The sequence below is a fragment of the Numenius arquata genome, chromosome 23 (genome assembly GCF_964106895.1).
Source record: "Numenius arquata chromosome 23, bNumArq3.hap1.1, whole genome shotgun sequence".
Classification (NCBI taxonomy): domain Eukaryota; kingdom Metazoa; phylum Chordata; class Aves; order Charadriiformes; family Scolopacidae; genus Numenius; species Numenius arquata.
The window spans coordinates 4,010,219-4,080,559 of NC_133598.1; the positions used below are offsets into that span (position 1 = coordinate 4,010,219).

Genomic DNA, 70,341 nt, shown 5'->3' on the forward strand with positions numbered 1-70,341 from the left:
GCCAGTGTCTCCCTGGGGTTTGCTGCTGGAGGATGTTCTCTTCTGGGTGCTACGCGAGCCTGGCTCAACCAGCCTTGACTTTAAACCCTCCCGCTCCCAGCGTGGAGGGGGAGAGGAGACCTGCAGCGTGTGTAAGTGGGACCCGGCGCAGCCCTGACTCCCACCCAGCCCGGAGGTGCCTCTTCTACCAGATGCTGATGGATCTTTGCACCCAGACCCTGAATTTCCACCGCCGCGCGTGGCTGTGCCTACGGCATCTGCTTCACCCTGGCCCCGGCGCTGCCCTTGGGGACAGCTGGGTGCCCCACGGCCATCGCCCTGGGTGGGGGCGAGAGGCCAAGCAAACACGGGGCTGCTCGGCCTCCCCTCGCCACGTTCACACCCAGGAACAGGCATCTTGGCCACAAGGACACTATTGTCTGCGCCGGGCGGGGGAGCGGGGGCCGGGGCTGAGACGCGCTCTCATTTCATGCATTAACTGCGTGGGGGTGCGAAGGATGGGAAAAGCCGCCGGCGCGTGCTGTCTGGTGAGGAGCCGGGCGCTGCTGCCAGTGCCGCACGCTCCTCCACGCTCCCCTTCCCTCACAGCCCTGCATCCTCCCATGGGATGGGGTTGCCGCAGCCCTTCTTCTCCCTTCATCCTTCGGCTGCAGCTGGGTGTTTCTATTGCTCCGTTGCTCCTGGTTTCCAAGCGCCATCCAGCTGCTGGGTCAGCGCTGGGGGTGCTCGGTGCTTCGAGCTGATCCGGTAAAGCCTAAAACCAGAGGGTTGGCCACCACTTGCTCCACCAGTGTGCGGGATGAGCCTCGCCGTCCCACAAGCAGCCCTGACTGCTCTCGCATCACTGTTACTTGGGCTGCAGGGACAGGGCAGAGGGATGCAATGGTCCAGCTGGAGCTAAAAAGGCACTGGATGGATGGATGGATGGATGGATGGATGGATGGATGGATGGAGCTAAAAATGCAGGGATGCTGTGGGGAGCAGCAGGGTGAAGATGGGGAGACTTGGCCTCGCGTGCTGGCCAGATCTCCCATTCCCACTCGAGCAGCCACGGGGAATTCAGGTGGTGGGTGTGTAAGGTGCTTGGCTCTGGTTTGCATTCCTAGGAAGGAAAAAACCAGCTCTGCTCAGCCCTGTCCTCTCTTGACCAAAGCCGCCGGCTGCGCAGGAGCCACGAGCACGCGCTGGCCGGGGTCCACGGGACACAGGCTGCCGTGTCGGCAACCTCCTCGCTTTTGGCCTGGCTTAGCTCTGCATCGAGATCAGGGCTCAAAACCTGCTTTGTTCAGCATTGGCTCATCCCCGCTCCTGCTAATCCTGAAAATCCGCCCGCTCACACCCAAGTGCAGGAGACCGGCTGGGATCGATGCCAAAACCCCTCCAGGCTAAAGGGACCAAAAGGAGATGGCGAGGGACGGAGGTGTCCGTGGCTACAAGGTAAGGCAGTGGTGGAGGTGGAAGCGAAGCATCTAGGGCCGACTACGTGGCCGCTGGACCACGCTGCTCCTGCTGGAAGGGGCCTCGGGACAGGGTGGGAGCTCCGCTCCCCAGTCCCATCCCCGCATCCGGCAGGAGGAAGATGCCGTTCGGGATGTGCTGTCCTTCCCCGCTCTCCAGCTGCCTTCCCTCCCCGCTCCGCGACCCGGCTCTGCTAATTTGCTCTTGAGTCATGCGGAGAAAGTGTTTTTCTAAAAGGCGAATTTCTTGCGAATGGCTGGAATTCCTCTCTGCCCCTTTCCAGCAGCCTGGGGAGGCCAGGGAGGAAGGAGAAGGCAGCGGGCTCGGAGGGCAGCGCTGCTCCCCGGGCAGCCCCCAGCCTCCTCTCGCCCCCGCGGCGGAAGGGCAGGGATCTCGGCGCTGGCCCTCCCAGGGCTGGAGCGCCCTGAAATTCCTCGTGGCAGCTTTGAGCGAGCACATCTGGTTTTAATAAATTATTTGCAGCTTGAACTTGCCTGACTTTTAAGGGCTGCAGAAGAGAGAGCAGCAGAGAGCCCTGAGAGCTGCAGCACGGGGCACCCACAAAGGGACCCCCTTTGCAGTGCTGGGAGCGAGGGGGAGTTGGGGAGGGATTTGGGGAGGGGGTCAGGGGTTGACTGAGCCCCCTGGAGGGACCCCAGCAGCTGGCAAAGCCCTGTCTGCTTCTTGCAAGAGCCGAGGGGATGGTCGGTTTGGAGGCAGGGAAACGGCCCTTCTTTTTGGACAGGATCCTTCTACCCGCAGCTGGGTGTCGAGCGGAGCTGGGGCTTATCTTAAATACTGTGTTTCTGCACTCGGGCGAGGAGCACGGGGAGTAAACTGCAGTGTAAGGGGACGGTGCCTCCCCAACACCCCCCGGCTCCGTGGAGCCCCAGCCACCAGCACTGAGACCCCCCCCTCCCGGTGCTGAACCCTCGGCGCTTGGGGGAAGCCATACCCTCGGGAGTGTCACCGTCACCCGGGCACCCGATGGCCACCAACGTGCCTGGGGCTGGAGGAGCTGAGCCCCCAACACGGTGTCCCCAGGCTCGTCCTCGGAGGGAAGGCTGCAAATTCACTTTGGGGATGAGTCCCCTGCCATACCCCGTGCCGGAGGGATGCGCTGAGCCCCATGTCCCAGCGAGGGGGCTGCCGACCACCCCTTTCTGGCTGCAGGCTCTGGGGGGGAAGCCCTCTCCATCGCTGGGAGTGGGGCTGCCCTGGCCGTCCCCCGCCTGTCTCCAACGGGTGGGGAGCGACGTGGCCTTCCCCTGCTGCCGGCGCGGGGGAGAGAGGAGCCAGCAGACGCCGAGACGGCCTCTTCCCTAAGCAGTGACCTCAGCGCGGCGGCGGCTGCCAGGTGGGTGTTGATCTTGGCCCAGCCGGTGCCGTTTGGGGGCCAGGATGAGGCCGGGGCGGCACGGACGGAGGGCTGAGCTCGTGGCCCAGCCTGGCAGGTGCTGCCCGCCCCCGGCGAAGCAAAGCCCCCAGCACCAGCAGCCCCTCGACAGCCGCTGCCTGCAGGCAGGGCTTTGGGCTCCAGCACTGCCCTCATGGAGCCCCTCGGTCCCGCCGAGAGCCACAGGAAGTGAGGAACACGCCTGGAAGAGCACAATCAAGCAGGACGGGGACCCTGGTCACATACGGTACCCCCGTGTCCTCCCCAGACTCTAAAATTAGACCCTTTGGACCTGCTGGTCCTCAGAGGTGGCTGGTGGGTTGGTACAGATCCTTCCTGCAGAGCATCTGCCCTCGAGCCTGGTGCTACGGATGCTGCTGTCGCGGTCCCCAGGTCCCCAAATCCTGTCCTGTAATGCCTCTGGCACGAGCAAACACCAAACGTGCCCCATATCAGCCTGAAACTCAGTAACTCGCAGGGTGCCACCCAAATGGCTGGGTCCCACAGCTCGTTAGCAACATTTATTTTCCAACCAGTGGGAAGCTGGGCATCCCACATTGAGCCAGTGCTCCCAACCGGGACAGACCTGCAGCCAAAGGTGGGCGATTGCCACAGATCCATCTCCAGAAATACTTTCCAAATCCTTCTGCAGGGGGACTTTCACTCGAGCTGATGCGGTTTCCCCCTGTCCCACTGCAGCCCCTCCACTGTCACCATCCCCATATGGTATGATGCTTTTCGCATTTATTATAGACGATATAAATATTAATAAATAGCATTTATTTTTCCAACTAGGGGACAGATATAGATGCTCTGATTGCGGGAATCGGCCGCAGACGCTGAATGTCCCAAGTGCTGGCTAAACCCGGGACCAGCCCATCATTCCTATCCCTCGCCGAGTGCAAAGAGCTGTCGGGAGAGCTCGGCCGCGGCGCAGTCGGCCATCCATCCCCTGGCCCGCAGCCGCCTCCCCTCATCTGGCAGCAACTCGTTAGGGCCAGAGAGGTCAGACAGCTTGGAAACATCCCAGGGGAAGGGAAAAATGCATTTCCTCCCGATCCGCTCCGACGAGTAGCAACTGAACTGGTACTAAACCGGATTAGGAGGAGAGATAGGTGAGGAACTGTTGGCCCACACTGGGGGAATTAATTATTAGGAAGTGCTAATTATCTTCTAATCGCAGAGACCTCCCAGACATGGGATGAGCCAGGCCAGGAGGCAGCGATGCTCCATGGGATCCGAAGCCTTTCGGCTCTGCTGTGTCCCCTGCTTTGGATGGAATTCCCCTTCCAAGAAAGGGACGTGGGGTTTGTCTGGGATGGATGGAGTGTCCCACTCGTGGGACTTCACGGTTCCGTCACGTCCAGCTGCTGGTGCCTCAGTGGGTGGGATCCCCCAGGAGTGGTCTCCAAGGGTTAGGAATGGGAGAGGGGACCTGGGCAATTCCCTCTTCTCCCCAAGGCTGTCACGCTCCCTGTGGGCAGCCCCCGCTGCACATTCCGCCACGGAGGGCGAGCGAGGCTGTTCTCCCGGCGCTGCCTCAATTAAAAAATAATCCCTGGCTTAATAAACCCAACAGCCCAGATGCTGATGTGCTTAATTGCCCCCCCCCTCCCCCCCCCCCCCCCCCCCGAGGGTTTGCATCCCCAAAGCCTGTCCTGGCACCAGTCTCCAGGTCCTTCCTGCCTTGCTGGGAAACAACGGATTCATTTATTTTCACAAGAACAGCCAAACACCACGTGGCTGGGGCTTACACGTGTGTCCCCCCCTGCGATGTGCCGCACCGGGGCCACATCCTGCTCCCTGCTGGAGGGAGCGCTGCCATCATCTTGGCTTGATTAAAAGCATTGTTTCACCTGAATTTTGCATGGCAGAATCCGTGTTGAGGTCTGGCGTGCCTCCCCCTGCGCTGCCCAAATCCCTGGAGAGCTTCAGGAGGTTGAGGCTCCCGCATCCTCAGGGATGCTCACATGGGATGGGCACCCTTTCTGCACCGGTGCAAATGAATCTTTGCACCGTGCCACGTTGCTACACCATGGGCAAAGCCAAGGGAGCAGCTGGACCCTTCCAGCCACCAGGGAAAGGACGGCTTTGCTGCTTTTCAGGTGGGTCTGAGCACAACCCTTGAGTGTGGGAACACACAGCAGGCACCAGCCCGTGCCGCTCCCCCGGAGCTTCCCAGCAAAATCCTGAGCAAAAAAAGCTCCATGTACCCAACCTGGATCCCACCGCACTTCCCGATATTCCCACCCCCCCCTCAAAGCTTTCTTGATTGCTCCAGAAACGGAGGAGAACCGGCTCTCCAGCGGCTGGGCAGGGTGATGCCCGGGTGAGCCAGTGCCTTGCTGCTCAATGGGAATTTTCTCCTCCCAGGTTTCAGGGATTTGGGGCTTTTATTTGGCTCAAGCAAATTGTGAATCCCCTCCAGGTGCCTCGTCTGGCCCGTTACCGCCAGCCAGAGCTCCAGAATCACAGAATGGATATGGCATTGGAAGGGACCTCTGGAGATCATCCAGTCCAACCCCCTGCCAGAGCAGGGTCACCCAGAGCAGGTCCCACAGGAACGTGTCCAGGTGGGGTTGGAATGTCTCCAGAGATGGAGACTCCACCACCTCTCTGGGCAGCCTCTTCCAGGGCTCTGCCACCCTCAAAGTAAAGAAGTTCCTCCTCATGTTTAGGTGGAACTTCTTATACATGAGGAGGAACTTCCTCCAGGAGGAGGGAAGCACCTGAGCTACTTTGCTGCTAATGGTTTTTAAGGTGCAAATGGCTTTTAGCAGCAAAGAAACGCCCCAGAGCAGGAATCCGTGGTGCCCGTGTGGCTCCCGTGGCAGTGGGCATCCTCGCACAGGAACACGCAACGTGACGGCCATATGAAGCCAAGAAAATGCTGATTTCCAGCATTTTCCACATACGCTGCCTTCCTTGCATGGCTTTCGGGGCTGGGCAGCCCTGCCTAGAGGGGAGGGGGGGAAACAAGAAAAAAAAGTTTAAAAAATATTTAAAAGCTTTTAAAAGCCTTTTATATTCAGCTCTTGAATATGGGATAGATCCACACGGGCAGAGTCCCGGGAAGCACCGTCACCCCCAGGGCTGGAGGCAGGAGGCCGCTCTCCAGGCAGGGTGGGTGGCAGGTGCCACGATGTCCCGGAGGAAGAGAAGCAGCAATACATTTTATTGAGGTAAAACAGTAATTTGACAGAGTGCAATAAATTTGATGGAATTTAATGAAGTTTAACAGTGGTTTACCAAGATTCAATGAGTCTGATGACAAGGTTCACCTTATTAATTACCGCATGGAAGAAACATAGAAAGGAAAATCGAGTTAGAATCGAGTTAGATGGATTCACCCAGAGACCGGAGATGCAAAGGGTAAGGAAGACCCTCCCGTTGAGTCAGGAGGTTCAGAGTGAACCCCCTCGTTTTCCCAAACTCCTGATGGACCTGAGGTGCAGTAGGTCCAGTCTTCCTCTCAGACTTGGGCAAGGGTTTACGCCTAATGGAATTATCTCTACAAAGTTTATACTAATTAATATTGAGTAGCTACATGGATTAGTGATGTTTCATTGGTATTAATTTAGCATTTTATCAGTCACTTACCCAGGATCTGTCTCAAGGAAGGGATCTCCCCGCCTTGGGCAAGGAAGGAGCTCTTAGTCTCAGGTGAGGGATATAGAACCTCAAGAGGTGTCTCTGCACGAGGGGAGAGCCACTGGACGTGCGGGGCTCAAACTGGGGCCATTCTGATGGTAATATCTATAGAGTGAAGCAGTTGGCCGCTTGTCAACAGCATAGACAAGATAGATGTCTTCATTTCAGCTCTGCTATCTTGTTCCGTACTTTGGTGATCTTGCATTTTGGGCTTCAAAACCACCTTTCTGAGGCACCTTCACTCCCTTGCCGAGGAGCCAGGCTCTCCAGCACACAGTTGACCACAGGACGTGGGGCCTGTTACTCCTTAGTCTTCCCAAACCAAACTGCAGCGAGGGGTCAAGTGTGTCCATCAGAAACGAGCTGTGTCCAACCTCAGCGTCCCCCATCCAGAGGTGAGACAGGAGCTGCCCCGCTGCCCCTGTGCCATGGGGATGGGTGGAGAAGGGTTCAGCTGGTGTTTCATCCAAACACCCAGAGATGCCACCCAAAATGTGCGGTGGCAGCTCATGGCAGCCTGTGGCTCTCCTCGCCGGTGGAGGTGGACTCCCACGCTGAGGTCCTAGGCCAGGGAAGATGCTCACTCGTGGCTCAGCAAGACCCAATGGGGTTGGTGGCACCGTGGGCATCTCCCATGCACCTTCGGGGGCATGAGGGCCACCTGGGGTGCAGAGGGGGTGCTGCTTGGCCTCTGTGGGGGGAGCCAGCCCTCCCCAGGGCTGCGCTGGCCATCCTGCAAAGCCTCTGCTTCACTTCCAAACCCCACCATCACCCCCAAACCTTTACCCCAAACCCCTCCTCCATTCCCAAACCCCACCATCAACCCAAACCCCATCTTCACCCCCAAACCCCATCATCACCCCCCAAAACCCACCATCAACCCAAACCCCATCTTCACCCCCAAACCCCATCATCACCCCCCAAAACCCACCATCAACCCAAACCCCATCTTCACCCCCAAACCCCATCATCACCCCCCAAAACCACCATCAACCCAAACCCCATCTTCACCCCCAAACCCCATCATAATCCCCCAAAACCCACCATCAACCCAAACCCCATCTTCACCCCCAAACCCCATCATCACCCCCCAAAACCCACCATCAACCCAAACCCCATCTTCACCCCCAAACCCCATCATCACCCCCCAAAACCCACCATCAACCCAAACCCCATCTTCACCCCCAAACCCCATCATCACCCCCAACCCACCTTCATTCCCAAACCCCACCTTCACCCCCAAACCCCATCTTCACCCCAAACCCCACCGCTCCCCAGCAGCGCCGGCCCCGGCCGCTGCGCAGCGGGACAGGGACCCCTCCCCGGCCCCGGGCCACCGCCTCCCCCTCGGCGGAGCCCCCGGCCGGCCCCAGCCCCCGCCTCCCCGCTTCCCCCCCGCTCTTTGGGCCGGGCCCACCGGCGAGGGCAGCGCGGCTCCCGCTGACGCAGTGTCTGAGGCCGGCACGCTGCTTTTTTTTTTTTTTTTAAATTTAATTTATTTTTTTAACTTTTTTTTTTTTTTTCCTTCCCCTCCTTCTCTCCTCCCTCTCTCTTTTCGGTGTTCCTCCTCCTTCCTCCTTCCTCCTCCTCCATCGTCCCCCTCCCTCCCTCCCTCCCTCCCTCCCTCCGCGCCCGCCCCTCCGCCGTCCCCCGGCCCGGGCGAGGGAGCAGCGAGGCCCCGAGCGGAGCGGAGCGGAGCGGGGCAGCGCCGGGCATGGGGCGCAGCTCGGCGGGACCGCGGCCCCTCCGCGCCCCCCTCTGCTGCCTCCTCGGCCTCCAGCTGGTGCTCGGCGCTGCGCACCCAGGTGGGACCCCCATTCCCCTACCACACCCCCCACCACACCCCCCCTTCGACCCCGCTTTCCTTGAATTAATTATAATCTGGGGGGAGAGCAGCGCGGGGAGGGATGCGGGACCCGCCCCCCCCCAGCCCGGCTCCGCGGGGCGCTGCCCGGGGAGGGAGCGGGGGGCGGTGGGACCCCTGCGGCTGGGGAGGCGGGGGGGGGGGGAAGCGGGCGCTTGGCTCCGGCGCGGTTCACATCGCTCCGGTGTGTTTCCTCCCGGGATGTTTTATTGGCTTTTACCGCCGTTTGTTTTACTTCATCCTCCTTCGGTCGCGGTTCGTGCCGCCGCGTTTTGTTTTCTCCGGTTTGGCCGCGGTTGGTTTTCTCCCCCGTTCCGCCGCGTTTGCGCTCGCTTTTTATTATTTTTAGTTTTTAACTCCCCGCGCCGTGCGGCCACGCAGCGTCTGGCGAGACCGGCGGAAACGCTTCCGCGGCCGCGGGGGGAGCCGAGCCCGGGGGGGGGGAAAAGGCGGGGGAGCCGGGGGCGGCCGCCGGCCCGCAGCGCCCCGCAGCCCCGCTCCGGCCTTTTGTCTCCCCGGGGAGGGCAGTTGGCGGAGGGGGAGGTCGGGAAGGGGCCGGAGTGTTTTGTTGGAGGTTTCCTCCCTCTCCCATCCTGACACCCCCCACTCCGTCCCACCGTGTTAATCCTATAGAAAAGTGCCCCGCGGGATCGGGGCCCGAGTGGGTATTTGCAGACTTCCTTTTTTTTTTTTTTTTTTTTTTTTTTTTTTTTTTTTTTTTCCCGTAACTTCTCACAATAAAGTCAACGGGTTGTATTTTTTTATTTTTTTTTTAAACCTTCTAAAGACACCATGTGCCAGACGCCCGAGGCTCCTCGGGACGGCCCCTGGAATTGCCATTTGAGACACTTTTTACCCCAGGACAGTCTAGCACAGAAGCGAGGAACTGCTTTTGTTGCTTCCTTGGATTCATTTGGCCTTATTGAGAAAACTTTTTTCTTTTTTTTTTTTTTTTAAAAAAAAAAAAAGAGCAAAATTGGCTACTTTTGCCTGAACAATAACAACCGTCAAACCCTTGGCCTATTTTATTAGAGGACGTTTAGCAAATCCAAAGCAGATTTGGAAATGGCAGCACTGGAGGGTACTGCTCCCCCCTTTGCCCCCCACTTTCCCCTCTCCCCCCCGGCCCAGCAGCCGCCCCTGGGCTGAGCATCGCGAGGGGCAAACCTGGGGTTGCCCTCGTTTCGTGGTGATGCCGTTGGGTGACGGTCCCAAGCGAGGGATCCAGCCCGGGATCGGAGGCACACAGCCGGGAGAAACTGCTTGTCTTGAGAGACGGAGAAAGGAGGAGGCGACGGGGAAGGAGACCCCCCGTACCCTGGGACGTCCAGGAGAGCGGTGCCAGGATTTGCTGCTGGTTGGGGACATCTCAGCTGCTGGTTGGGGACATCTTGGCTGAACCTCCAACGATCCGCAGCTGAATTCCTCTTAAACCTCCCCATAATTTCCTTGAGGGCCCTGAATTCCTCCTTTTGTGGCTTTTAAGGGAGTTACTTGATTTCAGCAGGGCTTAGCTACCTGTAAGCACCGATTCTGGCCGGTTTGCCCTGAAAAATGTCGGTGGGGTGCAGGTCTGGCCAGTGCCACGAGCCGGAGGACAGAGGCACCTCTGTGCCTGCAGGAGCGCGGCGGCAGCCGACCCCGCACCGGGGCAGGGCGAGGAACAAGGCGGCTTTGAGCTGCCTCGGGCCCCCGGTGCCGCGCAGCTCCTGCTGAGCGTCCCGCTGGCCCGCGGGCACAGACACCCTCAGTCCCCCCCACCCCATCCCCATTTTTCCACTGCTCTCCCCAGCATCGCCCCGGCTCGGACCCGGTGGGTGAAGGGGACATAGGATGGTGCCGATGGAGGTGGTACATCCGAGGTCCCCCAGCACCAGGCTGTGATTGCAGCTCGGAAAGGTCCCTCGCTGGGGTTTTGGGATCAGGGTGTGTTGGTCCCAAGAGTCCCCTGAGCGAGTGCTCTTTGCAAGGACGCTCTCGGCAGGGACTCGCCCGGCAGACGGCGTTGCGTTCCCCGGGGAGCCGACGCTTCCTTGAGGGGTTCCTGCCAAATCCTTGCCCCCGGGAGAGCCGGGAAGCCGGAGCAGGGCTTTTGGCAGGAGGTTTGTGGCTCCTCGGTGGGATGTCACCGCCAGCTGCGCCGTCTCTGCATCAGCACCCGCACGTCTGCCTTGGGGAAACTGAGGCAGTAGCTCCCGTCCCACCACGGCTGCAGGAGGGACGAGGTCCCCGTGTCGCTGTGGGGACGTGGTGCTGCCGGTGCCTTGGATCAGCTTCTCCACCCGTTTGGTGCCCTGTGCGGGACCAAGGGCCTCGGCTTTGTGGCGAGGGGAGGGGGCAAGGGGGACCCAGGGAAGAATTTACAGCCAGTAAAACAAACAGAGCAGCCTTTGCCTCAAGCTCCCTCCCCGTTTTTCCTCTTTGCAATGGAAACAGCTTGTTGCACGGCAAAAGCAGCTCTGAGAAATTATGACTCGGTCTTCTTTGGGTTATTTGGGAGCAGGAGAAGGGAATGGAGGTGTCGGCTTTGTGGCTAAAAGCAGAGTGGCTCCGTGCCTGGCAGGGCGCAGGGGACAGCCGGGGACCTCGCCGCCCCAGCCGGGTGGGACGGGGGCGAGGGGCGGCCGCTTGCGCAAGAATTACAGGAATGAAAAGCAAAAGGGATGTAGCCCTCGGTAGCAAAACTGTCCCCTTCCCCCGAAGCCACGCAGGGCGGTGTGGTGGCCCCAGGAGGTTTCCCAGGTGGAGGTGCTGCCCAGGGACACGAGAGATCCTGGTGATGGTTAAAGCCACGTTGCGGGTTTCTCTCTTCCACTTTATTTCTGGGGGGGGTTGCACCTCTCCCTGCAGGGCAGGGGCACGCTCCTGCCTTCCCTCTTCCTTAAATACCCTCCAGGGAAACTTTTTGCCCCCAAATCAAAGCAAATGGCCGCTGAGGGGGTACAACCGCAGTCTGCTAACGCATCTATTCCTTTTTACTGGTAAATCCGTAGCGGGAGGCTCTGGCTGCGGTGCCTCAGTGGGTGCTCAGAGAGGGGCTGTTGCCCACATCGGCAGCTCTGCCGGAGGTCCCGCTGCTGCTCTCCGGGGCATCCCACCCTGCTCGGCTCCATTCAGCGCGGCCGGTTCTCCGGTGGGAGCGGGAGCTGGGGCCGTCCTCGCAGCCCGCTCGAGCCTGTCCTGACCCGGCCATTTCCTCGAAGGGCTGTTGAAGCAATTTGTAAAATTGTGTTCCTCACGTGCAGCCGAGGAGCAGGATTTTAATTAATTTGAACTGTGCCGAGACCATGGAGCATCGACATTTTTCTCATTCTTAGGATTACTCGCAGCCCAAAAGAGACCCACACAGATGCTCTCTTTCTTAAAGGACCCATCTTTAATTAATTAAGGATTAGAAAATGATTAGTGGATTGACTTGCAAATTCTTGGGAGTATTCTTTAGCCGGGGAGCAAAAGTTTGGGTGTTTGCAGGGGGCACAGGGCATTTTTCAAGCATGATGCTCCCTTCATCCCCATCCCGATGAGGGCTTGGTCCTGCGGTGCGCCTCGTGCTGTTGAAACAGGGATGTAAATGGGATTTTCCATGTAAAACAGTGTGTTTGCAGGATGGTGCCGAGACCAGAAATGGGGAGATTGAGCCCTTTCCTTTGCCTGAATCCAGATGCAGCAACTTTGGGCTCTGCGGGGAACAGCCCCTTTTACCCTGGTCTTGCCCTCGAGGGCTGGGCACGAGGCAAAGAGAACCTGGTGAGAAGTTTTGTGTTAAATATCATTTTAATTAAAAAAAAAACCCCAAAAAAAACCTTTGGGACACCGGGGGCTGATCCTTGCTGTGCAGACATGCTTGGTCTTGATAAAACAGGGGGATCCCCTGTTTGGAACCACTGATGGTGCCACTTGGGGTGTTACCGGGAACGGTGCTGGAGAAACGAGGGAGGAAAATTCTCTGGATCTTATTTTTTTTACTTCTTCTTCTGGGGAGTTTCTTTAATAGTGTTGAAAAATTTGGGTTTCAGCCAACTGTGCTGAAACCACGTCCATGGGGACAGACGTCGGGGTTGTCCCACATGTCACATCACACCCCTGGATGTGGCCACGGATTTGCTGGCCAGGGTGGTCCGTGCTACTGGTGGGAGATACTTTGGGGTGAGCAGATCAGAGGCAAATGGGTGCCAAGATTTTGTGGCTGGGTGAGAAGATGTATGTGGGACAGGATATTCATGGCAAACCTGGCCACCGTGTCCCAGGAGGGATTGTCTGGCTGGGGGTAGCCCGTGTTCTTGTCCATCGCGCTCCTCCATCCCGGCTGGAGCCCGTTAGATGGATGGCGCTGCCATCCTCTCCCTGCATTCTCAAGGAGTCAGCAAACCTGGGATTTCCACCTCTGGATGTGTGCAGCCGCTGCGGGGCTGGAGCTTGGAGAGGGTCTGAGGGAAATTTTGGGAAGATTTACATCTTTCCGTACTTTCCTGGGTACCAGAGGGTGGATGCTGGGGCTCCTGGCCCCGTTGTCCCCTGCCATGGCTTTGGGCGAGTCACTTGAGCTGCCCACGGGCAAGCATCCCCCGTGGAAAACAGCTGGACCTTTATTCGTCTGCATCCCAGACAGGGTGCGGGGAGAACAGGCTTACTAATGTCTGCGGAGAGGCTGCAACGCGGTACGTGGAGCCCATCCAAGATCTTTGCGAGGCAGCAGAGAGTAAGCAGGGTGGTAGGTAGCCTTCACGGTCGCAGCCAAGTAAGGAGCTCATCTCGTACGGCTCCCACCGTATAAACAGCAGCTTCCCCGCGCCGCTGGGCGAGCCAAGAGGAGTTTCTCAGCTCCAAGTGCAGGTCCGGCTGCTTCATACCCTCAACCAGGCCATCAGGAGCTTCGCTTTCTTCCCTGTAACATGAGATCTGCTCCTTATTCCCAGAGGCTTATTTTTAAAAGACAAAACAACCCCCCTTTTTTATTCTGGAGCTTGGCGTGGAGTGCCCTGAGCTGCTTTTGGCCAAGTCTGGCCCCAGCTGAGCCCCGGGGATGTGCTGGGCTGGGAAGAGCCTGCGGGACGTTGGGCAGCATCACTGGTTTGATGGAAGCCACTAATTTAGGAGCGTCGGAGGTGAGGGGGTCGGTGTCTGCCAGTGGTTCTCGAGCGGACGGGAGCGGTGCCGGTGCCCCCTCCTGAGCCAGAAGCTCCCGGCGTGCCTGCCATCACGATGCTGTCTGCATTTCCTTCCCTTTGATTTATTTAATTTTTTTTTAAGCCGAAGTTCCTCTTTAAGGAGTTGCATAGAGTTTATCGATGCTCAAAAGCGGCTTATGGGGGAGGTAGAGCAGCGATGCCCTCCCCGTGGGCAGGGGCTGCTCTCGCACCCGCTGGTCCGTGGCAGCAGGGATGCTCCAGCTCTGCTGTCAGGAGCTCCCACGGGTACAGCTGCTGCTTTTCTTATCATCGCGTCCCTTTCCTGGGCCTTGAAGGGACACACAGGCTCCTTCCTTGGGCCAAAAATCGCTGCTCTTTGTGGCAGTGGCCAAGCCTTTGCTCTTCTCCGTGCCAAGACCTTGGGGATGGCATCGGCCACGCCTGGAGTGACTGCTGGGGGTGCGGATGCCAGCGGTGGGAACGCCCGGCTGTGCCGGGAGCTTCTTTCCAGGAAGAATTTAAGATGGAGCTGGGTTTTTTCTGTGCCCCTGCTGCAGTGGGGCCGGCTGGGCACAGTGCTGGGGCACAGCCCTGGGGTCCCAAATGTCCCCAGAGGGTAAATTCTGGGCTGGGTCTGTCCCCGTCCTGGCACTTCCCTCCTCTCCTGCAGGGCTGCTCCTGGCGGAGCCTTGCTCTGTCTGATGAAACCCTCCTGTATTCAATGAGCAACAGTGTTTGGTTCTTTTTTGGATGTTTTTTTATTCCAGGGGTTTTTGCTTCTCTGTTGCTGATGTTCCCCCAGAGCCCGGGGCATCCCCACCTTGTTTATTGTGAATGAGCTGCTGCTTCCCGCAGCTTTTCTCCGTCCCTGTGCTGTGGGTTTTGGTGTGGGTTTCGGAGCCGCTGCTCTCCCTCAAGCAGCAATAACGGGCTCAAAAGGTGGTATTTTGGAGCAGGTGGCTTGGGGCCGCTGTGCCCTGTTTTCCAGTGGGTGAGAGCAGGTGAAACTGGGAGGTTAAGGCTGAAAGGAAGTTTCTTTGCACACCGTGTGAACGAAGGGGGCATTTCTTGCTGCAGGATGTTGTGGGTACAACTTTTGCCTGGGCTCACAAATCCGAATGAAGGCATTCGTTAGCAGGTTTGCTTTCCGTGCACGGGGTTCTGCAGCTCCTTGAGGAGCTCCTGGGTGTTGGAGCCCCAGTAGAGCCCAGTTTGCTGCTGTGGCTGGGGCGCCACGCTGAGCTTGGAGCGTGTGCTGCCTTTGCCAGGTGGTTTGGAGCCAACCGCCTCCCCGGCTGTAGCCTCCGTCCACTTTTAAATTTGCTCCCTGCATTTGTTGCTGGTGATGGGAGGGTGACGGGTGCTCTGGGTGTCCTGGTGTGGGTGGCTGGTCTGGGACGTCCTCGGGGCAGGGTGGTGCCGAGGACACTGGTCCGCGCCGTGCCGTAGTGCTTTCTATGTCTGCCACCACCGACGGCCACTTCTGTCCCCTGGAGCCTCCCTGTCCCCGCTGCCTCTCTCATCCGGTGCTGCCCACGTTCCCCAAAATTGTAGGTTGCGAAGCTTTCCTTATTTGCTGTGGGAAGGGTTGAGCTGAGTTCCCTTCAGTTCAGACTTTCTGCTGGCTAAAAGCTTGCTTTTTTAATTGGGAAAAAAAAAAAAAAAAAAAAGGAAAAGAACCCGGAGCCAGGCACGGGGTGTAAAAACTCCCTTGAGAGCTGCCCCAAAGGATCACGGCTTCTCTGTCTCTTCAGCAATCAGCCACCGATACCAAGGCTGATTTCTCCTGCTGTGCCAAAGCACGAGCATCCCGGTATTTCCCCCGTGGGAGAGGAGAGCGTTTCTGTGGGCAGAGCCCTGGTGTCTCTCTCACAGCCCCAGCTCCCCACTGTCCCCACCATCACGCTGCCTGGTAGCACCAGCTGGTTTCCACGCTCATACCAGTAAGCCGGAGGCAGCATCTAGTTGTCTGCGTGGCTGGGACAAGACAGCAGCCTTGCCGAAAGCGTGGGGTTTCGCTTTGCTTTCACAGTTCCTCCGCAGAGGAGGAGGAAGAGGAGGAGGAGGACATGATGGAGGAGGACGTGATGGAGCAGAGCTGCTCTGACCTGGCCCTGTGTGAAAGATGTAGGATGCAGGAGGGAGAGGCACGGGGTGTGCAGGCAGCTCTGCTTTGGGGCAGGGGGGAGGATCTGCCTGTGTTTGCCGTGGTTGGGTTTCCGTAGCCGGAGGGCGGTTGGGAAGCTCCGCCAGGGGGGTTTTGGGTCTGCAAGTGGGTGGAAAAACCCGAGGAGCATCTCTGAAAGGAAGTCACCTATAGCTGTGCTATGGCTGCGGAGGGCAGTGCAGGACAGAGCGGCCCTAGAAGGGATGGGGACATTCCTGGTCCTGCTGGGGTGCTCTTCTGGAGCTGCCTCCTGCGAGGGTTGGGTTTGCTCTGTGGGATACCAGGCTGGGAGAAGGGATTCGTCTGGCCCCATCCCGGCCAACTCTGCATCCATCCCATTCCTCGGCAGCCGGGTGGGAGCAGGGAGAGTTCATTCGGGTGCTTGGTTTCGGTGCTGAGCATTGTTGGTGGAGCTGGGGCTGGCCACGACCAGGCTGGTGCTCGGTGGCCTCTGTGGCCACGTTTCAGAGGTTTCTCCGCAAGTGGCGGCTGGGAGATGGTTGGGAAGAGCCCAGATTTGGCAGAAGCAGGGGGCACCACACAAAAAAAGACTGTCAGTGCCCCGGGGAACCTGTTCCTCCATAGCCCATTGGGCTCGGCTGTGCCGGGAGGTTGGGGTCAGGGAGGCTGGAAGCCACTTTCAGTGCATCAGGGGCTGGACCAAGCACTGTTCCCAGTGCCATGGATGCCAATGAGGGTCAAGTCAGCCCTGAATTCTCTGTAAATACGTGAAGAAAAGTGTATTTGGGTCAAGCGTAGAAGGTGCCCTTGTTGGCATATGTCGAGCTCGTGTTGGTCGTCCCATCCTGGCTCCAGCCTCGCCGGGAGCAGCTCCCCACCAGCGGTGCACAGGAGTTTTTGCAAAGGGAGAAGGTGGAAGCTCTGGGGAGGTGCGAGGACTGAGCTGGTGGTAAAACTTTCCCATTCCTCCAGAACTCAGCAGGGACCGGGGTGGGGGGCATTTGATGCCCTCTTCTGCCTGCTTCAAGCAAAGGGGCCATGGGCTGAGCTGTCTGCGGGATGCGGGGGCAGCCCAAACCCCTTAGTCTATAATTTCCTACCTCCAGCTTTTCTCTTTTTAGAGTAAAATGATATTTTGTGCTTTTCCGGCCCCGGGGCTGCCCGCTCCAGTCTGGACAGCTTCCTCGGAACACCGTGCCGCTGCGTGGCTGTTGCCGAGCATCGCCCTCGCCCGGTGCTGCACAGCCCCGACGCGGCGCTGAGCACCCTGACACCGACTCCTGGGGCTGGCTCCAGGGCTTTTCCGAAAGGCTATTAATTTTTTTTTTTTTAACAAAGCTGGGTTAGCAGATAAGCAGAGAAGGGTGTCCCGTTGCTGACCCCTGCTGCTAACGGCCGCGGCGGTGCTCGCAGTACAGCATTTTTTCTATTCCAAGAACCAAAGGGCCAGCGTTGGGCTCCTTGGTGGCACAGCCTGTGACCCAAAGAGGTCTCATCCCGCCCAAGCACCGGTATTTGGGTCCAGTGGGTCACGGCATTGATGCCGCATCACCCCAGAAGTGCTTAAACACCCACCCCCACACACACTGTCCCCGATGCTGGGGGTGGATTGTACCACCCCTCGCTGCTTGCGGGAAGGGGAGAGGGATGGGCTGGGTGATGCCATGGGATGGTGCTGGCACCTGAGACGGATGTTTGGTGGGGGAATGAGCTGGTCTCCAGGTCCAGGTCAGCATCAAGCCAGCTCCAGTTGGGGAAACACCAACAGAGTTTAAGGTGGTGGTGTTTCAGCCACCAGCACTGGCCCCATCTGAGTTTTTCCTTATTTTTTTCACTTGCCGTGATTTGAAAAATATTTTCTGAGAAATTAAACATTTCTTCTTCCAATGGCTGCTTTTTTCTGCTGCACGTGCACAGAGTCTGCTCCCCAGAGATCACCATGCGGACGGGCTGCGCTTTTGTTTATTTGAGGTCATCGCTGATGTCATGTCGGCTGGGGAACGGGCCTTTTCCATCATTTTCTTTTCTGGAGCCGGGTCGCTGCTGAAGCTCTGAAATGAAATGGGGGTGTCCTTCTTCCTCCGTTTCTCTTTCCCTTTCAGAGACAAGTCGGGAACGTTCGCTGAGCTGAGCTGTTTGTTGCTCGAATGTGCCGGAGCCGCCTGTAACAGCATAGCTGGGGCAGGGCGAGGGTGCGGGGCAATAGGAAATGAAAACCTTTTCAGCCCAAAAAATTCGTACAATGGCAAAAAACCAAAGCAAACCAAAGCTAAATATAGCAGGGCCCGTGAGTTCGCTTTGACTTCTGGTGAATGCTTGTGGCGGAAAAAAAATAATAAATGTTGCTTTTAAAATAACAACAAAAAACCCAACAAAAGTCGTCTTGTTGATGTGCTGCTTTGGGCAGCTTTTTGCTGGGGCAAGAAGCAGCTGCACGAAGCCCCAGGGGCGGCTTTTTAGCTTAGAAAGAAGCATTTGAAGAAATAAAGTATGTTTTTTTTAAAGTGACACGTCAGCTGGAGCAACGTGTCCCAGTGCGATGTCCTGGGTTCACTGGTTTTCACAGCTTTTGAGATGGATTCCCGTGCCGGGGTGGCCCTTGGTGATGCTGGGGAGTTGCCGTGGGGATGTGGGGTTGGGCTGTGGCTGTGGGCAGGACCGTGGGACGTGCGTGGAGCCGGGGTTGAGATCAGCCTTTCTCCCCTCCGCAGCTGCGTTAGCGCTTTATCTGCTGGCAGTGATCTCCCTCGCTCCGCTCCCGCCTCCCAGCGCCTGGGCTGGGATTTCGGAGGGTCCCAAGGCGATGGTTCATGTTTGCTGGGGCCGTGCCCGCGGGAGCGGCGGTTGCGTGCCGGCATTTTCCATCACGCCCTGTTCACGCGATGGGAGACCTTCCCCCGAAGTTCTTGTTTGCTCCGCAAATTTTTTTAACAGGTCCCCAAATACACATAAAAATGATGGATACTCTCTCTATTTCCCTGCTCTGCTTTTCTCCGCCCGGAGCAGATGGACGGTGCCGAAGCCGCTGGCGTGGGCTCCTGCGGGGCTCGTTGCGATGCCTCGGGATGCTGCAGCTGGGTGCTGCCGATGGAAACTCCGTTTTGAATGGCTCTGCTGATGCTCTTAGAGCAGGAGAGCTCTTTGCACTGGCCCCGATGCCCAAAAGCCACTTGCTGGTGCTTTGCGGGGCTGCCACACTTGGTGCAAACACCCGTCGTGTCACCCTGCCCGGAGCCCATCGCCCCGAGGACAGGCGTCGGGGCAAACCCCAGGGTTATTTCCACAGGGAAGCGGTGATCCCCAGCGTGCTGGGTGCCCTGCACAGGGATGCACCCCGAAACTTGCTGTGCATGGAAAGGGAGCCAGGATGCTCTGGCAGGGCTGGGGGTGACGTGTGGCACGATGCAGAGTCCCCAGCGATGCTTTAACTATTTCCCTGTGGTTTTTCCCCAGACTCCAAAGTCTTCCTCATCTACAACGCGGGCGCGCAGGGCTGCCTGGAGACGAAGGACTCGCTGGTGAGACTGGCCAAGGGCTGCAACGCCAGCGCCCCAGCCCAGCAGTGGAAATGGGTCTCGAGAAACCGCCTCTTCAACGTGGGGGCCATGCAGTGCCTGGGGGTGTCGTGGCACGGGGGCAACGCCACGGCGGGGCTGCACCCCTTGGCCACCTACGAATGCGACCGCGAGTCCGTCAACATGCGCTGGAGCTGCCGCGGCCTCGGGGAGCAGCTCTCCCAGCACCTCGGCGCCCGCCCGGGCAATTCCTCCGTGGACAGGGGGGACCAGGCGCGTGGCTCGCAGTGGAGGACGTACGGCACCGAGGAGGATCTGTGCTCCGTGCCATACTCTGGTAATGCCTCACTGGGCATTAGTATTATCCCATAACCCAAACCAGCCCCAAAATGTGGGCTGAGGTCGTGGTGCTGCAGCAGTTGGGTTCTCCCTGGGGAGCTTGGCTGCAAAACCAGGCAGAATTGGTGCAACGAGGGTCAGCCCCAGGGAGGAGGCAGCCCAGGCACTGAGCCAGCCTGCACCCCTCACCCCAAACCTCCCTCCAGCCCCCCGTAGACGCAGCCTCAAGCAAGGGTTCCTTTTTCCCCGCAGAGATTTACACCATCCAGGGCAACTCGCACGGGAAGCCCTGCACCATCCCCTTCAAGTACGATAACCAGTGGTTCCACGAGTGCACCAGCACAGGGCGGGAGGACGGCCATCTCTGGTGTGCCACCACCCAGGACTATGGCAAGGACGAGCGATGGGGCTTCTGCCCCATAAAGAGTAAGTGTGGGGGACACGTCCCGTCAGGAAAAGCAGAAACCCCATGTTCATCCCTCTTGGGGGTTCTCCTGCCTCTCCCCTTCCCTCTTGGCTCATCCCTCCTCCTGTGAGCAGCCTGTGCTGCCAGAGCAGCCCCACTGGCTTCTCCTTATCTTGATTTTGGGGGTTATTTGGGGTTTTTGGAGCCGTGGATGGGGCTGTGATGGGTGCTCACTGTGCTTATCCCCCCAGGCAACGACTGCGAGACCTTCTGGGACAAGGACCACCTCACCAACAGCTGCTACCAGTTCAACTTCCAGTCAACGCTGTCATGGCGGGAGGCCTGGAATAGCTGTGAGCAGCAAGGAGCCAACCTGCTCAGCATCACTGAGATCCACGAGCAGACCTACATCAATGGTGAGACGATGGCAGCCTGGCTGTGCACCCATGCTCCTCACCTAGGGTGGAGCTGGTGGCACCATGGCCATCACCGGTGCCAGGTTGCTCTGCCTGCCCCAGGTGGTTGGTTTGGAGATGGTGACAGGCTGGGGGTTGAATTGGGGCTGGGGGGACTGATCTTGCCCCTGTGTCGGTCCCAGGGCTGCTGACCGGGTACAGCTCCACACTCTGGATTGGGCTCAATGACCTGGACATCAATGGAGGCTGGCAGTGGTCGGACAACTCGCCCCTCAAGTACCTCAACTGGGAGAGTGGTGAGCCGGGGCGGGGGGAGTTACAGTGGTGCTGAGTGGGCTGGGGAACAGTCTGAGACAACTGGAGGTGGCCCCATGGCAGGGGAGGTGGCCTGGGCTGCCATGGGGTGTCCCCTCGCTGCCTGGGGATGGAGAGCCTTGTGGGTCTGTGGAGCAGCCTGGGACATCTGTGGAGCTGGAGGGGGGACACAGGGTGCTGGAGGCAGAATTGTCCCTCTGAAGACCTTCAGTAGCCTTGGGTTGAGCACCCTTGTCTGGAGGGTCATTGCATCCCAGCTCGGTGCTGGAGCACAGCCAAGGAGTGGTCCCCAGCTACAGGTGCCCTTCTCTAACTTTGGGGTGCTTGGGGGGCAGAAGAACCCATTGTGAGGGCTGCTCTGGTCATGCCCACTGCTGTCACCCAGAGGCACTCGTGGGGACAGTGATACCCTTGGAGGAGGTCTGGGGACAGGCGAGAACAGTTCATGTCTGGTACCATGTCCCCCCCACAACTGCCGTACAATATTTGTAGGTAAAATAGTGCTGCTCCGGGTCCGTGTGCCTCAAGGCACAATAAATAATCCTGGGTGTGTGGGATAACGTCTTCATCATGCAAAATAACAAAATAAATAGGTCTTTACTGGTGTTGGAGCAGGGAGAGCTGCACCCTGCCTGTGTGGGCAGTGTTGGTGGCTCTGCCCCAGCTCCTCAGCAGCGTGTCCCCTCCTCACCTCGCTTTCCAGACCAACCCGACAACCCCAGCGAGGAGAACTGCGGGGTGATCCGCACCGAGTCCTCTGGCGGGTGGCAGAACCGCGACTGCGGCATCGCCCTCCCCTACGTCTGCAAGAAGAAGCCCAACGCCACCGCCGACCCCTTCCTGACGGGTGAGCCGGGGAAAGAGCAGCACCGGGAACGGGTAATGCCGTATCCCGTCCTGGCATGGTCAGGGGACAGAGCAGGCCGTGGAGATGCCCATGGTGTCTCCAACTTGCTGGTGCCCTGGACGTGCAGAGCCCTGGTCCAGCTCCCCAGGGCCACCTAGATTTGGAAAAGGTCCTCCCCAAGGAGCACCCCCGAGAAGTGCTCGGTGCAATCACAGGTTGAGCAGGAGGGGAGTGTTGTGGTTTAACCCCAGCCGGCAACTACGCCCCCCACAGCTGCTCGGTCACTCCCCCCTGGTGGGATGGGGGAGAGAATCGGAAGAGTAAAAGTGAGAAAACTCATGGGTTGAGATAAACTCAGTTTGATAAGTAAAGCAAAAGCCACGCACACAAGCAAAGCAAAGCAAGGAGTTCATTCCCTGCTTCCCACGGGCAGCGGGTGTTCAGCCATCCCCAGGAAAGCCAGGCTCCATCAGCATGACGGTGACTTGGGAAGACAAAATGCCATCACTCTGAATGTCCCCCCATTCCTCCTTCTTCCCCTAGCTTTATATGCTGAGCATGACATCATATGGCATGGAATAGCCCTTGGGTCGGTTGGGGTGAGGTGTCCCGGCTGTGTGTCCCCCCAGCTTCTTGTGCCCCCCCAGCCCACTCGCCGGTGGGGTGGTGTGAGGAGCCAAAAAGACCTTGACTCTGTGCAAGCGCTGCTCAGCAGTAACTAAAACATCCCTGTGGTATCAACACTGTGTCCAGCACAAATCCAAAACATAGCCCCATAATAGCTACTATGAACAAAATTAACTCTCTCCCAGCCAAAACCAGCACAGGAAGGAATCGAGAGGAGCGGGAGGTCCCCAGGGGACAGAATGCTCTCCGCTCTGCTCTCACTCCTCGACAAACAAAAGGGAGTTTGTTTTGTCCCTGGAGCTATAAAACCACCACTGCCTGCACTTTGTCATTCTATGTTACCTTTTGGCCATAGCCTTCCCCCTGTTGCTTTGGCTTGGTCTCCTGAGCACCCTGTGGGACTGTGGTCCCTGCCTGTGGTCCTCTCCCTGCCAAGGAGAGGGCTGGAGAGCAGGACAGGAGCCCTCAGGCTTCTTTGTGTCCTGCCAGACTCGTGGTCGGAGGTGAAGGTGGACTGCGAGCCCAGCTGGCAGCCCTTCCAGTCCAACTGCTACCGCCTGGTGGGAGAGAAGAAGAGCTGGCAGGAGGCGAAGAAGACCTGCCTGCGGAGCGGGGGGGACCTGGTCAGCATCCACACCCTCTCCGAGCTGGAGTTTGTCACCAAGCAGGTCAAGCAAGGTAAGGGGGAGCCCACTGTGCCCCCAGCACCCTTCCCCTCTGATTGAGGGGTCTGTGGAAAGGTCAGTTCTGTGCGATGGAGGCTGCGAAGTTGAGTTGTTTCACAGCTGATAAGGGAGCGGAGACCCCAGGCTGGGAGGTGATGTGTTGCTTGGAGGAGCCCGTGCTCCAGGCACATCCTCCATCCAGCAAACCTAAAAGCCGTTCCTGGGAGCCTGTGCTGCTGGGCAAGAAAATACACAGCTGCAGCTGGGAATGGCGCTAGTCCCAGCTGGTTAATGTAGAAAATGATGGGAAAAAAAGTCCTGCTGACCTTGCTGGAGGAGGCTGCACCTCTTGCTGCTAAATCTGCCCAGGACACAGGTGTCCCCTGCAGGAGCTCAAGTGAAGGGGGAACTTCTGCCTACAGCGTCCCAGGTTTCTCTTTTGAGTTCTGGCTTCACCCAGGTGTAACTGGGTTGAAGTTTCCCACATTGGGATGTGTCAGAGCTGGGACGGTACTTGGGAAGTGTCAGCCCGTGCAATCGTGTGTGTTGGTAACAGGGGAGCCCCCATGCCACCATCCTCTGGACCCTGTTTGTGCCACCCCTCCTTAGGGTCACCTTCAGCTTGGGTTATGCTATTCCCGTACGAATGCAGCCTGTGTGGCCAAATGACACACTCCTGCGAGTCCCCAGCCCTTCCCTGCTCTGCAGAGGGAGAGACTGGCAGCAAAACCCACCACGGGGACATCGGGGCATCCAGACTTCAGTGGGGACCAGGAGGGGGCTGGGGGCGGAAGGGAGTTAATGCTGAGGGAGGCAGGAGCTGTAGGTTGGAGGAGAGAGGGTGACATGCCGGTGGTCACAGGCCAAGAGAGACGGGGGTGGGATGGGAGGGAATGGGTGAAAACCAGTAGCTCACTGCACCTGAGCCCATGGGTCCGGAATTTGTCATTCTGCTGCTGCCAGCACCTCTCCGAAAACTGCTGGCAAATGTCACTGTGCTTCCTCCTCCGTGGGTCTGTCCTTGTGGGCAGGAGCTGCCCTGCCTGCCCTGCCCTCTCCTGCCTGCCCTGCCTGGCCTGCCCTGCCTTCTCCTGCCCGCCCTGCCCTGCCTTCTCCTGCCTGCCCTGCCTTCTGCCCTGCCCTGCCTTCTCCTGCCCTGCCCTGCCTTCTCCTGCCTGCCCTGCCTTCTCCTGCCCTGCCTGCCCTGCCTTCTCCTGCCTGCCCTGCCTTGTCCTGCCCTGCCTGCCCTGCCTTCTCCTGCCCACCCTGCCCTCTCCTGCCCTCTCCTGCCCACCCTGCCTTCTGCCCTGCCCTACCCTCTCCTGCCCGCCCTGCCCTGCCCTCTCCTGCCCACCCTGCCTTCTCCTGCCCTGCCCTGCCCGCCTTGCCCTCTCCTGCCCACCCTGCCTTCTGCCCTGTCCTCTCCTGCCCTGCCCTGTCCTCTCCTGCCCACCCTGTCCTCTCCTGCCTGCTGGCAGGGCTGGGGTTAGAGGCTGAGCCCTGCAGCACCTGCACAGGGTTTTGGCAGATGCTTTGCAGAGCTGCGGTCCCATCACGGGGTCTCCTGTCACCCGGTGGGTTTCTGCAAGGTTTCAGGCAGGCAGAGGGGATTTCTGCCCCTGACCCTCCTGTCTCGGCAGACGTGGAGGAGCTCTGGATCGGCCTAAATGACCTCAAGCTGCAGATGAACTTTGAGTGGTCGGATGGGACGCCCGTGAGGTTCACCTACTGGCACCCCTTCGAGCCCAACAACTTCCGCGACAGCCTGGAAGACTGCGTGACCATCTGGGGACCGGTGAGAGCCCAGGGCAGGGGCTTCATCCTGCACCTCCGCAGAGAGCGTCGCAGCATCCTCATGGCTGGGGAAGGGACACCTCAGGGAGCATCTCCAGCTGGGGTTGAACGTGTCTTATCCTGGCTGTTGGGATGGGAGGGATCCAGCACAGCATCCTTGGGGATTTGGTGTAGGGAAGGAAAGTCTGTGGGAGTGGATGGGCTGGGGAGTTCCCCTGGCTGGCGGCTGGGCTCAATCCTGCTCTTCTCCCCGCTGTGCAGGAAGGGAGGTGGAACGACAGCCCCTGCAACCAGACCCTGCCCTCCATCTGCAAAAAGCCCGGACGGGTGAGCCAGGAGAAGGAGGAGGATGACCACGGGTGCCGAAAGGTGAGGGGGACCTGGGGCGGGAGGGGGTTCTGGTTGCTCCACAACTTTGCCTGATGCTCAGGGCTTCAGGGTTGTGGGGGACCTCTCCCCAAAACCATTTTAGGGAGCTCTGGTGAGCAGCACGCGGAGCTGCAGGTCTGTGCCTGGGGCTGCTGAGCCCTTTGCTTTTGTGGTTGCGTGAGGCCACGGGAAGAAATTGGGACAAAACGCGTGTCTCCATCGTCCAAGATCCTCCCCCTCGGGCTGGCTTGGTTGCCAGCAGGGATGTTCTTTTTTTTTTTCCCCGCTTGCCTCTGTGCCAAAACGCGGCAGCAAAGCTGCTCCGTGCAGGAGCCCGGCAGGACAGAGGCGGCTGCCGGCCCCGCGATGGCAGGCTGCGTTCTCTGGGCAAGATACGGGCGTTTCGGGGACACGGCCACCAAACCGGCGGGTTTTCACCCAGACCACGCTCTGCCTCAGTTTCCCCGGCTGTCGAGCAGGGCTGAGGCCACCCCATTCCCACGCTTGCTGGGAAGTCGCTTTTGTGCCTCTTTGCAAAGTCTTCGAGCGGCGAGCCTGGCATCGCCGCCGCTCTTGAACCTCTCCCAGCGTGTCAAAGCAAGCCAGCTCGCGCTCGGACTAGCAAGCAGCCCCTCCGGGCCGGCTCCCAGAGGTGCTGCCGGGCTCCTCTGAGGTCTTTACCCCATCGAGACAAACCCCAGCAGCCCCTTGGCTTTGCGAGAGCTGGGGGGGAGCAGGGCAGCCGGGCGAGCTGGCACCCCAGCCAGACTCCAGAGGAGCCCCAGTGTCGGTGGGTGCTGGGGGTGAGGTGCTTGGTGGCAATGTGCCACCGCCACCCATCTGCTTGTCCCCACAGCAGCTGAGGACTTAGGGGATGTCCCCGCAGATTTAACTCCCTCCTGCCTCTCCAGCCACAGTCTTCAGCCCTGAGTGCCCAGCAGAGAGATGCACCCACTGGGAAACAAACTGGGAATGATCCATGAACTGAGGAAAGGCTTTTTGCCATTCTTCCTCCCCCTCCTCATCCTCAACGGGGCTATTTGGTGCCCAGATGCAGAGGTTGAGGGAGAGGAGGTGGCATCTTGGTCAGAGGATGATCAACTCTGATCCTTTCCAGCCACTCTGCTGGTTTTTCTTGGTGGCTTTGCAGCTTTTTCTCCCCCTTTCCAAAACTCCTTTATTTTTGGAACAGCCTTGGAAGGAAGCAATGGGGGATGAAGGTTTGGGCGATGGGGAAGGCAGAGTCGGAGAGGGATGTGGGGACATGCCAGGATCAGGGGCTGGAGGCAGCAGTTGGGATTGATGGTCCCATCCTGGCCCCTTTTTGGATCACAGGGGCTTGCTGTGGTGCTCAGTGCATGGGAGAGCACCCCTGTGGTGTTAGTGCTGCTGAGGCCCAGGACTCGCTGGGGAACCCTCTGGGGCCATCCGGGCCCTTCTGGGGACATCAGGGACCTGCAGTCTCCCAGCCAGGTCCCTTCCCCAGCTGCTCAGGGGTGTCCGTGCTGTTCCCAGTGGGACCCAGCCTGGGGCAGGGGCTGCAGGGTGATCCGTACCTGGGTTTGCTAACTTTGGGGAAAGGCTGCAGGAGCTGGAACTTGGGCGGGGGGGGGAGAATGGGATTTGGGGTCATTCTCCTCTTGGTCTCCCAAAGCTGCTCTCCTGCTTCCCTCCCCACTGTGCTGATGATGCTGCAGATGGCACATGTCCCCCACTGTCCCTCCAGTGGCCAGGGGTGGTGAAACCTCGGTGATGCTTCCTACCGCGCCAGGAGGGTCTCAGAGCCTGTGGCCACTTGCCCCCCCGGCTGAGCCCCCTCACCCTTCCCACCCCAGCTTGCTCTTCCATCACGTGTGTGTCCCCTCTCGCAGATGAGCCCCCGCATCCCTCCCCACGCCGCTTCCAGCCCCGGGGCCGCCCCGCTCCCTGCTCTGGCAGAAAACAGGCGCTATTGTGTCTCCGGCCCCGGAGAGGCTCCAACATCAACAAGGCGGGGGATTAAAGCAGGCTGCGGTGGGACTCGAGCTGGATTCGGCCCCGGGGTGGATAGAGGAGGATTGTGCTCCCCTCCCCGCGCCCCGGCCGGGGCTGGACGTTGGCAGGGAGAGCCGTTTCCCCGGCTTTGAAGCCGCCTGGGTGTTTGTTTTCCTTGCAGCCATGTCCTCTGGGGCCGGGGGCTTGTTAGAGCTCAAAGCTGAGCGGGGTCGAGCCAGGGTGGCCGGGGGCAGGAGACCTCCCAGGAGAAGGCAGAGGTGGCAGGAGGGGACGTGGGACGTTGCTCTCACCCCCCGGGTTTGCTCCTGTCCTTCTGGGGAGGGCTGGGGTGAGCGGTGGTGGATGTCCCCTGTCATCCGTCCCCAGGGCTGGAAGTGGCACAGCCCCTCCTGCTTCTGGCTGGGGGAGGACCGCGTCCCCTACAGCGACGCCCGCAAGATGTGCTCCGACTATGGCTCCACGCTGGTCACCATCACCAACAGGTCAGTGCCACGCCAGCCCTGGTGGGTTTGCCCCAAAATGAGTCCCCCTGAGGAGGGGTTGACCTGACAGCAGAGCTTTGCTCATGGCCCACGTGCGGGCTGGGGTGGCACGGGCTGCTCGGTATTTCAGCATCGCCCGCTCTCGCCATCCCTCCAGGTTCGAGCAGGCCTATGTCAGCAGCCTCATCTACGGCTGGGACGGGGAATATTTCTGGACGGCGCTGCAGGACATCAACGAGACGGGCGCTTTCCGCTGGCTGAGCGGTGACGAGGTCATGTACACCCACTGGAACCGCGACCAGCCCGGTAAGGGGGCAGCCAGGGGTGGGATGGGGATGTCCCCTCCATGCTTGGTGGGTGCTGGTTCTTCCACCCAGCACGGTCCGACCCTAAGGCTGGCATCCTCCCCGCTCCCGCGAGCACTCCAGGTTACAACAAGGGTGGCTGCGTGGCCCTGGCCACCGGCAGCTCCATGGGGCTGTGGGAGGTGAAGAACTGCAGCACCTTCAAGGCCAAGTACATCTGCCGGCAGAACCTGGGCACCCCGGTCAACCCCGAGCTGCCCGGTCCCTACCCCACGCCCAGCCTCGCCGCCGCCTGCCCCCCGGGATGGAGCTCCGACTCCAAGCTCCGACACTGCTACAAGGTGAGGGGTACTGGGGGGGCTTGCCCTGGCTGTTGTGGGGGTGCACATGCCTCCCCACCGGTGCAGGGAGGGTGAAGGAGCGTGTTTTGGTGCTTCCGAAGGGCAGCCCGGATCCCATGAGCCTGGTTCGGGCTGGGTGGTGGCAGCAAGCCCTGGGATGCTGCGGGGTGGGGATGATGCTCTGCTCCTCTCCCGGTGCTGAGCCCCCTCCGCTGCCGGTTCCTCCTTCCCCAGGTGTTCAACTTTGAGAAACTGCAAGAGAAGAAGACGTGGATCGCGGCGCAGGAGTTTTGCCGGGAGCTGGGGGCCCAGCTGCTCAGCCTGGGCAGCTACGAGGAGGAGCACTTCGTCGCCAACACCCTCAACAAGATTTTCGGGTGAGCGGCTGGCTGTGCCAGCACTTGTCCCGCTGCCCGAGCGCACTTGGCACGAGCCCACAACCCATGGATGCATGGACAGGGTGTGGATGTGGCTCTCTGGGCACAAACTTGTGTGCAGAAGGTGCATCAGATGCCGTGGCTGCACCAAGAAGGGGATGTGGGAGAAGCGCAGGAAATCCAGTGTAATTCGGGGATGGAGCTTGGTTTAAAACTCCTTCAGCTCTGAGCTGATGTGCCGTTATCCAAGCTCCTACCTTTGGGGTTGTGGGGACAGCAGGCTTTAAAAGCAAACAAAAAAAAGCCCAGGTTATAAATATATATTTGTATATAAATGTAAAAACCTCTGTTTTGGATGGGAAGTGTGTTCTCACCCTTCCCCTGGCTCCCCGCAGGGAGTCGGAGCCGGAGCTCCACGAGCAGCACTGGTTCTGGATCGGCCTGAACCGGCGGGACCCTGCGGGGGACAGGAGCTGGCGGTGGAGTGACGGGCTGGGGGTGAGTCCTGGGGACATTGCGGCAGTATGAGCCCCCTTGGCATTTGGGGTGCGGGGGGGGGGGGCAAATCCAGCGCTGGTGGAAATGCCCAACAGCGCCCGTCTCTCTCGACCCCCAGTTTTTCTACCACAACTTTGACCGCAGTAACTACGATGACGATGACATCCGGACCTGTGCGGTGCTGGACCTGGCCTCCCTGCAGTGGATGCCGATGCAGTGCGAAGCCCAGCTGGACTGGATCTGCAAACTGCCCAAAGGTACCCGGCGAAGAGGCCCCCGAACCCTTCAGCTTTGAATAACCCGGTGGAGGATGGGCTGCGGGACGGTGGGGCGGGTGCAGGGTGACCCTCCGTCACCTCCCTTCCCAAGGCTGAGATTTCATGGGGAGATGAGTCCTAATTCAGGAGCTGGGAGAGGTGCTGCCCATCCTGGGGGGATTTGGGAGGGCATCTTGCCGTTGGAGCCTGCGGGCAAGCACCAGCGGGAGCATCCCAGCCCCGCATCCCACTGATGGCCTCTCCTTGCCCTTTTGCCAGGTGCTGATGTGAAGGAGCCAGAGATCACAACCCAAGGTGCGTTGGCCATGGCCATGTGTCCGTTCGGTGTAGATCATCCTCCCCGGGTGTCTGCCGCCCCATCACAGTCCCTGAGGGACATCCCTGCAGCGCTATCCGGAGGAGGATGGATGCTGTGTAGGGTCGTAGGAGGGAGGGGAGCCCAGGCATCCTGCTGCCCTTGCTGCGTGGCATGGCTGTGGGTACCCAGCAGGATCAGGCCCCTCGGCTGGATGCTGACCCTCTCCCTGCAGGAGAGGGGCAAAAGCGAAGCAGCCCAACCCATTGGGGACCGAGGGACAGGGCGGCGAGTGCTGGTGGCTACGGCAGGGGGTGGCACAGCCACGGCGTGACACCGGTCCCTGCCTGCAGGCAGCAAAGAGTGGGTGAAGTACCAGGATGCCGAGTACAAGTTCTTCGAGCACCACTCGACGTGGGTGCAGGCACAGCGCATCTGCAGCTGGTTCCAGGCCGAGCTGGCGTCGGTGCACGGCGAGGCCGAGCTGCGCTTCCTGGGACAGAACCTGAAGAAGGTACCAGGGGATGGGGACGGGGACCTCCCCGGGCTCTGCTGCCTCCCCGGGCTGCTCCCTGCCCGGCTTCCTCCATCCTTTGCTGGGGGGACATTTTCTGGGGACAGCCTGGCTCTGCTGGGGTCACGGTGGGTGTTGCGTGGTGGCGGCAGGTCCCGGTACCTCGGTGCAGGTTTGGGGCTCAGCAAGGTGATGCTTTTTGCCGCAGTGCAGGGGGGGCTGCCCAGTCCCCATGCCCAGAGTGGCCATGGCTGTCCCCAAGGACATCCAGTCCCTGCAGGGGACACTGATATGTCCTCTCTGGGCGTGCAGTTCTCCAGGGGCCAGGAGCAGCACTGGTGGATTGGGCTGCACACCTACGAGAATGATGGGAGATTCAAGTAAGTCGGAGACCGAGCCGCCGCGTCCCTGCATGTCCCCGTGCCACCGTCCCCAGCTCTCAGCACCTACATCTCAAGGGTCTCATCCTGGGGTGCTGGGATGGAGGTTCCTCACCCAAGAGAGGGCAGTGGTAGGGCATGCTCCCAGTTAGGGCATGTGACTGGTCCCATTCACCAAGTCATGGCTCGCCCTCATGCTCCCACGGGTGCCTTTCCCAGGTGGTCCGACGGGTCCCTCCTCAACTTCGTCTCCTGGGCACCGGGCAAACCCCGGCCCATCAACAAGGACAAGAAGTGCGTGTACATGACGGCCAGCAGAGGTGAGGGGCTGGACCCGGCCATGCTGGGGCTGTGGGGGGACCGGGGGTCACAGGCTGAGCAGAGACACCCCTACCCCAGTGCAGCGGGGGGGTCATGCCCAGCCTGTCTCTCCCCACAGAGGACTGGGGGGACCAGAAGTGCCTGACGGCGCTGCCCTACATCTGCAAGCGGAGCAATGGGACGGCGGCGAAGCCTTCCCTCCCACCGCTGCCCGCTCCCACCAGTGGGGGCTGTCCCCGTGGCTGGTTTCCCTTCCTCAGCAAGGTACAGCAGGACAGAGAGGGGACAGCCACCTCCTGTCCTTCTACCAGCCCCACGGAGGAGGGTGGTGGGGGGCTGAGAAATGGCAGGGTGGAGAGAAACCCATGCGTGTGTGTTGGGGAAAATGCTTGGGGTGCATGCACAGGGATGCTGGGAGGGATGTGCCGTGGGGTGGGGATGCAGGAGGGGGTGGTGATGGGGGTGCATGCACAAGGATGCTGGGAGGGGTGTGCCGTGGGGTGGGGATGCAGGAGGGGGTGGTGATGGGGGTGCACAGGGATGCTGGGAGGGGTGTGCCGTGGGGTGGGGATACAGGATGGGGGTGGGGGTGCATGCACAGGGATGCTGGGGGAGAGGTGCAGGAGGGGTTGGGGGGGCCATCCAGCATGAGGGTGCAAAGGGGAGGAGGACCATTGGGGCGGATTGGGGCTGCAGAGAGGGTGGGTGATTGGGGAGGGTGCAGGGCTCGGGGTGAAGGGGGGTGGCTGCACCCCCTGAACCATCCCGTGCCCCTGCCCGTGCAGTGTTTCAGTTTCAACGGCCGCGACAAAACCGAGATAGTGAAGTGGCCGGAGGCGAAGCAGGCGTGCGAGAGCCAGGGTGCCATCCTGGCCACCATCGCCAGCCCCCTGGAGCAGGGTAGGTCCCCCTCATCCCCCACCAGCCCCGCTGGCCGGGGACCTGCCGGGGGGTGATCCTCAGCACGTTGCCCGTCGCTTGCAGCTTTCGTCACGTCCATGCTGCCCAACATCTCCTTCGACCTCTGGATCGGCCTCCACGATGCCCAGAGGGAGTTCCAGTGGGTGGAGGGTGAGCCGCTGCGACACGTGAACTGGGCGCCTGGCGAGCCCTCGGGCTGCAGCGCCTCCAGCCCCCGCGACAAGCCGGTGAGCAAGACCCCCCCCCCAGAGCATCCCCCATCCCCTGGGAAGATCTTATCCCCGTGTCCCACCATGAAGATGGAAGGATTTAGCATGCCAGGGTGCCTTTCCAAGGGCAGAGCAGGATCCAGCCCCGCAGGGTGGGGGGGTCCCTGGGGCGGGGGTGCCCGAGGGGGTGGGATGACAATGTGAAGGGCAGTGCTGATCTTGTGGCTTTGGCGTTGCAGACCAACTGCGTGGTGGTGTGGCACGGCTCACCCCCCCACTTCACGGGGCGCTGGGACGACCGGAGCTGCCTGGAGGAGAAACACGGCTACATCTGCCAGCGGAGCATAGGTAAGGGGGGGCGGGGGGGGACAGCTCAGCCTCTGCACACTGGGGACCTGCCACCACCCCCACGGTGCCCCGTGCTGTGGTGGGGCTGCAGCCGGGGAGCTTGGGGTGATGGGCTCAGCTTGGGGGGAGCTCAGGGCGCTGGGGAAGCTTGGAGAAACAGATTTTGGGGGGTCCCTGGTCCCAGCGATACATGGGCCACCCCCAAACCAGCCTGGCTCGGCGTGTCCCATAGGGACGTGCATCGTGATGGGCAGCTCCAAGGTGGGGATGGCATCAGGGTGTCACTGCTTGTCACCCCTGGGGACGTGGCCTCTCCACCCTCCCCAGTAGCACCGGGATGTCCCCAGGTGCCCATGCCCCATGCACAGTGCTGCCAGGGAAACCCTAGCTTGGGAGGAGAAGGACAAGGGGGTGACCACCTGGGATGCAGGAGTGTCCTCCATGCCCTCTGACCGTGTCTCTTTGCTCCCCCAGACCCGTCCCTGAGCCCTGCGCGGACGCCGTACCCCCCCTCGCCCACCGGCACCCTCTTTTACCACAACAGCACTTACCGCATCCTGCAGAAACCCCTTAGGTGGCACGAGGCGCTGCTGCTCTGCGAGACCCTCAACGCCACCCTGGCCACCATCCCCGACCCCTACAGCCAGGCTTTCCTCACCCAGGCCGTCAGCAGCCTGCGGGCCCCGCTCTGGATCGGCTTGGCCAACGACGAGGTGAGGGAAGGGGGCAGCCATCCAGGGTGGGGGGTCCCCAGGGGTCACGGCAGCCCCCCAGCTTCTTCTCCCCTTCCTTGGTTCTCCAGGGAGGCCGGAGCTACTCGTGGTTCACGGAGGAGAACGTCTTCTACACCAACTGGCAGGACGGGGAGCCCCAACAGGTCGCCGGCTGCTCCTACATGGACGTGGACGGGAGCTGGCGCACGGCCGGCTGTGACACCAAGCTGCAGGGAGGCATCTGCCAGCTCCGAGCAGGTTCTGCCCGGGGTGGGACATGGGGGCTTGGTGGGAGGCAGACCACATAGAGAGCAACCAAGGGTTGGAGATGGCATCCCACCGGGGACCTTCTGGAACTCTGGGTGCCCCAACGTGCCGTGGGACCCTGACGCCCTGTTTCCCCCACCCACTCCCAATGCACCGTGTGCTCCCCAGGTGCCCCCCGCACGCACAAGTGGAGCTACAGCGGCAGCTGCCCCAAGTCACTGGAGGACTCATCCTGGATCCCTTTCCGGGACCACTGCTACACCTTCCACATGGAGATCACCCTGGGGCAGAAGGATGCCATGAGGAGGTGCCAGAAAGGTACGGGGGGGGCTGTGGTGGCTGGAGGGGGGTGACGCGTCCTTGGAAATGGAAGAGGATGTGGTCCCCAGGATGCCTGTAGGTGCATGAATGGGACCTCTGTTCCTGCGCCCATGTCCAGCCTTGGTCAGCCATTGTCTCCTTACTGTTACATGTTAGGGTTCCCCAGCACCCACATGGTTTGTGCACAATTCCTCAGCTTTGTCCTCTCGGGCACTGCTGCTCCTGAGCTCCATCCTCCGAGCTCTGAGCTCTGCCCTAACTCTTTCCTCCACAGTTGGTGGCACAGTGTTGTCCATCCAGGACGAGATGGAGAACGTCTTCGTGTGGGAGCACCTCCAGGCGTATGAGGGCCCATCCAAGGGTGCCTGGCTGGGCATGACCTTCAACCCCAAAGGTACAAAGGAAGGAACAAGGTTTTATCTCCCTAAGGCAAGACTGAATTCCCACCAGGTCTGTGGTGAGCAGAGGAAGCCCTTGGTGGTGGCACCAGTGTGGGGGGCTCATGCCATGGTGTGACCAAGAGCCCCATTGCCTCAGGCCATGTTGGATGTGCCATGTGTGACTCCTCTGACTTGGTGGGATGGGAGTGGTGGCTTTCAAACGCAGAGCTTCCTCCGAGGGGCTGGAGCCTGTGGGTCCAGGAAGGTGCCCTGCAACCACTGGTTCTCCCCGTTGCCCCGTCACACCTCCCAATCGCCCCGTCACACCTCTCCATGCTTTTTGAACTGGGGCAAAGATGGGACATCCCCTTCAGCCTCTGCAGACCTAATTCTTCCATTTCCCAGGTGGGACCTTGGTTTGGCATGACAACACCGCCGTGAACTACTCCAACTGGGGCCAGCACGACACGGGGCCCAGCATGCTCAGCCAGAACAGCTGCTACTGGATCCAGAGCAGCAACGGCGTGTGGCGCCTGGGCTCCTGCACCAACGTCACCATGGGGGTCATCTGCAAGATCCCCCGAGGTAGGGCCCCCCCGCTGCTCCCCGAGGTGTCTGGGCTGATGTGGGGTGAGCTGGGGGTCCAGGCAGGGTGCTGCAGGGCTGAGCTCTGTCCCGCTGGTAGCACCAGCCATGTGTTTTGGGAAATTCCAGTATAGGGGGGTTGTAGGAGCCAGTGCTGGGGTCTGGAAGTCCCCACTGGGCTCAGTGGTGGGCTGTGCATATCTCAGTAGGTGGGTCAGCACCTTGGGGCAGGATGAGGCCGGTGGGGTGGTGGTGGGGCAGGACCAGAGGACCAGCATCTGCATGGTGTGGTGCTGGGAGCAGCGGAGGATGCGGGGCCGGCGATGCTGGTGCTGGGGAGAGGGGAGGGTGCCGTGGCCGTGCACTCATCTGTCTGTGTTGTCGTTGCAGTGGAGGAGAGCAGCTTTTCCAGGGCAGGTGAGTACCACCATTGGCCTGGGCACAGCACCAGGACCAGGAACTGGTGTTGAGGGGCCGTGCTGCAGCCCAGCTTGTATTAATAACCAAAGAAATGGTGTTTGCGGGTGGGAAATCCCATTTCCTGGTGGCTTTGGCCCTGGGTTAGGACTCCCCGGCAGCAAGAGCTATCCCTTCGTGGAGGACCGCGTCAGGCCAGCCCCTTGCCGGGCTCTCCTGCTCTTGCCCATGCTGCCTGGTCAGGCTCTGGGGGATGGACACCACATCTGCTTGTGGGATCTCAAAGGTCCATCCCAGGCAGCTGCCAGATGTTCACACACATCAGGAGGCGACACAGAGAGGTTGCCCGGCCCCGGGAGCTCTGCCATGGGCAGAATGTCCCCAAAACACCAAAGCAGATTCCAGTCCTGTCCTGCTCTTGACCCATCCTGCCCGAGAGCCACCATCCAGCTGGAGACCCACCAGCCAAAGCTCCTCTTGCAGGATGAGACGTCAGGAGATGTCAGGCTGCCTTTCACCGGCCTTTTCCCCTCCCTGCAGCTCTGCCGGAGAACACGACGGCCATCGCGGTGGTGGTGCTGTCGACGCTGGCGCTGTGCGCCGTGCTGGCCGTCGCCGTCTACCTGTACAAGCGTCGGCGGAGCGCGGAGCGGGGGGCCTTCGAGAGCGCCCGCTACAGCCGCACCACCTCCAACCCCAGCGAATCCGCCGAGAAGAACATCCTGGTGTCGGACATGGAGATGAACGAGCAGCAGGACTAACGGCAGGGGGGACGCTGGGGACGGGGACCTGGGGAGGGGGGAGGACGGAGAGCATCACACACGCCATCCCCGCGGCGCAGGGGCAGGGCAGGGAGAGGGGCTGGGGTCGGGGTCCGGGCCAGGCGGGGGAAGCTGGGGTCCCTCCTGCCCCGCGGGTCGCTGCCGCCACCTCCGGGCTTGTCCCCAGCTGCCGGGAGTTTGCCTGCAGCAGCCGTGGGGGGCAGTTTCAGGGCTAAAAAGTTTTGAGGAAAGTTGCCCCCACCCCCGCCCCCAGTTTAAGAGCTTTCCGGCGGCACGAACAGGCTCCGAGACACCTTCCCCTTGGGAGAAGGCAGGTGCAGGCGTTCAGGGCCCTGCAGCGGGCTCCTTCCCCCCAGGAACCGAGCTGGTGTCCCGAGAAGACATCCTCCTGGGCAAGAGGTCTCTAAAGCTGATCTACCTCCCCTCCGCGCGCAGCGGCGAGGGCCCTGCCCGCCCCCCTGTCCCCACCGCCGTGCCGTTTTTCACCCCCTCCTCAAGCCTCGTCCCCCACCTCCGGCAAAAAGCAGCGGAGACGCCGTCGCAGCGATCCGAGCTTGGATTCCCCCCGGCATCAGCGATGGGACCTTCTCTCCTCCCTGGCACATCCCCAGGGCTGCGTCCAGCCCCCGGCGAGGCTGCGGCTGCTCCCCCCGGGGCTGGCAGTCAGAGCCCACCCCATTTTCTGTTACTTTGGTGTGTGCGTGTGTGTGTGTTCCCCCCCCCCCCCCCTTCAAGTAACTGCACGTGATGGCACCGGAGCAAACCGCTGGCCAGGTCCCTCCCCGGCGGGGGCATCCCCGGCACCCCGGGCTCTGCGGGAGGAGCTGGGTGCCGCGGGATGAGGTGCTGCCGGGGAACCGGGGCCACCCTCCATCCCTTGCCGGGCAGGGACGGCACCGGGCTGGGGTCACTTGCCGCTGGTTGCCTTGTTGGGGCCAGGAGGACGAGCGTCAGGGCTGCAGGGTGGGGAGCGACTTGGAAGCTTTGATGGTTATTTTGAAAGTTTGGTGGTTGTTGGGTTGGTTTTTTGTTTTGTTTTTTTTTTTTTTTAAGGAAACGATAGCTTTTTTTGCTATGCTGTACTGAGTGCGTGCTGAATATATACGTTCTTTCACACAGCTGGCTGGGGTGTTTGTGGTTGCCTGTTTTACGTGTAGGGTGTAGAGGAGGAAGAGGAGGAGGAGGAGCTGGGCTAAGCCCCTGCCTGGCTCTCGAGCTGTGCGGGAAGGAGCAGGAGAGCCCCGGGCTGAGCCATCCTCCATCACCCGCCTCCAGCAGCCCCGGAGCCGGGGTCGGGCCGGAGGATGCCTGGAGACAGCGAGAGACATTCGGGCCCCCAGGGGGGTTCCCTGCTGGGAATGGGACCCAAAGAGCCCCTTAGACCTCTGAAGCGGGGTGGCACAGCCCCCACAGAGACGTTGCGTTTAGCCCTCTGCCTCCGAGGCTCGAGTTGGGGTTTTTATTATTGTGATGACAACGAGAATTAGCTAATTTTTTGTTACTCTCCTTTTTGTCACCTGTGTGGATTTTAAAATCTGTTGATTTCACTTAAGCTGGACATTAAGTGTTTAAGAAACTGTTGGGGGGGGTGGGATGGGGGAATGAGGGATCGTTGGGGTTCTGTTTACTTTTTTGGCAATGTCCAAAAGCCGCCACAACGTTTCAGGGCGAGCGAGAATCTGGAGTGCGCGGAGCTGCCCCGGCTCCGTTTCTCTCTCTTGGCATTCTCCGCATTTATTTTCTGAGGTCCTCTCTGGTTTGCAGCTGTTGGTTTTGTCCACGGGCCAGTGGTTTTCCAACGTGGGTGCCGGATCCTGAAAAGCCGAGCGTGAATTCCTCCTCATCCCCAGCAGGCGTTGATGGACCGAGCATCCAGCTTGGAGTGCACTGGCATCCCCACCGCAGGGATGCTTGGAATAGCGGGAGGGATGCTGAGCTGGAAGCTGTGCTGCTGGTGGGGATGGAGGTCCTGGATTAACTCCTCCTGGATGAGCAGAGCTGTTAGGAAGTCCTAAAAAATAAAGGTTGAGGTTAGGCTTGGTGGGAAGGAGCGGGCGAGGAGGGGTGCTGAGGTCGAGGGGTGCAGCCGGGCAGGGTTGGGGCTCGGTGGGAGAAGTGAGAGACCCTGGGCAAGGTGGGCACAGGGAAGCAGGGGGGTTATGGCTGGGATAGTGGGGGGTTATCGGTGCCGGAGGAAAGCCCGTGCCATGGAAAGGTGTGGAGTGCTGGGGGTTCAGCAGGAGGTCCCACCGCTGTGCGGGAGACATCACACCTGGCTTTCACACAGCCCTGCCTGGGAACGCCTTGTTTAAGAGAGTTTCTTTCTTTCTCTTTTTTTTTGTTCTCCTTGATTGATTTTGTTTGTCGTCTTTCGTTCTTCTTTACTTTCAAGAAAAGGAATCTGTACAGGCGAGGGGGAATTTTGTATGAGAAGAGTTTTGTCAGCTGTTGGCAGTGATCAGGATTATGGAAAAAACACATATATGGTTAAGTGGTATCTCCTATCACCATTAGAATAATGTGAAGAATTGCTTACAAGGACCCTGTCAATTATATATATATATATATATAAAAAATATATATATATAGTTTTGCATTTTTTTTACTCTGTGGTTTGTAAGATCCTTTTAGAAGCTTGGAAATAAAATTTCCTTCCCCACCTATTTTCTTCCCCCCCTTTTTTTTTTCTCTTCTATTTGGGAAAACCCAAACTTGCCTTTCCCCGTGTCCCTAACAAGTAGCGAACATAAAGCTGAAATTACACCTCCCTGTCTCTAGCGGAGGAGGCTCAAAGGCTGCCCAGGTTGGGGGAGGGTATTGTATGAATTCCTGGCATGGCTTGGTTGTTTGTCCCATGGGTATGGGGGCTCCCCTCCGCTGGTGGTTGTTTGGAAGAGTTATCTGGAGGGAGAAGATGATGAAGAATGGGCAACGTTTACTTGCGGATGACTCTTGAGGTCAAGGAAGATGTCAGGTTAAGCAAAATCCTTGGAAATGCACTGAAATTCCTGTTTCTCACCAAGGGTTGGGAGATGGGGCTGTGATCCGGCTGTGCTTGCTCCATCCCGTAGCTCGTACTGGCGCAGGGAGCAGTGGATGTGACCCTGGTGGCACCAAAGGGGTGGTACACCTTCTGGAGCAGCGAGGTCGGCAGTGTGCCACCAGCCGCATGTCGGCACACGAGGCTTCCCCTGCTCCCACCGTGTCACCTCGGGGTGCTGTTTTCTCACCTCCCTCTGCTTTGGGGCTTCCCCCATCCCTTGGGTAGCCTGGGGCTGCTCGCACCCACCGCTCCCTTCCCTGGGGGGGCCAGCCCCAGCACCCTCCCCGCTCTCCCACCACGCCAATGGGGTTGGGAGAGATGGGATCTCAAGGAGGTTTCCCTCGGGTTTGCCGGGGCCGTTCGGTTTTCCCTTTCATTCGGTGAAGAGCAGAGAGCAGGCGTGTGGAGCAGAAGCTTTAAGGATGCCTTTGAAGGAACAGACGATTTCTCTTTTGTTTTTCACCCAAGAGGTGAGAGGAGCTGGTGGGGGGGCAGCAGGGGCTGCTCCGTTAAATTGCAAACAGCTTTGGAAGTAAAGCTGAGCGACGCCATGGAGCGGCGAGGGAAAGGACACCCGAGTTGTCCTCCTGGAGCTGAAACACTCTCAGGGTGACCTGATCTGAATTCAGGTGTGCGGTTTCTCTGCAAAGGAAGCCCAGTGAAACTCGCGCTGCTGATTTTAAACAGCGAAGCACAGAATGTGCCTTATTATTTAATTTTTTTTTTTTAATTTAAAATAAACACAGCCTTTGGAGAAAATAGTAGTTTCTAGTAACCAAAGGCCTTTTCTCCTGGCGATGAAGTGACTCCACCTTTTATCTGCTCTTCTAAACTTGAATTGAGCACACCCATTTTAAGGGAGTCATTAGAAAATTCCATGAGGTCTGGTTCAGGCTGGGTTCATCTGGAGAAGGATACGAAATAGCCTCGTTATTTTAATCCTCTTTAATTTCCCTACTGACTACTTGGGTACCAGACAGAGGGCTGGTGACACCTCCAAGGCAGGCAACTGGGGCACTCTAAAATTAGCCATTGCCAGGTGTGCATCTCACCAGCCCTGGGCTGTGCGCGAGCGGGAAGGGGGTTTGAAGACAAACGGTGGTTTTATTTTCAGAAGGAATTTCTAGCCTGTCTGAGAAGTGCAGCACACCACACCTGGACACCGAGGTGGGCTTCAGCTATGAGGACAGGCTGAGTTGGGAGAAGGCTCCAGGGAGACCTTAGAGCCCCTTCCAGTCCCTAAAGGGGCTCCAGGAAAGCTGGGGAGGGACTCTGGATCAGGGAGGGGAGCCATAGGAGGAGGGGGAAGGGTTTGACACTGACAGAGGGGAGATGGAGATGAGATGTGGGGAAGAACTTCTTTGCTGTGAGGGTGGTGAGAGCCTGGCCCAGGTTGCCCAGAGAAGCTGTGGCTGCCCCATCCCTGGAGGGGTTCAAGGCCAGGTTGGAGGGGGCTTGGAGCAACCTGGTCTGGTGGGAGGTGTCCCTGCCCAGGGCAGGGGGTGGCACTGGATGGGCTTTCAGGTCCCTTCCAACACAAACCATTCTGTGATTCTATGAATCTGAGTCAACCCAGGCTGCTGGCACAGCCGTAGGCTCCTGCCATAGTCCACTCAGATGCTCTCACTGGGCACCAGTAAATCTAAACTAGGTCAGGTGAATGGTGACCTAAAGTGCCCTTTTCAATAAAAAAAGAAGGCTGGGGCGGCCAGCTGAGCTGCAGTGTCCATGTTGTACCTGATGTTAGGGGAGCAGAATCCTTCCCAAAGAGGCTAATTCCCTCACGTTTGCCTGTGCTGACAGGTAAAAGCAGACCTAAGCTGCTTAGGACTTGCTCATCGTCGGTGTTGAGTACTTTTAGTCCCGGTATCCACAGTGTGGGAAGTGCTCAAATACGCTTGGGAGCCTTACAGTGTGGGCAGTGAGAAGCTGCTGGGCCACACTTGGCTCTGCCAAAGACACGACGGCTGTTTTGGCTGCAAGCTCTAGCAAGGAGTGTGCACAGAAAGGGCGAGGAACCTTCTCTTCACCTCTCAGATCTGACACAGCAGTGTTTGCCAAGGTGACAATTCAGTGTTAAACGTTCAGAAAAAAGAAAACACTCAGTGGCTGTAGCGTATCATAGAATCACAGAATGGTTTGGGTTGGAAGGGACCTTAAAGCCCATCCAGTGCCACCCCCTGCCCTGGGCAGGGACACCTCCCACCACACCAGGTTGCTCCAAGCCCCCTCCAACCTGGCCTTGAACCCCTCCAGGGATGGGGCAGCCACAGCTTCTCTGGGCAACCTGGGCCAGGCTCTCACCACCCTCACAGCAAAGAAGTTCTTCCCCAGATCTCATCTCAATCTCCCCTCTTCCAGTTTGAAGCCGTTACCCCTCATCCAGTCAGGGAGTGAGCTCCTCAGGATGCACACGACGGGTATGGACTGACCAGTGGACGCTGCCGTTTTGAAGCACGTTGCAGTTGGCAGCTGTTTTCATTTCACCCCATGGTAAAAACTGCCACTCTGAAAAGAACCAGTTTGTGCAAAACGAGTAACCGCAAGATCTTTGTTTCCTCATTCCCAGAACCCAGGCCTAAGTCTGACTCAGAAGTTATTAATCTTTGCTGGATAAGAAGGAATGCAGTGTTCTGTGAACACACCGTCTGCTTAGTAAGTGCTTTTTTTCAGGGATAATGGCAAATATGCTAATTGCTCTTCACTCGGGATGGCTATCGGTTGTATTACGTATAGTTCATGTTTAATAATTACCTTCTAATTCCTGCTGTGTAGGTTGTAAGGACCAACTTGGAGGCGAGGGAGCCCAGCCACACGTGCGGATCCGGTTTCCAGTGACGGACAATAACCAGCACAGCATTAGCAACCAGCACAGGGGATATCAAATGCCTCAAAACTTGCAAAATTATACCCTCTCATCACACACAGTAAAAAAAAAAGGATTATAATTTATTAAGTAATATATTTCAAGTTTATGTGGAATTGAGATGTTAGGAAATGTGTTAACCAGACAGGAATTCAGAAGGTTCATGTACCAATCGGAGCGTAGGTTAAAAGAATTTATACAGCAAATTCATACTGATCAATTCAATTTTTTTTTCTGAGATACAAATACTCCAGCCTTCTTGCTGTGCAGTCCAGTGAAGCCTTCAGGCTCCTTCCTATCATCACTTCAAACAGCGGCAGTATTTTCTAGTTGTTTTGCGTGGATTCAGCTCGGTGTCTGCATGTCAGCGTTCAAGTCAAGATCTGAGTAACTGCTTTTCTTCTGCCTTCGTTCTCCCCTCTAAAACAAAGGAAAGAGCCTCTTTTTTCAGGCCACGCTGGTTGTTAAAGAGAAGGTTAAATACAAGACCTTCACCAAAGGTTCATCCCGCTCACGCTGAAGGCAGTGCACTCAGTGGTTTGTTGTCATGTGCATTCAATCAACAGATGGAGAAGCGGGCCCCGGCCCTTTTGGCTGTAAGCTCTGCACGGCGTCACGTCACTTTAGAAGCTCAAGCTCTAATCAGAAGAAACCTCAGAAGCAAAGAATGTCAGTATTATATGGGACTCAAAACCCACAGGCATCTCCGTAGCTTGTGATTTTAAAGGTTAAAGGAGGTCAGTTAAAGAAGCAACCTACTAGCCAACTGTTTCCAATTAGGTGAGGCGGCTGTAGGACATAATCAATAGAAATGCCATGTTGACTTCACTACTAGTTCCCCTGACCTATGGTCTTTTAAAGTAATTAGCAGTCAGTGTTTGGACTTTCAAAGACATCAGCAGGACTACAAAAAGGACTGCATGACATAAACACGCTTGTTTTGGCTTTAATTAAAGTAGGAGAAAAGCAGGGGTATAAAAAAAAACAATGAGAAGGGCACTTGATGTAAAGGCTTCTTGGTGGCATTGCGACGTCAGGAGAGTTTTATCTGTTTTTCTCAGAGTCAGGATCTGTAAATGAAGAAAGAAGAGCGTTTTAGAGTACTTTTCTTCATCAACAAGGAAAATACTAATTGAACATAACAAGATGAAATGTCATTGCTTTCTTTTAAGCTTGGAAGTAGAGAACAATCAGTGAATAATTATTTTGATTGCCAATTATCTGCACTACTAGCCTGCTGGTGTGCTCTGAGGCACCTGTGCAATCCCTTCTGAACTGGCTTTTGCTGCCCATCTGAGGATACAGCAGCTTCCTCAGCATTCAGAAGATATTTATTAATTGACATAGCCTTCAGATTTATACAGTTTTAATTACTGGGGGAAAGTACGGTAAGTAGGGTCTGCTCGTTGCACACAAACATCTTCTAAACACTGTGGAAATCACTCGAGTGCCCAGTGGCTCAGCATCTTTTTTTCCTAAAAATGGGAATGTTGAAATTCTTACAGTACTGTTGTTAAGTTTTAATACATGGGAAACCTTCTGAAGTCACTGGTTGCAAATCCTGCAAAAAACTGCAAAGTCCTGCTTTCTTAGGTTACCTTGGTTATTGTTTATCATACAGCTAGAAAATACAGTTTTCTTTTTGATGGGTTCATCAAATCTATGGCATTTGAATTGTTATTTAACTCTTCAATTTTAGGTAAGAAGTAAATTTAGTGTGTTCAATAAGGTAACTAGCGGGCGTATTTCTGAACTGCTGGCACATCTGCCATACAGGGGATAATGTATAAGGTAGAAAGCGTGCAGGCAGGTCTGTCTAGAAATGACGCTATCATTAATTAATGCAAATGTCTGATTCAAAGCATGATTTTATATTCTAAGGAGCATGTCAGCATAAGCAAGTAAATTGCTGTTTCTCCGTGCTTGAGAGTATCCAGCTCCGAGCACTGGCCCTGATGGCCATCCAAGGTGATACGCCACTAGTGGAGAAGGCAAAATCCTGCCGTGGATGAGGAATTTCTCGCTGCTGGAGCTCCCAGGGCAGAGAGCTTGGGAAAACCTCAGCTGTAATTAGCTGAGCGGTTACTAGGTGTCACTGTCGCCCCAGCTGACAGAGCCGACAGAGCCCTCCTTTGGCAAAAGCCCAGGGAAGTGGAAGCAAGTCCAAGAAAGAATCGAAACTCGCTCCAGCTGAGAGAAGTTTGCTATGAGACTATTAGCTGCGTTATAAACAGAAGATCTGAAGTCTTCCTTCAGAGTGAAACAACTCATTTGGCATTTAGCATTGTTCCCAGGCATCACGAGTCTTTTATATCCTGTTTATATGTGGTATTTTTCCTGTAAGTGGCATGTTGGAATTCAGAGAAACCCTTCTTCAGCAGCAGCAGCATCAGGATTTCATACCTCATCATCAGCTCCTCGGTAAACGGATCTGCAAGACAACAAATACCTGTCATTCGCTGGTAAAATGTCTATTTAAAATACACATTCTCATTTTTCTGTTCACTAATCCTGGACAATGAATTGTAATAGGACCTAGAAGGTGAAGGAAAAGTAGCTGGCTGGGCCAAAGAAGGCAATTTCATGTCTCTGGAGAATATTAACATGCTAAGGTTAATAAATGTTTGACCAGAGCAAGTTTTCTTACCCTTTTATTTCTATTTTATTTCCACCTTTGAGAGAAATACCAGTCCTTCCTATTGGCTGAGGGACAAGAGCCCCTGTTCTGTAATGCAACTCGGCAAGCATTTACATCAGAAACGGGGAGTTAATCTCGTCTTAGCCAATACCCACTGTCTACACAACTTATCGAAATATGAAGTTTACTTTGTTTAAATACCCATTGCAGAATCAGAGTTGAGACAAAGAAAAATATCTTTGTAATGGAAAACTGGATAAAATATCTCTGTAATGGATAGTTTAACCTCGAGGTCAAAGTCAAGGTTGCGGTTAGAAACTTTGGAGGCAGTAGTTTTACAAGTACGAGGCAAAGCACGAGTGTAATCTGAGTGACTCTCAGAGACGGGAATTGAATGACCCCTAATTTACCAGCTGAGAGCAAGGCAGTATCAATAAGCAAATAAGTTCAAATAAGTATCTTAACTACCTTTTAAAATTGTTCTTTTCTTCTCATTATTTCATTTAAAACCCCCATCGTTCACAGAAGATATTCCAGGGTAGATATCGCTCTAAACTTAGATGTACTGTAGGACTGAAGAAGACGTTATTTATCATGATTAATGGTCACAGTCAGGAAAAAGCTGCCAGGAGATTCGGTGTTTGAAAGGGTGGGAAAAGGGGGCACTGACCGAAACTTCTTGTTGAAGAACAAAGACTGGTTTCAGAGTGCTGAAGACATATTTTTTTAATTTCTTTAAAGAGGTACTAGCACCTCTTTAAAATTCCTCTCTGGACTGTTTCACTAAGGTAAGAAAAATTAAAATTGGGGATTTTTTTTTTTTTTTTTTTTTAAGCAGTTCGGTAGGAGTCCCAACTTCCTCCTAATATCCTTCTGAGCTCAGCAGGGGCGGCCACCTAAAATCCAATGGCTTAATATGGTTCTAGATCTTGAACCCTGAAACACCAGGAACAAATGCAGGAAACTTTCTCAGAGGACGAGGCTTCACTTGCTGTTTGTTCAGACACTGACCCTCGTGTGGAAAATCGCTTCGGGCTCCTTCTGGATATTTGATGTAGACACACTCTTTGACATCGCAGGGACCGGCTGCCTGAGTAAGCGCTAACCCACAGAATCCAAGATTATTTTGCAAGTAAAAGCAAAGCATTTTCTTACAGTTTGTGATTACATCTGAAAGAATAATCCAGTTCATTGCCCTGTTTTACATATGTCGATGTCTGGCTGTTGGCATTTCACTTTTAAAACTGGATGGGTGTGTAGAATTTCCTGATCAGCTCAAAGGAAAGAAAACACAGTGACTTTGTTGAAGCAAAAGTAGATGAAAACAAAAGCCTTATTAAATGAATAAAGTCTTTAACGAGATGCCAGCCTTCTTTTTAGATGTTCCAGAAAAAGCTCATAAATGCTGGTAAAAGCAATTTAACATCTTATTGAATCGAATAATCAGGGGGAGTGCTAGCACACCAAATGCGTAACAAATCGAGTTTTACTGCAATAGACTTTTAAAGAATTAAAGGACTAAAGCCCAACAGCTAGAGCTTGTACACTGTGGGGTTTTTCTCTTTCCTTTTCATTGCTCATTGTTTTTGTGGGGAACTTCAATTAAATGTCTTTACTGTACACTTGATATCATGTAAATTTTCCTAATTTCTGAAACTTGCATTTCCTGAATATTTTCCTCCCCCTTTTTGATGTTTAATGTGTCTCTTTTATATCTAAGTCCCTCTTGCCAATTCATGAGATCTTGCATATTTAATGAGAACAATTAAACAAGAATTTTGTAAAAGTGAGGTTTGAGCTCCAAAGCTTGCTTTCATTTTCCTCTGCTTTAGGCTTTCTTGAGCATTAGGAGAAAGGCAACCAAGATTAATAAAGCTTTCCCATTTTAACACTGATTAGACATGCTTTTTCTAGCTATATTAAATTGTAAAAAGAATGCTTTTTTTAAAAATGAAAGCATGAAAATGCTTAAAAACAGGACGAGAGAGGAAATTAATACTTAAGATAGAGTAAAGCTTTGGATTACTCTCAATATCGAAATGACTCATAAACAGACGTGACTGGTTTGCCATTAATTTTACTAATCTATATTTTACTACATTTTTTAAAAGACTTGTTTCATTTAAGTAGCTAGTCCTAAAACAAGAAAATCTGAAGTTGTAGCTTACTTTTTATGGTTTCCGATCTTTTTTTAAGTTGTTGGCTTTAATTTATACATGAGGGGAAATCTACCAGACCCTCAGAGATTTATATGGATTTAATCATGATTTTGTGCTAATAACACTCAGATTTTCAGGAGTACGGGTGAACTCAAACCTAGGAGTAATGCGTTCTTCTGAGATACACATGGGAGAGAGTTTGGCATCTGGACTTGGTATTTTTCATTTCCAAGTCCAATCCGAATTGACTTTGAAAGAGGAGAGATGCAAGAACATGGCATCTCGCTGATGCAACTTGTGTGATCGTTTCAGCTGAAGGTCTTTTGCCTCTTCATCCCAGGCTGGCACCTGGAGTATGGGAAAGCTTCTGTCATCCCTTTGACCTTCAAGTGACGCTGAGGGGGTGGACAGGACTTTTTTCAAAGCCCAAAGGTCTCGTATAGCCAGAGGCTCACGCGTTTCACTTGCTGTTCCCCATCCAAACCATATTAGCGCGGACCCGCGTGGGAGGGAAGGTTAAACAATGCAAACAGCCCAACAGCAGAAGAGCATTGATGGTAAATGTCTGAAAAATAGGATCAAACACTCATTAATTGTCCATCACCGACACAGCACAGTTCTACCTCTGTGCCACTTTCGGGGGGGGGCCTGCTCATTTATTTTCCCTTGCTATGATCTGTTCACATCAAGTGGGCTGGCTCAGCTATCAAACAGCACACATGCTTCAAAAAAAAATGGACATGATTCTGTATCAAAATATTTGAATGACTAACTAATGAATGATTGTGAAAAGCTTCGCCGAACTGCTCTCTGTTTTAATTCAGTATTCCCTCTGAAGTGTTTGTTTGAAAGCGGTTTCTCTTTCATGTTTGCCTGTTGCCGATAGACTTCTTTATGAGAGTTTTTAACAAGGCCATCTGTAACCTCTGACTGCTGCAGCATCCTATCATTTGACACTAAAGCTGTCACTTCAATTCCTGAAGGTTTTAGGAAAATGATGGCAAATAAAAATTTTCAGCATTTTGAACTATTTATCCTGCTTGCAGTAAATATGTCCCACATCAGATGAGCTTGGCTTATATTACAGGAGAGGGAGTTAGACTAATTTAGAGCACATTTGACCATGTAATGCCGGGCCATTAACAGATAATTGAGGTTGCTCAGAAACCAGACTCATTCTAGCTGTAATCCTGTCCCGCTGCTCCAACCACGCCAGAGACCTGCCCACAAGAGCAGATTCTGGACCTAATTCTCTCAGCTGTATCATGATTTGGTGTCTCACACCTGAACCCAAATCTTCCGAAATTGAAATTTTTGCCTATGGGTTTGGTAGGGATTTTAGGGGACACTCTTGGATTCCACTTTTACAGTAACCAGCAGGAACCACTTTGAGTGTGGTCTCTCTGCTCCCCTTCATGTCTGCAACACAAGTATTTATAGATTACCTAGTCATGATTTTAAAAAGACAAGGATCTCTATAGCGAGGCTCATGTGACCAGTTTAAGTCATCTTTCGCAAGGTGAGATGAACTATATCTAGAGTAGAATAGAATACTCTGTATCTCAGACTTTTTCTCTACGCAGAGTATAACAAAACTGTGTCCAGCTGACTTTGTACCAGGGATATCTAGACTGAGCAGAGATTAACCCCCCCCCTTCTTTTGCCCCATTTTTGGAAATGCTGAATCCTTCACTGACTTCAGCTGGCACTGGGGCTGCATTCAGCTTTCTGAATGGCAAATGGAAAGTTTATTTTAAACTATTTATTAAAATAGTCAAAATGAGAGGTAGCTTGTGGAAATGCCAGGTCCTGATGCACCACAGACAGGTGGTTTATGTGCTACATCTGAAAGTATTATTTTACTTTTTGTTTTCTCATCTGGACTGATGGTTTGTCAGGAGAAAACTGTGAGGTTGCTTGGTTCTTTGGGGTTTTTTTGAGTTGTTTTGTCTTGTCTTGTTTTTAATGATGTTCAGCCATATCTAAGCCAGAAATACCCACTAATTGTAAGGGTAAACATATCATAACAACAACAATAGAAGAAAAAGTATTATTCTTATCACTATGTCAGTATTATTTCAGACTGGACACTTCCAAATGGCAAGACTAGAAAGGAATCAAAAGAATCCAGCATCTCGTGGCCTGGGTTCTAATTAAAATCCCTCCCAACCTCCAGACAGTCAGGACTGAAAATCACTATTCCTGCAGTTTCAGGATGACTGATGAAAGACTTCAAACCACAAGCAGCCACTGGATCAGTTGCTGTGACCTTTTTTTTTAGATCAGCTCAACTACAGTCATAATGCTCCAGCAAAAATATGTTCTATGAATTTAAAACCATCAAAAATGTCATTCCAGAGAGCTTTGCAAGGTACAGAACACAGTCCCAGTTTCACGTAGAGTTTGCTTGACAATTAACTGGAAACTTTCATCTGCAGCTTTGCAATTCATAACAAGCCAAGACATAGGAAAAATGTTTTAATTTGACACGTCCATAGCGCTGACCCACTGACTTGGTCACAAATGACAGCACCACAAATGTATTCTAACCCTTCCTGCCTGCATGCCTGAAATGAGTGGAATAATGAAGTATCTCTCAAGATGATGGAAACAGTATTTACCTACAGCCAAGAAAACCTTTCGCATGGGTTGAGACGCTTTCCATAAGGAGTGCTGGGAAAAAGGCCTCATCAAACCCCTCATTTTCACCCTTAGTTTAATTAAGATGCCCTAATGCCTTGCTGCTAAAACTATCGAAAGGAGTTGGTGACTAGTTAACATCAACCAGGGAAGCTGGTAGGGATATGCCTGTACTCATTTAAATTAACACTATCAGAGAAGTCATTATAGTTCTCATTCCTCAGTCATTCCAGGTGCGTTTTCCAGGCATGTATTCCTATACAATCCCCAAAATTACTTGGGGTCTCTTCTAAAAATTTTTTTAATGCTATGACTGGTGAGCACAGGTGACTTTTGTTAAGCTGCCAAAACTACTGTGAAGGTCATTGAAATAAGTGGAAGAGAACAAGGAAACAAACTACCTTGCATTAGGATGTCAAGGAGATGAGGATCAGGTGTGATTGCAGGCTACACCTGTAAGGAAGCTGCACAACAGAAGCTTCCTAGCCGGTTTTTGAAAAGGAAGATCTGCTTGGAGACACTTTGCTGGTTGAAGAGCTTGACAACAAAAGAGGAGTGGTACTACTGTAGCTCTCAGAGGAAAGCAGTGAGGATGGGACATAACTACAAGGTAACTGGAAACACTGTTATTTTCACGACTTTTCCAGAAAGGAGGATGTAGCTCAGTCTCGTGACTTCTGCAAATCTCTATTTGTAAAGGTGATGAAACCCAAGATAGAGACCTGAATCTGTTAGTTTTTGCCGTGCCTGTATGTAAAAAAAACCAAATCTCTGTTTTTTCCCTGGTGATTGCTTTTTGCTGAACTACAAAGATGCTAGAACCGACGACAGCATAGGCAATGGTGCCGTAGAGAGAACCCGTCAGGGGCTGGGACGGGCTGCATGGGTATTTATCCCCGTGTTTAACTGACCTCTCTTATATTACATGACTAAAAAGCAGGTGCCCTGTGGTGACATGCTAAGGCTGTGAGTGAGAGGAGCGCAGTGCAGCCTGGCCAGCTGGTGTGTTCCAGCACATCCTCGGAAAGGCATGACCAAAACGAAGGCACCGCTGTTGTGGGGATGAGTGACACTTAGTTATGGATGCATATGTATATTCCTGTCACAACTCGGGATGTAGGATGTGATTTTGCATTCTGTGTCAGTCCTGTAATGGAATTGGAGCCTCAAGACTTCTTTGAGGATGGAGGGGGTGCCCATAATAACTTGTTTAATTTATTGCTGTTCCTGTCCGCGCTGGGAGGCCTTCAGAAAGAAGGAAGTTGCATATGAGCATTATTAGGCCAAAAAGACTGTGAGTTAAGTTTCTGATTTACTGAATGCAGTTCACTTATTAACTCTGGATTATTTTCACAATTCATGTTGTATGTGATAATAATCTTTCTTATTAGCAATGCTCCCAGCTGTTGGGCTATTGTGAGGATTCAGCATCCTCAGAAGGGAAGGAGGATGCTGAGGGAGTTCTCTTAGATTTTGAGTCCTGGCCTGCAAAAAAGAAGAGTTGCCAGTTTTACTGAGACATTATCCTGTTAAAAAGGAAAGAATGAAGATTTTGAACACAGGTAACTAAAAGATGGATGTTTAATCTGGCCTTGGGTATGAAACAGAGCATGCTATGTAGCACTGTATGAGTACAATACCTGTCCAGAATGGAACTTGGCAAATCCCAGCAGAGAAATGGGTCTATTCCAGTGAATACTAGTAAAGGTTGGTACAATTCACCAGGAAGAAAGCAAATGTGAAGTACTGATTTGATGTGAGCAATAGCAAATACCAAGTAGCAATTAAAAGGGAAAAAAATGGTGCAATTAAAACTACAGTTGTACCATCCAGAACTGTGGGGGGGTGTGTGTGTGTGTGGTTTTGGGGAGGAGGTGGCTGCTTTCTTTTTTAATCTTGATCAACTACAATGTAGATAATAATCAGTAATATGAAAAACAAGGAGCGAATTTTCTGCATTCCTAGATAGAAGGTCTCTAAGGAAAATCCTGACGCTGAGGGGAACCAGGTGCGGAAATAAATGGTGTTAAGCTTTCCTAAACCAGATCATGAAACAAGGATGAACTGCTGCTACAAATGTCAGTTCTCCGTGAGATACAGCAAGAGATCTTGACCACCTGTAGGTACTGAAGATTTCATGGCACTTGTAACTGTCATAAAATAAAATGCAGCATCCTGGCTGTGTTCCACTGGGGGTAATTGATTTTTGTCTCCCCGAATTTCCACTCTGTGGTTCTAATTGAATACTTTTTTTTTTTTTTTTAAACAGTGAATCTAATCAACCCTCAGGACAAAACACTTATTTTGTCTCTCTCTTGACAAACAAGTGTTTTGTTTGCATTTTGCCTCTGTAATTAAAGTGCCAGCTGCCAATAGTGAAACGAACTGTAGAAATTAATAATTATTTCCCCTGTAAATACACTGTACAATATTGCTGGCGTGGAAGAGTAGCCCTTATTCCAAGTCAGAGATGGCTGTATTCCACTGATTAGAGACAAAAAATTATGTATATATGTAAGTGCATTTGTGTTGGGGGGAGAGAGAATGGCAGAGAGAATGGGAGGGGGTTTTGTACATGTGCACTTAGAGAATGCATATGCTGAGCGTAAATCCAACCTTGATAAAACCTACCTTAAGCGCTCCTGAGAAGCACCATCATCTATTTAAAAACTGTAAGTAGGAAGAGGCAGCACCAGCCAGCATGTGAATGGAAGCAGCTTCGCTCTTAACCTTGAATTCATCCTACACCAGAGGACTGTGATCAAAACACTTTTTTTTTTTTTTTTTTTTTTTTTGTGTAGGTGGTTTGGGGGTGGTAGGATATCCCTCTCATGGGTTAGGTATAGTGGTACACCTGGGAAAGGCTGTAACTGGGTTGCTGTGTTCTTTGTGCTATAGTATTCTATGCTCTAGATTCTCCTCAAATTGTTCTTTTAACCATTGCATCTTCTCCACACTTCTCCCCTAAATTCCTGTATTCCTTTTGGGCACCTCAAGTCACGATGTTGTTCTCCTCCTTTAGGCTTTCAATGAGTGTCTGCCAATCTCAGCCTAAGTAAAAGGCTTTCTGTTCATATGTATTTTACAGCATAGTGGCAAATCAATCATCTAGAAAATAGTTTGCTGGTGAACACTTCTGTCAAAGCATTCTGGGAAATCATTTACTTTTTTTATGAGTGAGTAAGGCCTGAAGGCATGCAGATGGGGAAATATACACTGTTTACTGCAAATAATTTGAGAGAGACACTTCTACCAGATTGTGCATCTTCTCCGAGTTGATAGAAAAGACTCTGGCACATTGAATTATTTATTTAGATGAGTAGAAATGCTGAAAAGGGCACCTAACCATATGTTTTAGATGCTTCTGGCATCTCTAGGAATGCATCACAAATAATACCCTAAAAGTACAGCAGTATAATATGATATAAAATACCTCAAGAAAGAAACACAACCTATAATCTTAATTACTCTAAATACTCTAGCAATTATTCACCCTTGCAATTCATGCCATTTTTAAAATGCCCGGGAGGAGGAAGTGAGCCTTGCAGGTTCTCCTTACATGGAACGTGTAAGCATGATCGATAATTCAGCGCGAGACTCCAGTACAGGCAGCAGTTCAAATTCTATAAAGTACTTAAAAGTTTCTAAACGGAACCGGGTGTGTGTGGTTCCCGTGCAAGCCTCGTTACTTGACTGCTAGTACTAGAAAGGCTGCGTAGATGTGGGGAGTGAAACTCCTACCAAGCACTCTGAGGAAAGCCAAGACGTCAGTTTCTTCTCCCAAGGAACAGGCGATGGGACAAGAGGAAATGGCCTCAAGTTGCGCCAGGGGAGGTTCAGATTGGATATTAGGAAAAATTTTGACACTGAAAGGGTTATTAAGCCTTGGAATGGGCTGCCCAGGGCAGTGGTTGAGGCCCCGTCCCTGGAGGTATTTAAAAGAGGGGTTGACATAGTGCTTAGAGACATGGGTTAGTGATGGTTTTAGTCAGAGTTGGGTTGATGGTTGGACTCGATGATCTTAAAGGTCCCTTCCAACCCAGACAATCCTATGATTCTGTGATTTGCAAGACTTCTGGAGAAGTCAACTTCTATTGCAATTTGCTAAAAGGCCTTGTTGTAAGATGTTATTTACTTGCAGCTTTTGCACAGTGGGGTCCTATCTATGACTTGAACTCCCTAGGGTCATGGAAACTTGTCACTAACAATGAAGTGATAGAATTTGTGCATTAAAATTCAAGAATAGTGTTTTGCAATCTTACCAAGACGATCTTCTTTGGTTGCTGAGCATGTTGATCTCTTTCCTCAGTACTAGCATCATCTTATAATGAATCAATACATCTGGCTTTGGTAAGATTAATTTCTCTGAAAGCAGGGTATTATCAGCTATCATTAAAATCGGAGGCTCTTAGTTTCAGCATTTCAGTCCCTCATTCCTGTATTTAATTCTTTTAAAATTCCATGTTCTTTTAAAAGAAGAAAAAAAGGAAGATGTTTGATTCTTCTGTTGCTTAGTTTGCTAAATTCCTCTTCTTACATAATGTTGTGAAGGACAAACAATGAAATCCTTGGCTGCTCTCCATTAATCTGCTTCTCTCCTGCAATGTCGTATCTACATAACAAACAAGAATTTTTTCCATTGCCATGCTTAATTACAGGTTTTCTCTAAGCAAAGCCTCCAGATATTGGGCAGTTCTGTGAAATGCTCTGGGATTATACAATCCGAGCTGAAGATGAATAAAGTCTTTTTCCATTTTTTTGAAATCTGCATAAGTAAGCATATCTCTTTCTCGCAGTTTAGCAGGTTTCAGTTGATGTTGACATTTCACTACACACTGAAATACTGCAAGGCAGCAGTATCAAAATAGGATTATGGACTCTTATCTGAAGAGAGGCAGTTTCTTACCCGTGACTCTTGGTGATTTCTGTAATGTGCATTCACGTTAAAATTATCCACATGAGTTATCAGGTTGTGTTTGCGAAGCTCACGGGTCTTCACAGCCTCCGGATCAGCCCCTGCAATAATGCAAAAAATTAAGTCTTTAACCTTAAACTACATCAGGCCTCTTATAAAATTGGAATGAGGAAATTTTTTATTGTAAAGCCATCTTCTACAGATTGCTCTCTTTTTATTGGAGTTCTCCTGCATCATTTGAAACCACAGCATTTTTTTATACTAAACCCATGTAGTAGTAGGGATAACTGGAATAGTCTTCTGTTAAATTCTGCGTGGTATATGACTGCAATGTTTTTTATTTTTTTGTTTGCTTTTAAATGACAAAATCTGTAGCTTTTATGGAATAAAACTGCAGGGATCATGAGCCACGCTGATGTAAAATGCAATAATGGACTCCATACATAAACCTCTGTCTAAGGCCTTGTCAGTACCAACAAAGCCAAGGAATTGCCTGGAATTGTTTACTTGCATCTTCCCCTCGTTATTTTTAAGACAACAATGAATTTCATTTGAATGCCATAAAATGAATGGATACACCCACACCATATAAACTGATTCTCTTTTCTCCTTTTCTTCTAAAAGGAAGACTTGGAACAGAAACTTCTAAAGAGGAAAAAGCTCTGCTTTCCATGTGCAGAGATAGCCTGCCTAAAAAAAACAAAGAAACCCTCCCCACACACTTCACTAACCAGAAGCAAAAGTTCTGCTTGTTAAGATTGATATCGCATCAAAATACGCTTCTTGGGACAAGGTTCCACTGAGTTCTTTCATTGCTAAACATACCGCCACCTCTTTTCTTGTTCTGGCTCCCGGGCTACCGAAGGAACTCTCTCTGAACAGGATCGCGTCCCCATGTGCTGTCAACTAGCACTGAGGGGAAACTGAAATTATTCTATGAGGACAGGATTTGGGGAAGGTTTGGGAAATGTGACTCACTTCCCTGAGCTGGGGGCAAGCCAGGAATTTAAATGAACAAGGCCTGGCAGGGAACCAAGTACACAGGATTTCACTGATATATCATCTGCCTTTTAAGACTGAAGAAACAAAGCTGGCATAAGCTATTATCTGCCCGCGTGCAGGATTGGCATTTTACGCAATCTACACTAGTTAGGGTGTGTGTATACATCATATACCTACTTACATCCTTTCTGGAGGTTAATTCTCTGGTTATTATCTGATGGTGGGTTTTTTAATCTGTATTTTTAAGTGCTTGCTTACAAGGAGTAAGTTGAATATTGTACAGCTCACTTAGGAACTTCAGAAGCCATAGTATACCCAAGTGCTTAACAAACACTGTAGGATGCATCTTTAAAAAAATAAAAAAAAAAACCCAACCTAACTTGTGTTGTGATTACAACATCTTTATCTTGATAAAGATAGGGTCCGTATTGTGAAAATGCACTTATAATCTAAATTTACGGTGATATAACATCACTGATAATCTTCATTCAGAATGGAACTAGAAATGGCACAGCAAGAATAGTGCTTAGGGAAAAAAGCATGCTGACATAAGTGAGGGTGAAATCAAAGAATAATCAACAGGACTGTTCTCTAGCTGGGAGTCACCTTCCTGAATGCTAAAATTCCTCCTGCTCATATTCCTTCTCCCCTCCCCACGTGAATCCTTCCAATGCTTCACACATTTCATCTCATTTTGTGTTTTCTTGTCATTCAGACATTTCTTTTACCTATTAGACTTGCACGTGCAGTTTATGATCCCTGCAAAATTTGCTGTTTGCCTGATACTACTAATTGCTGTAGATTGGCTCATTAAATCTTTCAGCACTTAATATCAAAGATCTTGCTTTAATCTAAACCAAACCCTAGAAAATTATGGTTTGGGTTTTTGTCATCCGCTCGCTACATACCAGTAGCCTCATCAAAGACATTAATATCTAATGTTATTTCACTGAGAATGCTTGCGCCACAGAAAAATACTACCATGGTGATCGAGCTACAAGTTAAATGTGTCCTTTGAGTAAATTTAAAGACTTTATCTTGTTCAGCCATTAGTACAGAAGAATTAGTTGAGAGGTAAATTTGGCAGAAGCATCTCAACAGAATGTTCTATATCTCGTGGGTCTCTCTCTCTCACCTGACTTTATTTTAGTTTTGAGCCGTTTCTTTTGACATTCCTGCTGAACAAACTGCAGGCTTCCCACACAGCCACATGGCTCTAGCAGTGAATTTGTAGGAGAACCTCCAGCAATCTGACAGATACGACACTGATCTCCTTCCTCTTCGGAATCTTCTGGCAGGAGACTATTAGGACATAACAGAAGAAATCAAACACTGCTCTTGGCAAAGTCTACAGCTGAGTAACGGACAGTACCTCTGCACTAATGTTCTAGGATTTGGAGAGATGTTACTAAGGTCCTCTATCACACGATGGTGACCTGGAAGTATAATATCCAACAGTTTAGAGTTAATATGTACCTTAAAGCTGGTAAACGTTCAAAGGGAAAAACCTTATAGTCTGTAAATCCCCTTTATGCTTTTGTGCAATCCAGATCTGAGGCTGTGTTGCTGAGAATTATACAGCCACTGTTCTTTGAGAAGAAGGAGCGTGCTTGAATAATGCCTATAAAATATGAGAGGAGGTGTCTGCTGAATGCTCTCCCCTCTCGGCTGTGTGGGCATTGCATGAGTTTTGAATAATTGTCCTGAGTGACTTTCTTTCTAGAAACCTTTCTAGATTTGTGGTGATGCAGGGAAAGTTCATTTCTTGGTGAAGAGTTATATTTTAACCAAACAGGGAAAAAAAGTTATGTTACAAAACACTTTAATGGCTTTGTATTTATGACTGATGGGTGAAAACACGCGAAGTATTTACTGATTATGATCTAGTGCTTTTTCCATAAAATCTGATGAGCAGATTTGGTTCCTATTTAATAAATAGAATACTAAACAACAAAAATGTTGAGCCTTGGATTGGGCTCTAGATTAACTAATACTGTAAAAGCAAAAATATTAAAATGAAAATGCAGTTTGTGACTTTATCACTTCACACATTCAAACCTTAACCACATGGAGCTACATCTCCATCCTTAACTTTGGCAACTAAGACCCCCTGGTGCTACGTATGTAACACCTCAGAAAACCAGACTCTTCAAGTTTATGTCACCAGCAGAATGTTGTTGGGGGAGAGGGGTTATAGGGGTTTCTCCTTTCTTCCATCCCCTTCTAGCCATGGTTTTGTTTGCCTAAATCATTTGTGTTGAGAGAGAAGGAAAAGGTTTTTGTCTGAAAGCTGGAATAACAGGAGACCTGTTTACCTGTAAAGTTTTGGTTTCTTTCTAGTCTCCCCTTTGGTTATCTTTTCTCCCTATTTCTGGCATGTGTTCCCCTAGATTTCTTGGCCAGAACAGGTACCATTACTAACTCCTACTAACGTCACCAGGAGACTGAGGAAACTCAAGAGAAGGGAGGCTTCCTGTTGGCAGAGCAGGAAAGATGAATATTTACAACCTTTCAGAGCAAAATAGGGAAAAACCTTTAGATGTTCCTTCCATCTAAATTGTTACCTCCCCAAATTGTACCCCCTCCTAGTTCTCAATTTTCTTAACTCTTGAGGAAAAACGTTTCGTTCTGAAACTTGTGTCTAGCTGTCTGCCACGTCCCCTGGGACAGCTGACAAACTCTGAAATACAGACAGTTGGTTCATTTGCAGTGAAGCTGGGAACAGAACTGTTTTTCCTGATAGCATCTCTGAATCTAATTGCTTAAGCAGTTTCTTGAGACAGAGAGAGCAGCTTGTTGATTATAGTGAGCAGCAGGGAAACCTATTGCTCCTTCATTCTGCCTTTATTTGAAAGTCTCTGCAGTCAAAGAAATTACTGTATTTAGACCACAGATAGAAAATAGGACAAGCAAACAATTAAAATAGCTTTTACGAACAAAGCTGTGTCTCTTAACTAGAACTTCTTATTATGGCTGGAATACATAAAGAAGCTGAGCTTAAAGGACTTGGTGCTGGTTAAATGGGATCTATCCCAAAGGGAAGCCTTATAAAGGAATGAAAGGGCAAGTTCTATGACTGTGCTATTAGCCGTGTCCACCAGTGCCCAAAGAGCCCACTTGTGGGTTGTGGTGGACTCTATGACATTGAGGAATCTATTTTTTGCCTCCAACTCTGTAACAATAAGACCCACAAATCTCCCTCGCGTCTCTGCCTGAGAAAGCTTGGTTAAAGCCTTGGTGGTGTTTATTTGTGTTTAGGAATAAAGCAGTAGAGTGTGTGACTTGTAGAAGAAGTATCACGATGCAAACACCATCTCCTCTTTGAGTGGTTTTCAGTGTCTCTAGTAGGACCAGCTGAAAGTCTCATGTGACTGATAAGGATGGAGATATAGATGGAAGAACTATGAACTTACTTTTGTGTCTTTCCAACTGCATAGAAAACTTGAAAGAAGAAAAATGTAGCCCTTTCTTTACAAGTCAAATATCAAACCAACCTATGATAAAAATGGAACTTTGAAATCTACACAGTTTGTCACAGCTATAGCACAGTTTCTTGCAATTCAGGATCTAGCTATGTATAAGTATTTATGTATAATTCTAGAGTTTGCACAAATATTGAATATATGCCTCACCTTTCATGTTGTTTAATTTCCTCTTGATCTGCCCATGGTCTCTTCACTTCCTCTGTGGTTGCTGAATGGGAGATTGTTGTGTTGCTTACTGTATTACTTTGGTTTTGTAAATAAGGCACTGCCAGAAAAGTCAATGGCAACTGATCATGCAAAACACAAGCAATATGAAGATCAGGAGTGATTTTTGTCTGAAACATAGATGGGCTGGAAGACTCTAGAGATGAAGACCTAGGTGAACCCTGTAAGGTCTCCCCAACATACAAGGTACCACCAGGAGATGAAATGTTCCTGTTCCAACTGTCATTGATGCTGTCCCCCTGTAAGCTGCTGTCTTCAGGTGTGTTGTGAAGACGCTGTGAAGAATCAAAACTTTCTGAAGTAGAGTCGTCGTCCCTATAGCGTATAAAGGCCAAGGGTGTATGCATTTTGAGTGTTGAACTGTCATCCAAATCCAGTGTTTGTGGAGAATATGTTGCTGAGCTCCAGTTTGCTGAGGGTCTCCATGCAGACTGAGCCGAGGGTCCTGGGCTGTTCGGTGCAGTGGTGATCTGGGAACAGCTGACAGAACTGACACAACCATGACACCTCTCACTGCTTTCATGAGAATGCCGTTCTTTGCAATAAACATGGGCCCTATCTCTGTAATTGACATTATTAAGCATCTTTCGAATAGATGAATTACTTGGCCTATCTTCAAATTCAGAATGATCTGCATCTTCTAGACAATTCCTGTCTGGAGGGTATAATTTGTCACTGTCCTGAGATTCTCTCTGCTGTATTTCTACAGCAGTGACCATCATTCTGTGCCCTCTTAAAGGCCAATGGGAAGATTTACCCCATCTTGATGATGCATTTTTGTCATTTCCACCTTCTTCCAAGCTATGTCGCTCACCTTGTGCTAAATATATTTCTCTAAATTTGTTCCTGTGTCCCAGAATCCTAGGAAGCTGGTTAATGCTCAGCGAACGACTTTTCTTTAATTGATCGGCGTCTTCCATTTCTTTAAAAGAATCTTCCACAGTTAAATACTGAATAGAACAAAAGCTTTTCCCTCTGGACCTAAAAGGAGCTCTTCTGTGGTGCAGAAGGGATGAACTGCTCAATTTGTTTGCTGGGGGGGAACCCACAGTTCCCTGGGAGATCAGTGTGGGTGACTGAGTTAGAGATGACTGAGCTTGTGCTGGAATAGTCCCTATTTTGTTTTTTGTCTCAAGGCCTCTGTGATCTAGACTGAGGTTAGAGGATTTTGTCATACTCCTCCTTTGAGATCGCTTCCTGTTCTCAAATGCAGTTTCACTTGATTTTCTTGCACAAGTTTGTTGAGCTCCAAGATCTGGATTAAAAATTAAAAATTAAAAAAAAAATTAAAAAAACAACAACAAAAGAAAACAACTGTCAAAATACCATTTTATTTTTGTATTGAGTGTTTAGCACAAATTTGGAGTGGCTTCAGAATATTCTCCCGGTATTGATGTTATACCACAGTCAGTTATTGGTAATTCTAATTCTAGTATGTTTCTTGTTAACGATATGAATTTATTCATGAGCTTCTCTAGAAGGCAGGCAGAAAATCAATAGTGCTTGTCTGGTAGGACCTGTGTAGGAACATGTGAAGAACGCTAATAGATACTACTAAATGATGCAGTGGCACCTAGAAGACCAATTAATATTTACCTGCTCCCTGGAATGTGTCCTGACCCACCTGGTCCGTGCTTTGTTGAACAGGTAGTTTCAGAAGAAACCATCTCTACGTAAGCAACAGGAATTGCATTGGCATCTTGTCTGAGGGGGTTTTATTGTGTAATGTAAGAGTTAGGATTTTCAGTTTTAAGAATTTTATCTCACTTGCTTATTACACAGTAATGTAAACTTCCAGTGAGCACTTTGACCTGCCCCAGTTTGTGAAGCTGAGCTGATTTTTCAGTATGTACTCTGGGGGAGGTCTGCTGCTTGTTCTAATCCTCAAGGGTGCCCTGCAACAGAACTCACTGGATATTAACATTTATACACAAAACCATATGTTATGGTAACAACCAACAAAAAATTTTAGAGATTCTAATTATTATTTTACAAAAAATGTCACATAAAACATTAGGAAATGTGATAGATCTCATGAGATGACTGTGTGTCACCTCATTTAGCACAAAAATGCAAGTTGGCTGGGTAAAACCAGTCTGCTCATGCTTCATGATGGATCACTGACTCCTCACCGGGCGAGAGGCACCCACCTTCTTGTGTCTTCTTACAGAATTGCCTCGTGTAGTGCAATCTCTAAAGCACAGGAAAGAATATGACTTACAGGTAGAGAAAATCACAGAATCACAGAATCTTCTTGGTTGGAAGGGACCTTTGAGATCATCGAGTCCAACCACAAAAAAACAAAACAAAAACCAAAAAAAAACCCCAAACGCCAAAACCAAAACAACAACCACACAAAACAAACACCCACAACCACACACCACGTGCACCCACAAACAGACGCAAACCAACAATCTCAGGCACTAGAGCATGCCCTGAAGTGCCACGTCTACACGTTTCTTAAATACCTCCAGGGATGGGGACTCCACCACCTCCCTGGGCAGGCTGTTCCAGCACCTGACCACTCTCGCAGGAAAGTAACTCTGCCTAATATCTAATCTAAACCTCCCCTGCCCCAACTTCAGACCATTTCCTCTGGTCCTGTCGTTATTTGCTTGGGAGAAGAGGCCAACACCCACCTCTCTACACCCTCCTTTCAGGGAGTTGTAGAGGGCAATGAGGTCCCCCCTCAGCCTCCTCTGCTCCAAACTAAACATGCCCAGTTCCCTCAGCCTCTCCTCCTATGACTTGTTCTCTAGACCCCTCACCAGCTTGGTGGCTCTCCTCTGGACACGCTCCAGCAGCTCAATGTCCTTCCTGTAGTGAGGGGCCCAGAACTGAACACAGCACTCGAGGTGAGGCCTCACCAGTGCCCAGTCCAGAGGCACCATCACTGCCCTACTCCTGCTGGCCACGCTGTTCCTGATACAGGCCAGGATGCCGTTGGCCTTCTTGGCCACCTGGGCACACTGCAAAACTATCTCTATTAGATTGATTTAGTTGTGGGTTAGATCACTTGGATCAAACCCATGCTAATGCTCTGGTGGCTGATACTTCTGTACTCGCCAGTGGGGAATTACAGCCGGTGGGATTCTCCCAGCCGTGCTTTATCCCTTGGCTGTTAAGTGTGTGCGCTTGCCTTTTATCCCAAGGAGATATTTGGACTACTGCTCTGCTCGGGCCATCTGCTCACTCATACAGCATATTTTTAAATTGCTTGGGGCTGCTTTATCATGTTTCTTCTTGCTACATGGGTGCGCTTGAATGTACTTATTTCCAGTTGTAATGCAGTTTTAAAAACACGTGCGCTCTATCTGCGGTTGCTGTCCCATATTTTACGGCGGCTATGTCCTTCTCTCTGCTGGCTCAAGTAAACTGCTTTTTACTGTGAGAAACCGTGTAGAAACTTAATAGCAACTTAAGAATTCACGAAGACATGGTGCAGAAGGCAACATTTCCTGTTACATTTAGCTTTTCTTGTACTACTTTTGGTCTACTATACACTAAAATACGGTCTAGATGATAAATATTTCACCTCTATCTCCAAGGCATCATAAAAAAAATAATGTAAGAGTAAACTGGGACATAGCAATCTCCTCAGTCTTGAGAAGTCTGAGTATTTCTTTCTCCCCTTCAAAACAAGATGTTTACTCTCTAGGTAGCAATTTGAGAGTTCCTGAAGTTGCTGAAAGTGGTAATTCGAGGGTGATGACATCAAAGAAAGAAAAATGGCTGTGTTATTTCTCACAGTTGCCTCATTGCCAGTGGCTCCTGCAGAAACGGAGCTCTCCCAGCCTCAGACAAGTTCTGAACAGAAAATATAACTGGTACTCAGGACCCTTACATGGAAGGTAAGATGGCTGGATTCAGTTTTGTGCTCTGCTTAAAACTCATCCTACATAAATCAGTTACTGTGCCTTAGCTCTTCTCACTCAAATGTAAATAAACAAACCCCCGGGTGCTGTAAAGATAAAGCCATTGAAATGGTGGAGGACAGTCAGAAACAAATTGTGAGGGGCAGATAAGGATGTAAAATAATCAGGCAGTCATGCCTGCATGTGTGTTAAGGGTGTCAGAGAAATAAAAGATGAAGATAAAGTATATTAGGAATGTGATGGGTATGTAGGAGAATGTATCCTCAGTCTAATGCAGTGTGAAAAGAACACAGGAAGGCCACAGGGACAGGCCTTTAAGATAAGCTTTCTTTTGAACTACTTGTTGCTGAAAAATTAAAGGAAAGGTTGAGGTGTTTTCCTACAGACAAACAGCAAGTTACACGCATAAGAATGTGAGTCCATAGAAGTGTTTAATTTTGCTTTATTTCTATGATGCTATTTTATTTTTTTTCCCCTGGCTGGAAGGGTAGGGAAAGACAACGGGTCCTACCCTGCGAATGACAGTTGGACTAAGTAAAGGCAGCCCTTTACTCGGGAGACTCCATGTTGATGTAAGTGAAGCTCTGAATGGAAATAAGATTTTGTCCTTACACGGTTACAAGATCAGGGCACTAGTTAATTTTGACTATACATTTTCCCCAAATACCTGAGGCCTATTTTCTGTTCTAAATTAAGTCAAAGGCATGAAATAACACTGATGTAAGTGGGATTACGTCAGACCTACATGAATGCACACTTAAATGGGTTAAACCTTAATTTTAAAATACTTATTTTTGCTGAATGGTGTTGATCTTGAGTTAGTGGAATGCAAATACGCAGTAACTCAGAATTAGGAAAGGACCTATTCCATTTCCTCTCTGAAACTTAAGAAGTCTTGAATATTCAATGGTATTCTTGATTGTGTGGAGAGCCTCAGTTTAATTACACATCGAGAACAACATCAAAATAGTTTTGTGTTTATGCAAGCTCTTTCTGCAACGATATAAACCTGCAAAGGTGGTCATTCCTGCAAAGCTCTTTCTCTGGCTATACGGGCCTGGCTTTTGTCTCCAGGGATGTAGCTGTGTTCCCAGAGTCTCCCTCAAGAAGAGAGAAACCATCCATCTGCTACGTTATTTAGTGAATAATCTTTGTTCTATAAATATTTGGAGCTTTGTGCTTAAAAATGGAATATCGCTTTAAAAAGCAACTTGCTGGCAATACAGGCTGACTGACTTCACCGAAACAATAAACTGATTAGCTAATCCTGGCAAACTTAATACTGTTTTCTGAGAATTTAGTCATGCACATTGTTAGGTTGGAACTTGTTTAATGGCTGCTATGTAAATTATGGAGGATTTACTTGTTGCTTTGATAAAATTAACTACGATAAGTGAGTTTCCTATTTTTTTTTTTGTATTTTAAACACAAATAATTCATTTTAAATTACCCTTCTTAACTTAACCAATTGCAAAGCTGCATGAAATAAGGACTTGATCCTGTTTTCATTAAAAGCCCTTGTGAACACAACTACAAAACTGCCTGCCCCCCTCCACGGGAACAGGGAGATCAGAAGATGTGCTTTATCTCTGGCCTTTGATCCCATGGTTCACAATTAACTGCAAGGGGTATGTCTGCGTATTCTGTGATTCCTGATTCCAAAAGTAATTTTGGGTGTCCTGAGTAATACCACTAAGTCATTTCACTTAATTAGCTATGACAAAGTTCACAGATCCAGGTGTAATTCCAATTTAGATTTTCCATTGTGTGGCAGTTTAAAAATGACCTAAAAACGCAAGCGTGAACTCTATTTTGAAACTACTTTGTTATTAAACTGATTTACTAATACGAAGAAGGTAAAGCAAAGTAATACAAGGCCAGTTAAATTACAAAGCATCCATCCAGTTTGCTATTTGTAATATCAGGACAAATTACTTGATTTCATCACCTGGTACTCACCTGAGGTGACTTTAATTGGGTCAAGTACACTTCTCTCGACTTTTTTTATGCTTATGTTGCATTTCAACTTTTGCTTGACTGATCTATTGTCTATGAGAGGAAATTTAAGGCCTGGGCTGTTCCCAGAAGATTTGATGACAGATCCATGTTTGATTTCAGAACTCTCATTTGCGAAGGTCTAGAAAAGAAAAAGGAACTCTGAAGAAAAAAAAGAAATTGCAATACAAAGAAAACAGTATAAGAACAGATCTTTTAAATAGCAGGAAGGAAACATATGCACTGTCCATAAATAGAGAACTTCTTTCTCCTCCTCTTCTCTGATCTCTCCCCCAAGTTGTATAACACATACTGAAATCATTTTTTTCCACACAATGTACTATGTTCTTCAATTTTTTGTTTGCATTTTATTCAGGTTCTTTTTTGGAGCGTGGGACTCTTCACTATACAAATCAAGGCCTTCTGTTAAAAACCCTTAATCTCTTTTGCAGATGACTTGCCAGAGCGATATCACTATTACAAGAACAAAACTGAAAGCCGTGATTCTGTAATGTAAGAAAGTACCAACGTGACATAAACAGATACACAAGGGAATGTTTCCAGTTAAGTTTATTAGATCTCTAACTTGCAAGTCTAATTTGGACTTGTGACCTTTTGCATGTTAATATCATCAGGGGAACTACAATGTGAGCCATTCAAAGCAGGTCATGGTGGTTCAATTCTGAAACACTTTGTATGTTCCTGTTCTAAGAAACAATTCTGCCCTCTGTATTCTAGAGGACAGGCCTGACCTTTGTCATTGTGATGGCAGCATTTTTCATTTAGATTGGATCCGTTTGTCAATAATGCCCAGAAATTAATTCTGGTCTTTAAAAATTCCTTGTAAAGAGATAAAACATAGTAACTTTTTATGTTACTGGATGCTCAAATACGAATACAAATATTGAGCGCTGAAAACTGAAAATAATTTGCAAATTAACACATCTCAACAATGCTTACACAGTTTAGGGTAAGATTATAACAAGCTCTTGGAGATAATACAGCTTCATTCTTGGAGCTGCTACACTTGAACCATTAAGTTTAGACTAACGTGCAAAGAAGAGTGGAATAACTAATGTACCAGTCTTTCAACTTTTGAATTTAAAAAGCTATGTTAATCCAAAGTGGGAAAAAAAAATTGAAAATAATGTAACAAACTTTCATGAACATCCAACTTTTTATACCAGTCACAGACAAACCTGTTTACATAATTTGGCTTAATATCTTTGGATGCACAGAAAAAGCTGAACGAGGAGACATGTCACATGTCGAGACAAGGGCTTATTGGTGGAGTTATGTAAATACTTAGCAGATTATGTCTGATTGCATTTACCTGCTTCATGAGCATAGCCCTTACTTGGATTGTTCTAAAAAGCAGTAATCTAAAGTAAAAGCCTGTTTTTCAGGAGCTTGTTTAAGGGTAGTAACCTAACATTCTCCAATAAAAGCATGTTAATCTTATTTATATTAATCAAATGCTACAAGGAACTCCCAAAGTCCTTTTTCTCTTGCAGATTCAGGAAGTTCATGTATGACACTGGTGAAAGTTTAGATTTACGGTCATTCCCTGAATGATCGCGGGCTTAAAAAAAAAAAAAAAAAAAAAAATATATATATATATTTCCTACTACATATATCTGTATGGGAGAGGAAGGTGAAAATGACTCAAAGAGACTATACTGATAGTTTTAATTTTAATGGCAGTAAAGGGTTCCTTTCCCATCGTCTTTCAGAGATCTTTAGTACAGTGAGTTGCAATAGAATGTGCAAGAGAGGATTTGGGTTTTGTTTATATGTACATAGAAAGATGGAGCCAAAGAGCTGTAGCATGTACCAACATATCCATTACTCACAATCTGGCAAATCCTGTATAAATGTAATCTTCCTTTTACATGGTTATAAAGAAAAGATTTATGAACCTTCCTTAGAAAGAAGGAAGGAAAACTTCTGTGGAAGAAGATAAATGCCTAACGACCAAGCTAAAAGGCTGGTGTATCAGCTGGGGCTAATAACTGGAGAGAAACATCTTCCTGTTGGGCTGCTGTCAAAATGGTGGTAAATAGGGAAGCATCTGAGAATGATAATCAATATTATTGTTAATTCTTCCTGAAGTACTGTCTCCTAAAATCTCTCTGATCTGATTCTGCCAAGTACTTTCCTGATTATAATTGTTTTCTGTAGTAACTTGCATATTTTAATGAAGATTATTTCATTAAGCTGTATCACAATTGTACATTCAACATGTTGCGTTATTTGTTAGCAGTATAGCAACATTTCAATCAGAAGCAGAAAATATTTTGTCATCCAGATTAGTGAACTGCTCCTGGTAAAAAAAAAAAAAAAAAAAAAAAAAAAAATTAAAATGTTGATATGACACATCTTGCAAACCTCATATCAGGAATTTAAAATAAAAAATACTGAAATGAAAAGGATTAGCACAACATTATTGTTATGAAATTAGAATTTAGTAAGTAAATTTATATGTGCTTTTTTAATTTCCCAGAATTTTCATCTTACTTTATCATTGATGGTTGGTTTATAAGGCCAGTTTTCTTAAAAAATATTCGGATAAATATCTATTTTTCCCTTCACTCTTGGAATATGATTTTTTTTTTTTTTTTTTTTCCCCCCCAAGAAGGGCAGGACATTATTTTATTCCCAGTCACTATTTGCTGGCAGGGAGCACAGCAGTGGGGGAGATAACCATCTAGTCTTACATCCCACACACCATCTACGGAGCTCAGAGCACTGAGGCAGAAAGTGGAAGGGACTTATTGAAAGACAACGCTCTGTAGAAGCAATAGAACCTAAAAAAAACCCCAACCTTTCTGAAGCAAATGGTATTTCTGCCATTGAGCTCACAAAGTCATTGCTTTCTAACTGTTTTTTTGATTATTTGTGCTCTCTGTGTTGGTTTGTTTGTTTGGAGAATGTTTTGTTTGTTTCTTGCACAGTTTTTCTAAATATTATTATTTAGAAAGATAGTCATATTTTATTTAAACACTCTGAAGGATGGAGTGTTTACCACAACGTTAACAACTTGTTCAATGATTAGCTGCCTATCATAAAAACTTTGCACATTTTCTTCACATTTTATTTTTGTAACTTAAGCTTTCAACCACAGCTCTTGCTCTCTGACAAATAAAATAGCTGAGAACAGGCAGCTTTTCTTCATGGAGGTTCTCCACAAACTCAAATGCTAACCATTGGATTAAGTCTGGTTTTAAACGTGTTGGTACCAAACTAGGTCTTTTGTACACCCTACCATAGCTTCAGCCTTCTGTTTAAATATCTCGGAAAAGTCTAGATGTTTGCTGTTGCTTGGTACTCTGGGGCCAGAGGTCTCCTTCGGAGTGTTTGATGCTGTTTCAAAGCTCTGGACAGCACAGCCCTAAGTTTGAACAGTCGGTGAAGTTCAGCGTAATCTATTGTAGCGAATGGTACAAATGAGGAGCAGAGGAGGGATGGAATATTCCAAAAGCCACATGTGCTCAGTTTCTAGCTCTGGGTATAAGCTTTAGCCAATAAAGACAAATAATTGTGTTCTGTATCCTCAGATTAGAAAATAAGAACCACATTATTCAGCTTTAAAATTATTTAGATTCTTTTCTCAGGGGCATTGTAATTTCCTTTCTTTTTACCCAGATACTTTTAATGTTTGTTTAAGCTGAACCCATAAAGTGTGCATAATCTTCTAATCTCATAGTCCATTTTAACATACTTAGTTCCACTGTTTTAATTCCATTTGGCTTTCAATTTGGGATAAAAATTATAAACACTGTATTCCAGAATGTAGAAGTGAGACACCAAGATCAATCTTTGTGTTAGGGGGAGATTTATTCTAGTTTCAATTCCCCGTTGGCAACAAATAGAGCAGAACAAAAACTAGAGGGAGCTGTTGTTCACAACTCACAAATAATCTTCATTATCGTTTATTCTGAAATAAATTAGAAAACTCTTTTCACAGGGGGTGAGAAGCACTGTCTAAAATATGTAGTAATAGCATGGAGGGGGAGGGTAGAAAATTAAGGCAGAAATATGGACTACCTGGTCTAATGGAAGCACATCTATTACCTATATGGGGGAGAAAGAGAGGAGAGAAAATGTGAGGGCAAATGAAAGGCTGAATTAATTTGTCCTGTGGTTTAAAGGTATAGAAGGATACATTTTCCTTCAGTTAGCAACCCATAAAACATTCTCATTTTACTTTTGAAACGGCAGAACAAATGCCTAGACAAATGCTACACGTTGGAAATTAAAAATACTGAAGCTTTCTTTGATAAAGGAATGATAAAGCAGTAGATAGTTCCATTCATTGGGAGGCTACTGAATTAGCTCAATAACTAGAAGAAAGCCCATTTAATAAACAGAAACGTTTCTTCTGGAAATAAGTATTAAACAATGCAAACAACCTGAATCCTCACCAAATAGTTTCAAAGTCAGATAAACAGAATTATCTGGAGGGGAAACTTTGTTTCATGAAAAGCTGCAAGACGTAAAGGAATTATCATGCAGTATAATACATGAAATATGTACAAGCCAAATATATTTGTTGGCACAAAAGCCCTCTGGCATATTGAAGTAAAACATCCACATATTTTTAGGGGTTATCTGGTAAGATTCTTGTGAAACTCCCCAGTCATCAGATCACTCTGGACCACTGTCTTTCAGTCTGTTCTAATCATAAAACAACTGTGAATTTGCTCAGTTCACCACCTTTTCCTGTGAAATACTGAGCAAACATAGTGCTGCATGTTAATACAGTCTTCCAGGAGAAAAAAGGGCTTGAACTAGCAGATACTCAACCAAGGGGAGTTTTCTTGCCTCTTTCTCTAGAACTGAGTTGAGTTACACTTGAATGCTTCCTCGGAGATCTTACTCCAGGTAACTCCACCAAAAATAGCATATGCAAATACTTCTTTACTTTTCATTTGAGAATCTATCTTCATGAATGCAAAATAGGCTTTATAGAGATATGTGATCTCATTATGGACTTATATTTTATTAAAAATTGTAAAATTACAATCTTTGAGTAGTCATGCATTATATATCAATAATCTATTGATTTTCAGTGTGTACACACAACAACAAAATTGCTCTGTATCCCTTCCTTGTCTGCGATGTGCACAGGGCTGGGAAAATATTTCCAGTCAAGCTATTTGAATAGATGATTAATATTTAGCAAAGAATTTGTGTTGTGGATGAAGTTTTCCTCAATATGCTCTTCTGTGCTAGGCAGGTGGCCCGAGACTGTCCCACACCTGAATGAATACCAGCAACACCACTTTATCTGGGAACCACCCAATGGAATTTAAACACAACTGATGGACTGACTGGTGGCAAGAAAAATCTTCTAGGTAAATAGTTGTCTCGGGTTCACTTTTGTAATTGATTGATTGTGCCTCAAAGACAAAAAAAACCCCAACCACAAAAAAAAGACCCCTCCCTAAGAAAGCATGTCTTATCAAGTGCAACTTGCAAGAGTTATTTGGAGGACAGAAGGTGCATCTGCAGTAGCATTTAGTTCAGATTTGGGCCTTTTGCTTTTGAAACAACTCTATAGTCTCCACTTACTGTGGAGCACTGTCTGGAAGAACATGTACTAAACTGCCTTTCAGAATGAAACTTAACTGGAAGACAGGCTCCAGCTGGTCATTAGCATTCATTGACATGATCAGATGAGCAATAGGCAGAAGTAAAATCTCTTAAAATCCATATAATGTGGATGCCGTGTCCTTGACTCCAACTCTTACTCTGTAACTCCAATTGGGCCTGGGGGGGATGTAATCCAGAGTTACTCAGAGACCAGTCTAAGGTGGTACAATGAATTTCCAGGAAAGTAGGGGCAGT

General features: G+C 51.2%; 1 protein-coding gene across 1 annotated transcript; it reads left to right on the plus strand.

Annotated features, from left to right (window-relative positions):
* The first annotated feature begins 1,404 nt into the window (after positions 1-1,404).
* Positions 1,405-35,627, plus strand: MRC2 (mannose receptor C-type 2). The gene is made up of 32 exons (XM_074163068.1): positions 1,405-1,437; positions 12,975-13,080; positions 15,542-15,625; positions 19,080-19,478; positions 19,733-19,906; positions 20,138-20,302; positions 20,485-20,598; positions 21,321-21,464; positions 22,581-22,769; positions 24,397-24,551; positions 24,812-24,919; positions 27,281-27,396; positions 27,554-27,702; positions 27,825-28,042; positions 28,277-28,419; positions 28,815-28,917; positions 29,036-29,174; positions 29,454-29,489; positions 29,844-30,004; positions 30,317-30,384; positions 30,604-30,704; positions 30,824-30,969; positions 31,491-31,605; positions 31,690-31,853; positions 32,075-32,183; positions 32,658-32,896; positions 32,986-33,154; positions 33,332-33,481; positions 33,759-33,878; positions 34,270-34,449; positions 34,840-34,866; positions 35,407-35,627. Exons 1-32 carry the CDS (start codon positions 1,405-1,407, stop codon positions 35,625-35,627), a joined length of 4,545 nt encoding a protein of 1,514 aa, XP_074019169.1.
* Positions 35,628-70,341: the final 34,714 nt, after the last annotated feature.

Excerpts from the sequence above, each read along its gene's own strand:
- MRC2 (XM_074163068.1), top strand. The coding sequence starts at position 1,405 with ATGGCGAGGGACGGAGGTGTCCGTGGCTACAAG. Across the intron at positions 19,479-19,732 it reads GTGCTCCGTGCCATACTCTG|AGATTTACACCATCCAGGGC; the intron begins GTAATGCCTCAC and ends TTTTCCCCGCAG. Across the intron at positions 24,920-27,280 it reads ATGACCACGGGTGCCGAAAG|GGCTGGAAGTGGCACAGCCC; the intron begins GTGAGGGGGACC and ends ATCCGTCCCCAG.